The sequence below is a fragment of the Mauremys reevesii genome, linkage group 2 (assembly GCF_016161935.1).
Source record: "Mauremys reevesii isolate NIE-2019 linkage group 2, ASM1616193v1, whole genome shotgun sequence".
Classification (NCBI taxonomy): domain Eukaryota; kingdom Metazoa; phylum Chordata; order Testudines; family Geoemydidae; genus Mauremys; species Mauremys reevesii.
In genome coordinates, this window is record NC_052624.1 from 162795260 (window position 1) to 162867348 (window position 72089).

The 72089-nt window shown below is 40.1% G+C and overlaps 1 long non-coding RNA gene across 1 annotated transcript; it reads left to right on the forward strand.

Moving 5' to 3' along the window:
• Positions 1–498: 498 nt before the first annotated feature.
• Positions 499–17580, forward strand: LOC120398697. Its single transcript, XR_005594638.1, has 3 exons — positions 499–624; positions 1835–2041; positions 16185–17580. It is a non-coding gene; the product is annotated as an uncharacterized LOC120398697 (long non-coding RNA).
• Positions 17581–72089: the final 54509 nt, after the last annotated feature.

Below are 72089 nucleotides of genomic sequence, written 5' to 3' on the forward strand. Positions count from 1 at the left end.
ATCTATGTGAGTGCTATAACTTGTTGAAAGATACCCCAGGAGGCAGAAAAAATAGGTTTCTCCTTGGAAGAGTAGTCAGCAGCAATAGATATGGGAACGTAGAATGTGTACCAAAGGGTGCAGCAGGATTTGCTTTGATTTCAAGCCAGGCCGTATTTCACAGAAGCTGCTTTGTGAAGCTTTTCTGGAATCAAGCCTTTTTTTCTTCTTCTTTTTAAATAGAAAGCATACTGAGCTTTGTTTGTTGGAGTCCATAGTAAAAACTCATAAAAAGCCTAGTCCTGTGAGGCTCTGAGTGTCTCCTGACTTCAGTGGGAACGGAGAGCACAAAGCACCATGCAGAATCAGGCTGTCTGCTATGTTAAATAGGTTTGCGTTCAATCATTTTTTACTCCTAATTTATTAGTCTCTTGGTGTGTTATTTATATTTACTTGCTTAGGCAAATCTAAATTCAAATTAATGCACCAATTTTACATTTTCTACCAACATGCAGGATACGAGAATAGCCCTATCATGTGGTTTCATTAGTCATTTTAATCTCATCATCAGAGAAGCTCTTGGCCACTTCAGCTACAAAAAGACCACATCCCTTTGGGATTTGCCATGGTCCCATGGGAAGCAAGGTAAGATAAGATATGGCAAGGTACGGTAAGATCCCATGGGAAGCAATTGTAAGGGGGAAAACAGTTCAAGAGACTTGGCAGTTTTTCAGAGAGACATTATTAAGGGTACAAGAACAAAATATCCCACTGTGTAGGAAAGGTAGGAAGTATGGCAGGAGACCACCCTGGTTTAAACAGGAGATCTTCAATTATCCAAAACCCAAAAAAGAGCCCTACAAAAAATGGAAACTAGGTCAAATTACAAAGGATGAATATAAATAAATAACACAATTATGTCGGGACAAAATTACAAAGGCAAGGCACAAAACAAAATTAAACTAGCTAGAAAGGATGACAAGAAAATACCTACAAGTATATTAGAAGCAAGAGGAAGACCAAAACCCGGGTTGGCCCATTATTCAATGAGCGGGGAGGGGGAACAATACCAGAAAATGTGGAAATGGCAGAAGTGCTAAATGCTTTTTTTAAATTTCAGTTTTCATCAAAAAAAGTTAGTTCTGATTGGACATCTAACATAGTGAATGCCAGTGAAAATGAGGTAGGATCAGAGGCTAAAATAGGGAAAGAACAAGTTAAAAATTCCTTAGACAAGATAGATATCTTCAAGTCAGCAGGGCCTATTGAAATACATCCTAGAATACTCAAGGAGCTGACTGAGCAGATATCTGAGCCATTAGCGGTTATCTTCGAAAAGTCATGGAAAATGACAGAGATTCCAAAGAACTGGAAAAGGGAAAATATAGTGCCAATATATAAAAAGGGAATTAAGGACAACTTGGGAATTACAGACCAGTCAGCTTAATTTCAGTACCTGACAAGATAATGGGACAAATAATTAAGCAATCAGTTTGCAAACCCCTGGAAGATAATAAGGAGATAAGTAACAGTTAGCATGGATTTGTCAAGAACAAATCATGTCAAACCAATAGCTCGGCCTGCGCCGCTTCCAGCAGCTCCCATTGGCCTGCAGCAGCGAACCACAGTCAGTGGGAGCCGCGATCAGCCAGACCCGCGGATGCGGCAGGTAAACAAATCGGCCTGGCCCGCCAGGGGCTTTCCCTAAACAAGAGGCATCCCAAGTTTGGGGAACACTGGTCTAGATAATACTTAGTTCTGCCATGATTGCAAGGGACTGGACTAGAGGACCTCTCAATGTCCTTTCCAGTCCTACGATTCTATGATGATGAAATGCAAACTTTTTTTTTTTAAGGGAAGCACCTAGATTAAGCCATAGTTCATCCCAGTTGCCAGATCACTCCTTCCTGTGTATATAGCAACGGAGGAGCACAGCGGGACACATCATGGCCTTGAGACTCAAAGCTTTCCCTCTGGAGTGTTGGATGGGATAACCCATGGGGAGGCAGTGTCCATGGTTCTGCATTCCCACAGTTATCCTGAGATCTGTTGGGAAAATCAGGTTGGTCACTGCTAGTAACATTTTTCCATATATAGGGTGCAGTTCATGAGCTTTTCAATAGGCTCAGTGTTAGAGATATTGTATAAGGTGTCTCTAATGTTCCTGTAATAGAGGAAAAATTGCAGAAAATTCTGAGAATGGAACACTTAAGCACATGAATAACAGCCTTCTTCAGACTTGCAAGAGCAAAACTGATCAATTGTTTTTCATTCAAGCACTGTACATTTTGACCAAAGTCCGTAAAGCTCTGTGAAGCATAAGGAAACCAGATTGAGTTGTCACCATTAATTTAAAAATTGCATGTAAGCTCTTCCATATAGTCTCCTAGTCAATCATATCAAGAGAAAACAATTAGCTCTTCTCCTAGCTTTTCTCCAAGGCTTCTGGTATCTTACTGTAAAAGGCATTAAGTGATTTAGAAATTAAGGGGAACATGACTTCTCCCTCTCTAAGATTGACAGAACACTGCTAAATCGGACCTGACAAGTGCTTGATTTTGGCTGGCCCTCTGTGTTGTACTCAAGGGAAAGGAGGGGAGAGAAGGAGAGGGGCAAAAAAAAAGAGAAAATAAGAAACAGCAGACCCCGTTGCACATCTATGCAAAAAGCAACCCCCATTTCAGTCTCAGAGTGGGAGTTACAGTACTGAAACTGTCTACAAACTCCCCAAAGTAGCATGATGGGATGGGGAGGAAGCAGGAGCAAGGTCAGATCATGGTAAAGATGATTACCTAATGTTAGAAAAGTACCATGCAACATTTACCAGCTTAAAACAAAGCAAACATAAAATGTAAATCAGGCATAACAATATGCCACAGGACCAGTTGGTGTCAGGTAGGTAAGTCTACAACTTTAATGTATTTGGATTATCAGAGACACAGCAGTGACTGTAATTGCTAAGATTAAGTTCCAATTTTGGTTCCAACAGTTATCCCCCATGTACACATGCATTTTTTGTTGCTCATAATTTTCTTGAGATAAACTAAATCTTCTGGGGCCAACATTTCCATCCTCAGTGTCAGCCCAGAGATAGATAGTTGGCAAGCAACTACTTGCCATTTTTTTAAGTACATATGTGTGGAACAAAAATCTTACCATATGTTCCCATCAGAAACTGTATATCTCAAAAGAAAAAGTTACAAATAGATTAAAAAACATGTATGATATGTAAGTAGGAGCCAATTTTCAACAAGCTCAGTAAAGCAGTTTTAAAGTTCCAACTATTTAAAACAGACAATGGTATAGTGTTTTAAGCAAACTAAACTCTAATAATTTTTATCATTTCACTATTATTTGTTGTTCCAAAACATGGACGGGAATACATCATGTTGCATGTAGTTGGTGTACTATATTTATGGTATATCAGAAATGACATTGAATGATATGGCAAATATAAAGCTAAAAAGAGAACATTAATATAAAGACATATGCATAAGTATGTAGAGTTCAGACTGAGTTTTCTGTACCTTAACTCTGTATTTACTGACTTTCTGAGAGCTCAGTTTCATTAAAGCTGGATATAATTAGTGTCGTTTCATTCCCTGATCTCAGACCTCAGAAGAGAAAACTGTAAAGACACTTGCTCCTGCTATAGGGCTGAAAGAACTTCATTAAAATGTTGTTTGGCATGTACAACATAGTTAATAATATAATTTGATTCGAGGTTTCTGAATCCATTCTCTACTCCAACAAGTCCCATTTTCCTAATGTTCAGGGCATAGTAGGGAAGGGCTATGTAAATACTCAGCAAAAGTCCTGGGCAGCCCAACATAGTATGTGAGATGGTCACTGCTCTCTCATGTAGCCTGCTTTGCTCATTGGAAATAGTGAACCAAATGGTTTGTATCCAAGGTAGGTGAACCACAGTTCTGTGTATCCCAATACATGATCAGGTCTCCCTGGGTATTATGCAACTATATTAGCTATAGAATAGAGGGCCAGATTTACAAAAAAAAAAGTATTTAGGAGCCTAAAGATGCAGATACGTACCTAGTGGATTTTAGAAAAATGATTAAACAGGTTAGGCACTTAATTCCCATTGAAAGTCAATAGGAATTAGTCACCTAACCAGTTTAGGCATCTTTTATAAATTCCACTAGATGCCTGTCTGTATCTTTAGACTCCTAAATACTTTTGAAAATCTCGTTCAGGGTCCTTATGTTCAGGAATGGTTGAATCCATTCAAATTTAATTGAATCTGACAACTAGGTTTTAGAGAGACAATGTAGGTGAGGCAATACCTTTTATTGGGCCATCATCTGTTAGTGAGAGTGACAAGCTTTCAAGCTTACCTCACCCACTCTGTATCTCTATGCTTGGACCGACATGGCAACAATAACATTGCAAACATAAGGTTTATGGAAGTTCAGGAAAAAAGGTTTAGAGATTCAGTTTGGATAAACATTTGAGTACACATAGAAACTTTCATCTGCCATGACTTCACAGTCTTGATCTTGAAAGTCTTCTCTTGGTGTATGTCATGTGACAATGGTAAAGAATGGCAAGAAAAAATATGTTTTCGTCTGAAATGAAGCAATCAAAGAACTTTATCAGGCTAAAGGAAACAGTATTATCCCTAAAGCGACTTTGTCTCTGTTTGTATCTCTGCATGATTGAAGACCTGATGGGCCTGACTCTGCTGTGCTTTCTACAAAGTGCAAATAAAAATGCCACCAAATCAAATTAATAGAATTTAACCCCCACTTTGCTTGGGGGGAGGGGGAATAACTACACAAGATTCAATCTACTGGGGAACCAGGTCCTCTGTCCAGTACCTGCCCAGCCCTCTTCTGTCTGGCTTCTGGCCGCTAAATATGTAAAGAATCAATACAGATGTATAATCTTCCAAGTGCAGAACACTGTTTTTTTCACTACCATTGCAAGTGCAATTCCTTTATGTCAGTAAGAAGATTAGTTAGATGAAGTCCTCCACCCTGCAGTGGTAGTATATGTCAAAACCACTGTTAATTCACTCTCATATTGAGTGTTGCCAACTCTGGTGATTTTATTGTGAGTCTTGTGGCATTTGGAGTTTCGTTGTTGTTGTTGTTTTGTTGTTGTTTTTTATAAAGCCCCCACTCCTGTGGTCAAATGATTAGGCATTTTTTTTCATATTTTAAATAAGTTCCTCTTCTTCATGGTTGTGAAGAAAAGCTGGAAAATGTGACCCAAATGCACCCTAAAGTCTCAAAAATCAGAACGGAAATAATGAAAAAAAAATGGATATTTTACTATTTGTTTAAAATTTATCATGATTTTTAAGTCAACCTCAGAATATTTTGGGCCCTGAATCCTGATTTTTGAATGTTTGGGGTTGCTAGTATGTTTACTTGAAGGGTACAGAAGGATGAAACATGGAGAGAGAATGAGTTTGTCTGAGGAGACATGGGTTTATGGGTTATCTCCAGATGGTATTAAAATACTTTGCTGTGTTTTCCCTTTTCAGAGTTCAGTCCTGACCCATTCAAGCCAAAAGGAGTATTGCTATTGATTTTGCTATATAGAGTCAATGATACTTATGACTGAATTCTGCTACTAGGCAGGAGTAACTTGGTGTTTATGTAGGGTCACTCTCATTAATGCAGTTGGGGTAATCCTGTGCTCCAATTCTTTCCCATAACATCATTTTTTAAACTTGTGCAGTTCAATGTCCCTGTTTTGCACAGAATCAAGCCCAGTGTAGGGCCCAATCCTCTCATCTTTACCCCCAGCCATCTCCTATTGGCTCTAATAGGTGTTTTCCTTAATGAGGGATCAAGCCATATGTAATTAATTTTTGGAACAATAGACATTTTGAAAGCAATTAATCTAACCCCAGCAGGATAATTACCATACTGGCACCTATTTAATGATTTTGATCATCCTTTATGAATATCAGAATAGTGATTTTATAAATATACTATTGAACTCAAATATATTTGAGACCTGAATATTTTCTAGAAGGTTAATGAAAAATCCAGAACCATTGTAAGTATTAGTGTAACCATACACATATCAAGCTTCCTTAAAGCAAAGTAAATTATACCACAAACTATTTACTAAAATGCAGTTAAAAACTATGGTCATATTCTATCATCATGTAAGTGCTTTTCAAATTGGAAAGAAGAGGGAAAGAGGTTTCAGAAGGGAGGACAATTTAACAGAGGGGTAAAAATAAAGAGGTGAAGAAGAAAAGTGAGAGGAACATATATTAGGCAATCTAAATCTGAGACCAGATCATCCTGGTCCCAGTCTGAGGTACAGCAGTTTTGTGGTCCGTACCATGCGTACAATATAGTGGAAGCCAATATAAAATACATCAACAGATGCCAGATCCCAAGAGCTATTGAACACACACAACATCCAATGACTGTAATAGGAGCAGATAGTTGTCTTGCATCTTGTAGGAGAAGGGACAGCTACAGTAGTGCAGTACACTGTTAGTTGCTCCCAAAGATGGCTGACAGAGAGAAAACAACATGGTTGCTTAACATATAGAAAATCTATCCACAGGTTTGTATGATGCCAACCATGAACTTTAACATGTACCTGAATCCTCAGTGCTGACATTTATTATGATTATTTATTTATACTGGGGTAGCACAGAGAGGCCTCCTCTGAACTGGGGCCATATTGTTCCCATCCCAATGAGCCTAAAGTTTAAATCCACAAGACAGACAAAAGGTGGGAGGGGAAACAAAGATGCAGAGAAATCTCAAATTATCTCAAAGGTCATCCAGGAGATCACTGATGGGGCTAGGCAAAGAGACCAGGTGTAGGCTCCCAGCCTAGTTGCTCTATCCAATTGAGCATGCTGCTGATCTGAGATCAACCATTGCAAGCTGTCAGCAGCTTAATTGTGGCCCCATTGCTCCTGGCACTGGGAGAATGGAAGAATGAGAACTGATATGTGCCTTCTGTTCTCTCACACATCAGTCAGGACTCCAGTACTGTGCAGCTTGCCAGTTTAATAATAATCCTTTTATCAACAGTAGGATCCAATGGACACCTATACTTACATGCATGAATTTTCCCTAAATAACCACAGAGGTTAGAAAACTCTGTTTTGTTGCTTATGTCAGCTATCCATGAGAGACCTGGAAATGTTGCAATGTTGTCCTCCAGCACTGCTCTTCTCAGCTTTATATGCAGAGGCCAAATTACGTTGTCTCTTTATTGAGGCTGCTACAGCAATGATAATGCACCCCATCTGTTTGCATTTTGAAGCACAATTTGGGCAGTTGCAAACCACAGTGCCCACAGATGGATGCTCAGAGCCTAGTAGTTTCCCCATTTCTTGCCATTTCTTTTTTTTCTTCTTCATTTTGTGCTGATTATTTATTATTATTTATATTACAATAGCACCCAGACACTCCCACTGAGGTGAAGGCCCCATAGTCCTTAACATTATACAAATACATAGTAAGAAACAGCCCAAGCTCAAAGAAACTACAATCTAAATAAACAAGTCTGTAGTATAATTACTTAGCTTATTTGTTCTTCACCTCCCTTGTAAAAGACATACAAATGCTTGGGAACAAAATAAGGAACAAAACAGAAAATTTTAGCTACATGTGCTGTAGCAGTAGGGCGAACTGAAACAAAAAAGCACCTTACTCAAAAGCTTTGGGTAGCATATAAGAATAAGTGATAGCTAACACAAAATAATGTGTTACAACAGGGAAGCCGTCAGCAACAATTTTCCCCTCATTTTTTCCACATTTCGTCAGCAATTATTCTAAATATTCCACAAGTAATGGAACAACAATTTCTATAATTTGCTACCAGTCCATGCCATTTCTGGGTATTAAGCCTATAATTTCTAAAGCAAAAATATATTGTGGTCAATTCAGTTAAAGATATTAAGTCTTTAAATAAAGACTATTGTTCCTAAATGTTGAATGAGGTCTTTTGTTACTAAGCTTCAATGACAATTTTATCCAGTCACTACCAAGAAACTGTCTTCACTATATGTATAAAAATTGTTGCATTGCCTCAGGCATAAACCTAGCCATTTAGTGCATGGGTTGTTAATACAGTGAATTCTTTTCAATTCTCTCAAGCTAAGTCAAGCATAGAGCAGAGGTTGCTGTAGACAAAAAAGAAGTCTTCAGGTTAGATTCCCTTACAGCTTAGCATCTAGGAAACAAAGAATAACTTGTAGTAAGTATAGTGATTCTATTTGAACTACTATAGACTACTATAGGCTTGTCAGAATTTCCATTATAAGCCCTACTTTTGAGAGGTTTCTCTTATCATTCAAAAGTAAAAAAAAAAAAAAAGTGTCTGGTAAAACTTGACTTGCAAGAAAGTTCTGCATCCAAAAGCAAAACAAATGTATATATTTGTTCTTTTTGTATGTTTAACTTCTCAAATGTAACAATGCATGAATGTCTGTCTTTGAACAGAATACAATGCAATACAATACACAGATCCAATCATTAGCCCATTTTCACCCTGATTGTCTCTCATGAGTCTTCCTCTCCTCTTATCGCTTTGTTCTCAGCCTCCTTCCTCTGCAAAATACAGGTGGGCCTTTAGGCGCTTCCCAAGCAGCTAGGCCAGAAGTACCATTTTGCTGGTCTTTAGTGGGTAATTGGAGATTTTATATACGAAAAAAGTTTGTGGGCAGATAAAGAGGATATCATATGAATTAAAAGAATTTCCTGCATAGTCTGCAGTTTGTTGGACTCTGAAGGGTCAGTACTGTAATAATGACACCTGATAAGCTATAACTGTTGTGCAGAAGGGTCACTAATGTCTGGAATGATTTGATAATCATTTGTCTGGTAGACATGTTGTCAGAATCCAGTCTGCAGTACAAATACAGGGAATATATTTCAAACCACTAATAACTTTCCAAACAGAAACAATTCTTAAAGTCCTGCCACAATGTATCACAGCACTTGAATGCGTTGGAGTCCTTTGGAGAAAAACAGTACTGTATATTTTAACTATATCTTTTAATATTTTTGGTACACTTAGTACAGTATATTATTATCTTCATAAAATATGCTCTGTTGTGATTGTAGAATATAAAAAATAATTTGAACAGTTTCTCACACTACCTTCTCCTCTTCTGCAGTATCCTGAATTCTCCCTTTGTCTCACTTTGTCTACCCTCAGGCCAAATCCTTTAGTTGCTCTGCTAGCTCACTGAGGTACCTCAGTTTTATCTAGATTGAATCTCAACCAAATGACTTGCATCTATGTACCCCCAGTCACATCTAGTTATTAGAGAGATGCTCATCTGCAATCTCAAGACTAGAGAAGATGTCAACAGTGTCTTATCTGATCAATGAAGATCAAGTGAAGGACTAAGTACATGCCAGGAGACAATCTATTGGTGGCTGTTGTATTATCCAGGCAGCAAGTGTGCAGATAAAATTTTGGATTGGAAAACCAAGATGCTACCACAGGTAAATAAGGTGGAATCCTTATGAGCTCAGTTCTAGATAAACCCCTAGCTGAGTTGGCCAGAGCAACACAATTGTATCTTGTCTTAGATTACATCTGCAGGTGTACCAGATATCACAAAACCATCAATGGAATACTATGGAGTGAGAACATCTTGTCAGAGTCAATGGTGTACAATCTGTGCTGACTATTAGAGCCTTCCCTGGGATAGTGATTGGGGTGTGCTATAGACCGCCGGGATCTAGCCTGGATATGGATAGAGAACTCTTTAATGTTTTTAAGGAGGTAAATACTAATAGGAACTGTATGATCATGGGAGACTTTAACTTCCCGGATATAGATTGGGGAACAAATGCTAGTAATAATAATAGGGCTCAGCTTTTCCTAGACATGATAGCTGATGAATTCCTTCATCAAGTAGTTGCTGAACCAACGAGGGGGGATGCCATTTTAGATTTGGTTTTGGTGAGTAGTGAGGACCTTGTTGAGGAAATGGTTGTAGGGGACAACCTTGGCTCGAGTGATCATGAGCTAATTCGGTTCAAAATAAATGGAAGGATAAACAAAATCGCATCTGAGACTAAGGTTTACGATTTCAAAAGGGCTACCTTTACTAAATTAAGTCGACTAGTTAGGGAAGTGGATTGGACTAACATATTTAGGGATCTAAAGGCGGAGGACGGCTGGGATTATTTCAGGTTGAAGTTGCAGGAGCTGTCAGAGGCCTGTATCCCGAGAAAGGGAAAACGGTCCGTAGGTAGCAGTTTTAGACTGAGCTGGATGAGCAAGCATCTCAGAGGGGTGATTAAGAAAAAACAGAAAGCGTACAAGGAGTGGAAGATGGGAGGGATCAGCAAAGAAACCTACCTTATTGAGGTCAGAGGGTGTAGGGATGCAGTGAGAAAGGCCAAAAGCCGGGTAGAGATGGACCTTGTGAAGGGAATTAAAACCAATAGTAAAAGTTTTTTTAGCCATATAAATAGGAAGAAAACCAAGAAAGAAGAAGTGGGACCGCTTAAAACTGTAAACGGAGTGGAGATTAAGGATAAACTAGGCATGGCACAATATCTAAACGAATATTTTGCCTCAGTCTTTAATGAGACTAATGAAGGGCTTAGGAATAGTGGCAGAGTGACTGATGGGAATGAAGGTGCAGGGTTGGAAATTACAGTATCCGAGGTAGAAGCCAAACTTGAACAGCTTAACGGTAGTAAATCAGGCGGCCCGGATAATCTTCATCCTAGAATATTAAAGGAATTGGCGAGTGAAATTGCAAGCCCGTTAGTGATCATTTTTAACGAATCTCTAAACTTGGGGGTTGTACCGTTTGACTGGAGATTAGCTAATATAGTTCCTATTTTCAAGAAGGGGAAAAAAAGTGACCCGGGTAACTACAGGCCTGTTAGTTTAACATCTGTAGTATGTAAAGTCATGGAAAAAATATTAAAGGAGAGAGTAGCTATGGACCTTGAGGTCAATGGCAATTGGGACAAATTACAACATGGTTTTACGAAAGGTAGATCGTGCCAAACCAACCTGATCTCCTTCTTTGAGAAAGTAACAGATTTTTTAGACAAGGGAAATGCGGTGGATCTAATATATCTTGATTTCAGTAAGGCGTTTGATATGGTACCGCATGAAGAATTACTGGTTAAATTGGAAAAGATGGGGATCAAAATGAAAATCCAGAGGTGGATAAGGAACTGGTTAAAGGGGAGACTGCAGCGGGTCGTATTGAAAAGTGATCTGTCGGGTTGGAGGGAGGTTACCAGTTGAGTTCCTCACAGTTCGGTTTTGGGTCTGATCTTATTCAATCTATTTATCACTGACCTTGGAACCAAAAGTAGGAGTGGGCTGATAAAGTTTGTGGATGACACGAAGTTGGGAGGTATTGCCAATTCAGAGAAGGATCGGGATATCCTCCAGGGAGATTTGGATGACCTTGTAAACTGGAGTATTAGTAATAGGATGAAATTCAATAGTGAGAAGTGTAAGGTTATGCATTTAGGGATGACTAACAGGAATTTTAGTTATAAGCTGGGGACGCACCAGTTGGAAGTAACAGAAGAGGAGAAGGACCTCGGAGTCCTGGTTGATCGCAGGATGACTATGAGTCGGCAATGTGATGTGGCCGTTAAAAAAGCTAATGCGGTCTTGGGATGCATTAGGTGAGGTATTTCTAGTAGAGATAAGGAGGTGCTAGTCCCGTTATACAAGGCGTTGGTGAGACCTCATTTGGAGTACTGTGTGCAGTTTTGGTCTCCCATGTTTAAGAAGGATGAATTCAAACTGGAACGGGTACAAAGAAGGGCCACTAGAATGATCCGAGGAATGGAAAGCCTGTCGTATGAAAGGAGACTTGAGGAGCTCGGTTTGTTTTCTTTAACCAAAAGAAGGTTGAGAGGAGATATGATTGCTCTCTTTAAATATATCAGAGGGATAAATACCAGGGAGGAAGAGGAATTATTTCAGCTCAGTACTAATGTGGACACGAGAACAAATGGATATAAATTGGCAGTCGGGAAGTGTAGGCTTGAAATTAGACGAAGGTTTCTAACCATCAGGGGAGTGAAATTCTGGAACAGCTTACCGAGGGAAACAGTGGGGGCAAAGGACCTCTCTGGCTTTAAGATTAAGCTTGATAAGTTTATGGAGGGAATGGTTTGATAGGATAACGTGATTTAGTCAATAGGTCAATAATGTGCGGCCATTGGTAATTAGTACCAAGGGTCAATGTTGGGATATTGAAAGTCTTTTTCCTGAGTGTCTGGCTGGAGAGTCTTGCCCGCATGCTCGGGGTTCAGCTGATCGCCATATTTGGGGTCGGGAAGGAATTTTCCTCCAGGGTAGATTGGCAGTGGCCCTGGAGGTTTTTCGCCTTCCTCCGCAGCATGGGGCAGGGGTCGCTTGCTGGAGGATTATCTGCTACTTGAAGTCTTTAAATCAGGATTTGGGGACTTCAACAGCTGAGTCAAGGGAGAGAATTATTTCAGGAGTGGGTGGGTCAGCTTTTGTGGCCTGCATTTTGCGGGAGGTCAGACTAGATGATCATGATGGTCCCTTCTGATCTTAAGTTCTATGATTCTATGACTGGGTAATAGTCTCTAAATCATGGGAAAACATGGGTTGGAATCAAGCCTTTGATACCTGGGCATTATGATTTCAGCTAATAAATAGTTCTCTCATTGCTGACCAGTATGTGGGTAACTTTTTTTCCCCCGGATCCAAAAATTGGCCTCTTAAAAATGAAACTGGTGTTAGCTCACCCATCTTATTAGATAGGTCTGTGGCTAGATGGTCAGTAAAGAAGTTGATTATATTTTCTGCATCACTGATTTGCTTTGACCAATGGATTACCATATTCTTAAACCAGAATGTCATGCATTAGCCTAATGAAAAATAATACATGCTTTTAATATTTTTCTTAAAATATATAATAGTAGCATGTGTAAAGGAAACGTAAATCCTTGCAGTTCACTTTGTGTGAAGTTGCCTAAAGTTGTTTGTGGTGATAAAGTCCAAATCAAGATCCCTTGAGAAATCCCTTGATGTGTCATGAGAAGCATGCAGTCTTTGGCACATCATTCCACAGACATTAAATGACTACTTGATAGGTTAATTCAGCCCAGACAGTAATCCAGCTTCTCAAAGATAACTCTGACACACTTCCCCTTCTCACAAAAAAGAATCATAATCACCTACTTAAATGCATTTTTAACTGACTTTTGTTGTATTTGGAGAGTAAAAATACATGAAATGTATTGTGTCATCTGGTTGTATACACCAAATGTATAGTGTGTCATTTGGGTGGCAGGTTCATCTTGAGACCCTTTAAAAGAGAACTGATTTTCAGAAGCTACTGAGCACTCACCCTCAGGTGTCATGGGTCGGGCACCAAAATCACCTGTCACTTTTGAAAATGTAGACCATATAGTGCGCACGCATGCACACACACACACACATACACACACACACACGAGTATTGCCAACCCTAAATGCTCAAAAATTATGAGTTAGACTCAAAAAAATCACAATTGTCTTAAAAATCATGAGGTTTAAATAAAGATAATACATCCCATCATTTCTTACCTGCCTTATGATTCTTTTTCATCTTTAATGGGAATCCACCTGCCCCAATATCTGTGTGATCCTCTCAGATTCAAAATTCAAACTTAAATACACACACAAATGTTGGCCTTCTGAACTTCACGGAGGGCATTCAATTTCCCTAACCTATCCCCTAGAGTGTTCAGAACTACTCTACTATCCTGCCCAGGAGCAGCTCCAGGCCCCAGCACGCCAAGCGCGTGCTTGGAGCAGCATGCCGCGAGGGGGCGCTCTGCCGGTTGCCGGGAGGGGGGCAGACGGCTCCAGTGGACCTCCCGCAGACGTGCCTGCGGAGGGTCTGCTGGTCCCGCGGCTTCGGTGGAGCATCCGCAGGCACGTCTGTGGGAGGTCCACCGGAGCCGCGGGACCAGCGGACCCTCTGCAGGCGCGTCTGCGGGAGGTCCACCGAAGCCGCGGGACCGGCGACCGGCAGAGCGCCCCCCGCTGCGTGCCGCCATGCTTGGGGCGGCGAAATGGCTAGAGCCGCCCCTGATCCTGCCTATCTCTCTCCCTTGCTAGACAGAACAGTTGATTGCCCCACTCACATTCCCTTCATTCTCTCCCATTCAGAGAACCATAGAATCATAGACTTTAAGGTCAGAAGGGACCATTATGACCATCTAGTCCAGGGGTTCCCAAACTGTGGGTCAGGACCCCTCTGGGGGTTGTGAGGTTATTACATGGAGGGTTGCGAGCTGTCAGCCTCCATCTCAAACCCCGCTTTGCCTACAGCATTTATAGTGGTATTCAATATGTTTTAATATATAAGGGGGGTCACACTCAGAGGCTTGCTATGTGAAAGAGGTCACCAGTACAACAATTTGAGAACTACTGGTCTAGCCTGACCTCCTGCACAATGCAGAATACAGAATCTCACCCACCCACTCCTGTATCAAACCCCTAACCTATCTCTGAGCTATTGAAGTCCTCAAATCATCTCCTGTCCTCTACTAGCCCACTATATTTTCTTCCACTATATTTCCCTCCCTTTCGCCTCAGTCTCCTACCCAGCACATTCTACCTCTCTTCTATTCCACAGTTCCCTGTTATCTCCTAAGAGGTCACAATCCAAGTACAGACTTCACAATTTGGAAATAAAATATATTTGTAGATTATTGGCAATATTCAGCCATCTAGGTGGAAGCAGATGATATCAGCTGATATACAAAGGAATGAATACCTCATGCTTTTATTTTTCTGCCTAGTTAGTCATAGGAATAAAAGTGGAGTGTTGATTATGCATTCATAACTCTACCTCAGTGGCTATGCACTTTTCATCAGCCACCACACAAGCTCTCCACTCCTGTTAGCCACTTGGGAGAAGGAGCAAATTTGCCCATCTCAGCTTCTTTTCCAGGAACTACACAACAGGACAGTGAGAGATATCACAGATCCCCTCCAAAGGAATGGAAATTCTTATTGGATCTCCCGGCTTCTACAAGTATCTAGGAGAGTAGCTCTGGCGGATGCTAAGACATTTCTTCTAGAATGGCCATTGGAAGACTTTCAACAGCATCCTGGAAAAGCAACAGGAATGAGCAGTGAAAAATCAGATATTCCTATCTGAATATTTTTATTTAGAGGTCTGCTGCAACCCTCTGAAGGATTTAATTGAGAAGCCTTGGATATAAGTGTCCTCTAAACATCAGCTTATTCACCCACCCCAAAATGAGCTGGATTACCCATGCTTAACTTGGAAATCTGATGAGTTCAAGTTTATATAGCTTCAGGCTGTAAATAAATAAAAAACAAACAAACAAACAAAAAGCCTTGCCTTCTGTTTGAAGCATCAGCATGGAAGAAACAGAGTGTAATATAATATTTTATAAAGTAGGATGGAAAAAAATCAGTGTTGGAACACAGTCCATTGCTATATGTTTTTAATAAAAGTTATGTTTAAAATTAAAAATAGCTTGTGAAGTTCACTTTGTAATAGTAGCATTTATTATTCAAACCTACTGGTTATGGCAAAGTAATTACAAGCTTTTTCTGTACCACTGAAAGACTAGCCGATTTTCCTTTTTTTAATACTACTGTTGTGAATGTATCATTATCATCACTTTCAATCTAATTACTTGTTCAAGGTAATATGAAAGTGCACTCTTCTCACTCAGGAATATATTATGAATTATTAGCTCTTAATACACAAAGTAGCATTTTAACACAGTATGAGCTTCAAAAGAAGAAATAATATATGCTAGTAAGAGAGACTGAAGAATGTTGTATGCAATGAGACATCACATTGGTAGATCTCTCAGTGAAAAGTGTTCAAGGCTTTTCTTTTCTTTTTATATTTTGTAATAAAAAATAAGTCTTTCTACTTGTGCCTTAACTAATCAGGTGGCATCCTTCAAACAACAGCTGGGGGAGCATCCAAAGATGTCATGGTGTGATGTAGGCCACTGGTTCTCAAAGCCGGTCCACCGCTTGTTCAGGGAAAGCCCCTGGCGGGCCGGGCTGGTTTGTTTACCTGCTGCATCCGCAGGTTCACTGGCCGCGGTTCGCCACTCCAGGCCAATCACACCTCATAGTTGCCATGTAGCCATTCCCTCTGCCCTCTGTACAGGATAGTATGTTACCATCTAAGTAATAGCATTGATTTCAGTGTGAGTACTCATAGAGAACTAATTTGCACCTTCTAGGCCCAGCCCTGGATTGTGAGTGATGTGGAACTGCAATGACCCAAGAGGAGCACAGGGAGCATTTTCCCACAGAAAATTGGAATGAGCTCCAAACTCTTTGGTGCATAGAGAAACATGCCCACTACAGTACATCACAGACTATGCACCACAATGTTAACTCTGCCTCCCTGGGGATTACCAGCCTTCCATCACACTGTGTCACTCTCCTACTGTGCTTCGTGCTGGACCAAACTACCCTTTCCTGATGCAACCAGCTACTACAGCAGTCATCCATAACGACTAGCTCAGGGGAAAAATAATCTGGTAAAGGGCAAAGGGGGATAGAGTTAAGATAGCATTGTGTCTGTGGTGAATGGCAGTTGTGGTAATGGGAAGATATATGCCAGGGGATAGAGGAGAGGAAGGTATGAAATGTTATGTGATTTATTTCCTTACTTTTGCGGGTTTGTGAGGTGTGTTGTATGGGTAGTAACACTAAGTGCTTCAGAACAAAGTTTTATGTGTATTAATTATATATGTGTTTGTGTGTATATACATAATAGGCACACTAATCCCTATTGTTTTAATTCTACAAACATTTCCATGCTAAGAAGTCATTTTTAGCTGCTTATAACTTTTAATGTCTTGCTTTTTAGGCTGAATTTTGGTAGTTTTGTTCTCAGCCGATAAGTATATTTAGAGAGTTATGCATATTTGAAGCCATGCTGATTCTAGTAAAAAACACTAGAATAAAATAAATAATCAAAACAAACAACAAAACATCTCTTTGTTTAAAAATACATTTTGTAAATTGTGGTTTTTTTTTTACTCTTACTTAAAAGTAGAGATGATCATAAACTGTGTTCTGTGGAAAAAACAAAGAAAAAAAAGTTTTCATTAAAAAACAAAAATGGTCATTCTTTTTTGCTCTGAAATGTTTTGGTTTTCAGTTTTTTTGTTTTTAAAAAAGCAAAATTAAAAATCTTCTAGGAAAGTAGAAAATTTCCATTAAAATTGCAGTTGCAATCAGAACCCCCAATTTTCTACTGAAAAATAAAAAGGTGGTGTTGGGGAACTTTTTCAACCATCCCTGTTTAAAAAGTCAGTTCACAGTTTTAATATTTCACATTATATCAAATGGAACTTGGTTGCAGTAGGGAAGTGTTTGGAGGTGATACCACACCACAAAGCCAGTCTGTCTTCACATGGCAAGAATGATAGCTGCAGTTGTAGCATCTTGGAGAATAGTTCTTTTAATAATGAGCCTGTTTAGTTTTATGAGCATGGAGTCCTTTCATGTTATTATGGTATACAAAGCGACAGTATATTTTTAAGGACCTGATTATATGGCCATTTTTATTTTTAAACTGTATTTATTTATTTTGTGGCTACTGTAAAGTCATGCATGGGTTAAAATTGTAGGGGAATAAAAATATCAGGCTCTAATTACAACATCCTTGTATTTTTATTTTATTTTATGTTAAACCCTAATTTACTCTTTGTTTGCTTTTATTTTATTCTTACCCACATAATGATGTGTACTATGTCAACTATAACAGGGTTCAAGAAAAGAACTAGATGAATTCATGGAGGATAGGTCCATCAATGGCTATTAGCCAGGATGGGCAGGGATGGTGTCCCCAGCCTCTGTTTGCCAGAAGCTGGGAATGGGTGACAGGGGATGGATCACTTGATGATTAACTGTTCTGTTCATTCCCTCTGTGGCACCTGGCATTGGCCACTGTCGGAAGACAGAATACTGGGCTAGATGGACCTTTGGTCTGACCCAGTAATGGCCATTCTTATGTACTCTCAATCTTAACTCAATTTTAACATAGTTTTTGACTGTGAATTATATATTACTGCAGGGGATATCCATGATGCTAGTAGTATTAGTATTACAAGTTTTTATCTGGAGAGAACTCTTTTTTTGTGAATAATTGACTCTTTCCTACAGGGATTTCCTCAGGAGTCAGTTTTCCTCTGAGACCAATAGATTTTACTGTTAAGAAGTTTAAGTCACCAGAGAAGCCCTGCCAATGAAATATGACTGGATTGATTTATAAGATCAGAAACCAGGGAAAGAGGAGAGAAGACTACTAATTTTGATATGTACCTAACTGTGTAAAATGAATTTTTAGGCCTCAATCCTGCAACTACTTATTCACATTCTCATTGTTACAAACAGAGGTAGTTCCTGTGACTTCAATTAGACTAATCTCTTGGGTGTAGTGGTGTAAGTGCTTGTCAGATTGGGGACCTAAGTCTTTAATTTCTGGAGTGGAAAAAGAATACAACATGAAAGAATATCACTCATCGATGCATATTTCTATAATTACAGGGGTGTCTTATCAGTATTGAAGTTCATTGACAAGAGCTATTTGGAGACATTTGAACAACACTCACATGGACTATATCCTGTGTTAAACAATTCTAGCATCTGTAACAAGATTGTGCCCACTCTCAATTTTTGTTGACATTAACAGTTACATCTCCACTCCAGTAATCTCAGGAATTGGATCAGAGCATGTTCATTTAACAGAGATAATCTCTGAAGCCAATGTGTGATTTTTCACTGAAAATGTGAATCTAAAGAAATAAAATGGCTGGGGGCAAGGTTTGTACACCAGCAAATGAATTTGACACAAGTCCAAACAGCATCTGTATTACTACATTTCTCAAGAAAATAAGGTTGCACAAGCTGCCAGGCTTTTTGCCTTCGTTGCCTCATTGAAAGTAAAATCCTCACTTTTTCTGCCTAAACACCTGTCTTAGTGTTTTTTAATAAAATCTACAATATGGTTTTGCCAAGCACTGGGACATTAGGAATGTGGCACTGAATAGAACACATTCTTTTGTATTGTAAGAAGGAATTTAAAATGTCAGTTTACTCAGTCAGGTGAGAGTAATCCTATCCTAGAAAGTAATTAAGAGGGTTTACAGCTATTAGTTGTCTCAGGTCAAGGTGATTAGAGGAAGAATCCCATTTATTTAAATAAGTATGGGATGTTATTAATATCAGTACACCTGAGGTTTAGGACTTCACTGTCATACAATGAACTGAATAATACTTTTCTATCTCAAATTATTTTGAATATACTAGAATATCTTTTACATGCATAAATACTAGTTGATGGTGCATTTTTCTGGCTTTCATTCCCTTTTGCTCACATCCCCATCCCAGGACTCAACAATTTTTCTTTCAGGAAGATAGCTATGAGAATTAGATAGAAGCTGTATTATCACTCCTCCAGACTCTGCTCCTCCTGCTGAAATGGTGGCAGGTTCCTAAGGAGAGGGGGAGAGAGCTCTGCTTGCTTGATTCAGCACACTGATTGGGTGGTAATTAGGGAAAGCAACCAATCAGTGTGGGGGTGTTTCCCTCAGGCAGGGCTGAAATGTGCGCCCCTCAACTTATTTGTCATGACTGCGAATTTGGTATGGCCCTAGTTATTTCACTGTAAGCACTAGTTAGTAGGCTCTGTTTCCTCCTCACTTTCTAGGCTACAGATCTGCCTCCTTGGAGGTGAAGATTCAGAGGAAACTCTGCAAGAAGAACCTTACAGATTTTCCAACTGACTCTTCCCCCTCCTTGGGTTTTTTCAATGAGAGGGAAACATTGGGCCCTGAGGCAGTTAATGGATAAGCGAAAAAACTCAAAGAAGTAAATATCCTGTCCTCAAATATTTCCACAATTTGTGGGTTAATTGTTGTATATGACCACAGGCACCTTCACTTTAAATTCACTCTGAGTATTTTTGGTAGGCTTTTCTGAATCTGCTCTTCATTAGCTTGTCATAAATCCTCAATATCTTGCTGTGCAAGGCAAGCCGAGCAACTAAGGGGGGTTCAACCCAAGTTAATATTGTATATATATGATTACAAAAGGCTGGGCTCTTTGATTTCTATAGTTCTGGGCAAAAGGAGACAAGGCAGGAAAATAGCTCATGTCAGGCAGAAACCTGGAGTGAGATATCTAGTTGTGGTGCCATTGGTTGTGTCTGTTATCTAATTGCAGGAGACAGTGTCAGAAAAGGTTCTTGGCCTTCAGTTTGGGTTGGTTAATGATTCCGATATCATCAATTTTCCATGTTTTGATAAATGATGACAATCTCAATTTTGAATGTATAATTGAGATATGGCTGGATGATGCTAGAAGATTTAATTTAGGGGCAGTTGGTTTCAGGTGGAGTTTGGTGCAACATATGCCAAAGGGGGATTGGTTGAGATGTAAATCTTTATAGATGATGATTTTTCTAATTCAGTTCAGGATTCCATGGCCATGTTATATCATAGGACTTAGCTGCTAGATCTGATCAGGAAAAAAAAATCCCTAAAAATGATGAACATTTTTCATTTTCATATAAATTCTTCAGGTTTTTGTTGAGAACCTGAACTCCCTCAATCTCTTCCCCTTCCCACACATTTTGGTTTTTAGTTGCTAAACCCAAACATTTTTAGTTTTCTATTTCTTTCATAAATTTCCATTTCATTGAATAATAATAATAATAATAATTAATGATATAAAAGTGTAGATAATAACTTTTCATACAGAGGTACTGGGAACACTCTGAATCTGATGTTTGGAATACACTTTCCCCAAGTCCTTGACCAGTCATTGCCTCCTGTGGTTTGAGGTTAAGTTTCAGTGAGGCACATGTCTTGATAGTCTGCCCTCAGAGACTAAAGGAATATGAAGGTGTCCCAAGAACTGTGAAGGAGAATTGTTTATTGTCAACAGTTTAGTAGGATTTTATAATGATATTTCCATATTGATCAACAATAGGCTGATTAACTACATTCTTCTTCCTTACTTTCACACACCGAGGTTTACTAATTGCTTGCAACAGATGCATGAGAGATGGTGGCCCCAGCACCAGGTCTTAGGTTTAGGCTGATCGATTGCATCAGAGATATATTTATTTCATTCTTATGGCTATGTGAGATGCATATAATTCTATTTGAGCCCATGTCTGGGGAAGGCAGAAGTGATTGTGGTGTATTTTTGTTGAATTTGAATGATGGGGAGATGTTTGTTCATTACATGTTTTCCTATCTTGGGGTTAATAAAGCAGATGCGCTGAACGAGTTCCACTGGTCTGAAAGATTTCAACACTTCAAATGGAATTCTTCGCTATTATAAGTGGGAAATATCTCTGGAACCAGTAGAATCTCTCATACAAGTGGACCTTTTTAGGTTCATGAATGTGTGTGGAGTAGGAAATGTGCTGCTATGAGTTTTGTGCTAATTTTGTAAATTGTTTTTTTTGAAATGACAGCAATGGCATCTTGGACCCTGGATAGTTGCTCTTTTATTTATTTGGTTTAAGCAGAATAACATAAATAATTATATCCATGAAACTCACTAATAGTTCTCCGCAACCAGTCAGCTCTCTGGGTCTAGCCTGTGAAGATACCTCATGCCTCCAAAGTTAAAGAGATGTATGAATTGCACCTTGTTCCATGACTTTAATTCTCTTTTGAAGTAACTGCATAATTCTGACTTCAGCGTTCTATTAACACCCAAGTAAGGATGGACTCATAGATTCTGTCCCATATGTTGATTGCCACATCAGACTTATGGCAATGAAGGTAAAGGACAGGCTAAGCAGAAAGATGAACATTAGAATTGGGTGAAAATTGGAATTTCCAATATGTTAATATTTGTTTTCATGTCAATTGAGGATGAAAAGCTGAACTAGCAAACATTTTATAGAGCAAATGTTCTGGAAAAAAAATGACGAAACATTTTGTCTTGGCATTTTCAATTGAAATGAAACATTTCAATATTCCCAAATCAAAATGTTAAGTTTCAGTGTTTTCATAGATTCCAACACTAGATTGAGATCATCTAGCTTGACATCCAGTATAGCACAAGGCATTGAACTTCCCCAAACCTGAAACAGTCAGTTCAATATTAAACTGCTTCCTTTTTGGTAACACATTGCTTCTTGGGAGTTGTAGTTTGAGTACCTGATGCTCCCATTCACCTCTATAAGCAGGAATCCCAAGCCAGACTACATTTCCCATTGTGCAGCATGCAGCTCATCTGAGAAGATTCTGAATTGCATCATGAAAGATGTAGCCCGGCCAGGGAGCCTTGCCCATGGGACATAAGGTGCCTAAACTACAGACCCCGTAAGCCAAACAGCACCAGTGGAATATGCAATATAATGTTGAATTGACTTGAAGCAAAATATTTCAGGTCAATTCAACAAAGGAAATATTTCAATTAAGGTCAAATGGACCTAAAACAAAATATTGTTTTCAACTTCCTTTCAAAAAAATCAAATTTCAGCAAAATTGAAACTTTCCAAAAGAAAATTGTGATTTTTACTGAAACTGCATTTTCCTTCAAAAAATCATTTTGATTTTTAACCTATTCTAATGAACATACCTTTGACTGAATATGGCCCTAAAGTTTGGGAAATACAAGAGAGTCTTACCCGCCCTTTGCTGAGATGTTTTTTTTTTCTTTTAATAAAAAAGTATCCTATGCAACCTCAGATGAGTGGGACAGATTCTCTGTTGTCCTGCAGCTTCTATAGTCCTTTACACCAGTGCAATGTAAGTGCAGAATAGGTTTAAAAGAGTCCCATTCTAATGTGATAGATTTTTCTATCCATTTTACACAGGCATAAATGACTATATGAACTGCAGGGCAACAGGGAATCAGGGTTAATGTGTTTACTTAAATCTTGGAAAATATGCAATATATAATTTTTGAACAAAAAGTTTCACATTGTTATAAACTCTTTCAGTGACAGAGTTTAAAAAAAAGTATATAGTGGTTATATCTCAGAATAATTAATTCCTTTGAGATTCCTGCAGGCCTTCTAGCTTCTGGGAGTTCTTGTCATAATGCTATAGACTTTATATTTTTGTCTCGCTACGTCTGCATTAAATCCACAGATTCTTTGTATATATTACTAACAAAATACATAGATATAGATTCTGAGCTGGATCCAAACTGGGTGGGAGGCAAACTTAACCATAGTCCAAATGTGTGGTCCTCAAATTCTAGGATCTACCAGGAATCAGTGTTTTCCTGATGTAAGTTAGAGTAGTCAAAGGGCTGCCCTGACTTGCACCTTTTTTACCCACAGTCCCAACAAATCATTCTGGCAAACAGGAATAGCTATAGAACTAAGGCCTTGCTCCTTGCATACAGCACACACAGATTCCTCTCCCACAGGGGAAATTCCCAGGTAGCTGGTTATACCAACTTTCTGGCTTTCAAAATTGACAGTAAAACTGGTTGAAAATTTTCAACTGAAATGTTTTTTTCCGTTTTTTTTTATGGAAAGAGTGTTTTTATTTTTTTTTTGTATAATGTTTAAATGAAAATGTTTGTGGAGAATAGTTTTTTCATTTTTTGGTCACCCATTTCTTTCCCTTCCCCTGTTTCTGTCCTCTCCCCCTTTTCTCCCATTGGAAAAGAAGAGAGGAAATAAGGGAGAGGAAAGTGGGGAAATATATGTCTAAACACAATTTTTCCTTTATTTTTTTAACTTATTTTAAGAACAATCATAGGAAATGTGAAAATAAATGAAATTTTTTCAAAATTTTCCTTGAAGAACAACTGGCAGATTTTTTTGTTGTTTTTTTTTAAACAAGCTCTAGTAGACAGAGCAAGGAGCAAGAATCTGGTACATTGTCTTTACTTTCTCTTAGGGCTTGATTCAAATCCCCTGAACTCAATGGCAATGTTTCCATTGACTTATGACAATTGAATTAAGCTTTAGCTGAGAGGCCTAATACTTGCAGAGTTTCACTATACTTGGACTCTGTTCTCCAGTCTTTTAATCTTATTTTAATTTATTTTCATTCTGCATCAGTGCCACTATGGGAAGTGATCCTGTAAGCATGCACAAGCCAAAGTGGGTGGATCTGGGTCAATACTTGCATGGCAGTTGTGGGTCTTCAGAGGAACACTTTGGAAGTTACATTAGTGAGTGTGGTAAGATGAGGCCCTGAAACATAAATCCTTGTATCAGAGGCCCAGTGTGAGGCCTAAGGCCTGAACTAAAGTAATGGTCAAGACTTCATTAACATAAAGCAAAGTTAAGCTGTGAGCAAGAGGCAGGTCCTGCTCATAGTCTGGCAAGAAGAGGGCTGATGTTGCAAAAACACACATACCTAAAAGGTTCTGTACACTAGAAATATAAACATGTGCCAGGATGGTACCAAGAACACTCTGATACTAGTACATTCCACACAGATAACAAGGAACATGCTGATCCATCCCAAAGACAGGGTCAAGAGGATAATACGATGAATAGAATTGTTTTGTTTGAACCAACATGTATCAGGTGAGAGGCGGCACCCTAGTACATAAAGGGGTTGTACCTCAATACGTCAGGATTGATGTGTAACTTGTTTGTACCTGTGTATAAGAATGCATCCCTGAGGAGGTCTCTTTGTCTGGCCTGGCCATCATTATCACACCTGTCGTGTAAAGCCTCTGCTCAATCCAATAAATGCAATTGTAAGATTTGTAACTTTTCAGTCATTGCTAGTATGATTATTAAGTTTGTAACCTTTTGCAAACTTTGTAACTTTTAGTCATTGTTAAAATAGCCTCTTACATATTGTAACTTCTGAAAGCTTTGTAACCTTTTCAGTTGCCACTTGTATAACCTCCAAGCTTTGCAATATTCCATCACACGATCAGAGAGCGGACAAGGGAGTGTGTGTGTGGGAGATAAGGGAGTGTGAACAAGGGAGTGTATATGGGACTGGGCAGAGAGAAACTTTAAGGAGAAAAGAGCCCATAGACAGGTGTGTCTGATGTAATCTGCCCTGAGAAAGCAATCACGGGGTGCTGTAAAGAAAAGAAGAACCTGGTATGCATGAAAGGAGCGAGGTCTGAGAATGCTTCTCCGTGATGGACACAGAAGGAAAACTCAGTGTACATGACAGGAGCCACCCACTTCCAGCAAAAGGAAGAAGGCATGTACACAAGCCCCCTGCTTCTTGACGTGCTTGCTGGCCCGGATCCGTGGCCGCAGGCAGACACACCAGATATACTATGCTTCAACTTCTCAGCTTCCTCTGCTGTCCCTGGTAACTCTCTGCCTGCATGAGTGTGTGAGTGCATGCAGGTATGAATGCAATGAATGTGTGCATGCATGAATTAGCTCTATCCCTTTTCTGTTTGATCCAATAGTGGCATTTAATAAAACCAATATAAGTGTAACCGTGGGTTGGTTTCTAGGGAAATTGAGGTAACACCACCACTCTGCATCCTCAGAATTTTGGGGAGCATTAATAAGACTTTTTGTGGATGTGGTACAGCCCAAACTTAAGATTTATGTTATGATGTTATGTAAGCTTTTGTTCTGGAATATTTAGGTCTCCCAAGTCTCGCCCCCCCCGCAAAAAATCGGTTTGTTCCTTTCAACCTTAGCAATTACTTCACATCAGTTTCACTGACGTCACTTCACATTTATTTTCAAGTCTCTCTCCTCAAAGAACAGAGCTAGAAACTTACATTTTTTAATTAAAAAACATGGAAGCTGAGATTCTCCTTCCTGGGACACAAACTCTAGCTCTTTTAACAGGGCCTCACAGGAGCCTCCAACAGACCTCCTCTAGCTTGTCAGTGGCTGGATCATCTTGCACATATTGCTCCATCTGTAGCTTCCATCACTTGCTGCAACAGAAGCACACTGTTTCTGCTGCTAATGGGAATCTTCCACATACCATTCCCACAGTTCATACTTTAATTTCTTCCCAGTCGTACCTTCAGAAGTCTAGATGTCAGTGAGAACTCTTTCAGTGTACCCTACTAGCTATCTTCAAAAAGCACAGCCCTCTCTCTAAAAAAAAAGGAAGCATGCTAATAGGTGAGGTAGAACCTTTTGACTTAGGTCTTTTTGTCTCAGGAGGTCCCTTTCCTTCCTGCTGGCATTAGTGATCAAAAGACCAGTGTCAGAGCATGAGAACCCCCTACTGTCATTCTTGGCACTGCAGTAGTGACATTTTATTGCTTTTCCTCTTCAGCTGCAGGATTTTCACATGCAGCACAAACTTGCCACTGATTCAGTCGCTAATATCAGCATGACCTCAGATGAAACAAACATAAACCAAATACTGAGGGCAATTTCAGCCACAGTCACAGTAGCCATCCCACAACAAAGAGAGCTCAGCTTCTGTTTTCTTAAGGGCAGCAATAATGAAGTTCACACAGGGGTTGCAAGATGTAGGAGCATTAAGAGAAAATGTGATCCTAGATCATCTACTGTACCTTCCTTCTTCCAAATTTTTCAAATAGATTCCTTAGGCTACGTTTTCAAATGCAGGTGCCTAAATTTTACCCATAAAAATATGCATGCAACTGTAGAACCTTTATTTGTATATGCAGATCAGTAACTTATGCATGCAAACAGGAACAAAGACATGCAATCACATAGATTTTTATGCAAATAGTTATTTCTGTGTCACCTCCTGTCCAATCAAAACAGAGTGCGGTTAGTGACTTCAAGAAAGCCAGGATTTGGCCTTCTGCATACAACCATTTGCTGCATGTATTTTTAAATTTAGCTGGTGTTATTTAGGTACCTACATAAGGAAAGTGGGAGGTTGTTATTGTTTAATTCATTAATCCGCATACTTTCATGATAGCAGATATGCTTCCACTTACTGTTTCTTTTCAGAAGTTTTGTTAAATTAAATTTTAGTTTTAAGCAATTTTCTTTTCTTAGGGAACATTGTCTGTACTCCAGTGTTAAGTAGACTGAGCATGATTCACTGAATTAGCAGAATATGTGCAAGTAACTGACGTCAATGAATGTTCGTGTAGATCAAAATTTAAACAGGGAAAATTGTAGTCTGAGGACACATATTTAATTTATCTGGGTATTAAGTTTACACAGGAATAAGTTAACATTAATTTAGGTCCATCATTGTTCAGAGGAAAGAACCACAATCAAAATGACCATTAGTTCCTTCTTTTAATATGCAGTATTTAAAGCAAAGATCAAAATGTCTTACAATTCACATTTTATCTATCAATGTAATTGGGGGATTTGTCCTTTTTTATTTAATCAATGTGTCTCAGAACACTTTAAACTAAATAGCAAATAGGACACAAAGATTTTAAAATCCCCCTTTGAAAGCTTTGTAACGTAAGCAGGGTATAAATGAGCTTTCCCCTGACATCTACTGGGGGAAAAGAAGTAAAGAGCAGACCATATTTGCATAGATGACCCTACTCTGCTTAGGTGTTCAGCAGATAGACATGCTTTGCTAAAGTTATCAGTTTTGGCTGATTTGGGGTTATAATTCACTTTAATATTGAATGCAGGGGTAAGAAAAGGTTGTTACTGTATGAGTAAAGGGCAGCAGAACTGTGCATCGCATGACCTGATTGAGGGGGTCATCATAAACTGCATTCACTTGCTAAGCACCATGGGCAGGTGGTGGAGTCCCCTTCGGGGAGGCTAGCCCTGGCTTCGCCCCTCCTGCCATGTCTGGAGCCCTGTGACCCATTGCCCCCTCCCTCAGCCAGAGGAGCCCCGAGTATAGAGTTGCCAGCTGTCTGGTTTTCAACTGAAATGCCCAATCGAAAAGGGACCCTGGTGGCTTTGGTCAGCACCGCCAACTTGGCCATTAAAAGTCCAGTCAATGGTGCTGTGGGGCTAAAGCAGGGTAGTCCTTGCCTATCCTGTCTCCACACTGAGCCTCAGAGGCAGCCAACAGGTCCAGCTAGTAGTTGGGGGGGCCAGGGGACTCCGTGCACTGCCTCCATCCCGAGCATTGGCTCTGTACTCCCATTGGTCAGGAACTGCGGAGGGAACTGGGAGAGGCCACGGAGGGAGCTGCGGAGGCAGTGCCTGTGGGCGAGAGCAGCACAGGGAGCCTCCTGCCCCCCCGCCTAGGCACCAGACTTGCTGGTCACTTCTTAGGCACAGCACAGAGACAGGACAGGCAGGGACCCTTCTATAGCCCCACTGCACCACTGACCAGGAGCCACTCGAGATAAGCCTGTGCTCCTACCCCCTGACCCAGCTCTGAGCTGCCCCCCCAAACCCAGAGCCCCCTCCTGCACCCCAAACTGCTCATCCCCAGCACCACCCCAGAGCCTGCACCCCCAGCCGGCGCCCTCACTCCCTCCCGCAGCCCCCTCCTGCAGCCCCCGCCCGCACTCTGAATCCCTTGGCCCCATCCCCCAGCCTATTGACCCCTCCTGTACCAACCCCAAAGCCTGCACCCTGAGCCCTCACCCCCTCCCACACCCCAACCCTCTGTCTCAACCTGCAGTTCCCTCCTGCACTCCAAATCCCTCCACCCCACGCCCCCAGGCTGAAGCCCTCTCTAGCACTCCAAACCGCTCATTGACGGCCCCACCCCAGAACCCCCACCTCCAGCCGAGGCTTTCACCCCCTCCCAAACCCCAGCCTAGTGAAAGTGAGTGAGGGTGGGGGAGAGTGAGTGACCAAGAAAGGGGGAATGTAGGCACTTAGGAGATCAATGGGACTTAGAAGAATAAGTGCCTAAGTCATTTTGAAAGTGCGACTTAGCCTCCTAAAGACCACTTGTGTCTATACTGAACAGTTAACCTGAGGGATCAGAACCCAAGTTTGCCTACCCCAGGTTCATGCATCCCTACAGCAAGGCCCTAGCTGGGTTACTATAGTCACAGTTACCATACTAGACACACTGTCCCTTCGTGGGATGTCTCTGAGTGTATCCCCCACAGGTATTAGGCCTTGGGTCTTTACCTGTCCTGGAGCAGAATTCCACAATTCTCTCATCTCAAACTAGATGCTGGGTTACAGACTCTAGTTACCAACTGTGACTAATTCAATTGAGGTTGGATCTGCGGGGAGATGGGACCATGGGGGCTAGTGTCCCTGAAGTGGAAATATTGTGAGGCCTGATCTATTTTTCCACTCCTATAGTATTTCCTCTGTACCTGGAGACGGTGTGAGATGGGGTATCCCAGGCCTCATTCCTCCTCTGGCCCAGGACCCTTCAGAGCTCAGAGGCAGAAGTGGAGCCAGGCTTGGCAGGGAGTGGGATGACTGACAAGAGCTGTGTCATTTCAGGGATGGTGGAAGGGCTGTTTCTCCTTCAGAGCAGAAGACACTTGCAGTTCTGTAAAAGAATCAGCCAGAGCAGGAAGCTGGGCAGGTGGTGCTCTGGGCTTCAGGGGCAGGGGAGCAGGGACACCTACTCAGCTCCCTGATCTGGCTGATGCTGTGCATCGTTTGGTATGTCTGCACTTCAGCTGGGAGAGAGTCCCCCAGCTCAGGTAGAATCACGGAATCATAGGGTTAGAAGGGACTGCAAGGATCATCTACTTTAAACCCCAAGATGCAGGATTTGTTGTTAATGCCTCTGTTAATGCCACTGTGGCAAAATACCTGCCCCTCTGCTCCAGCCCCATCCAGCCCCCCCAGGGCACAGGCAAAGGCACAAAAAAAAAAAAAAACTCTTTCTCACAAGGCCGGGCAGCCAGCCCCCTCAGCAGCCCCTAGCTTTTCTTTCTCCCCCCCTTGGGGGGTCCTGCCTGTCCTCCAAGAGAGAGCTCAGAGCTCCTCCCCTCCTCAGCTGCCCTGCTGCTTCTCCTCTCTCCTCCCCTCCCTTCCTCCTTGTCTCAGGAGGAGGGTTTAAAAGGTCTCTAGCAACTGGGGCCAGCTGAACCTGATTGCTTGCTAACCCCCCCCCCCCCCAGCTGAACCTTATTTTGCTGGCTAAGCCTTCCGGGCTAATCGTTACCCCTCTCCAGGTAGCTAATTGGCCTGAATTTGCCACACCACCTAAAATTGCATTTGCTTTTTTGGAACAGCATCACATTGCTGACTCATGTTGAGGTTGTGATCCACCACGAATCCCAGTTCTCACCAGTGCTGCTCCCAAGCCAGTTATCCTCCATTCTGTATTTGTGCATTTGTTTTTTTCTTCCCAAAGGGTAGCATGTTGCATTTGTCTTTGTTGAATTTCATTTTGTTGTCCATATCCCAGTTCTCCAATTAATCAAGATCCCTCTGAATTTTACCTCTATCCTCTAAAGTGTTGCCAACCCGTCCTCCTCGCCCCTCCCCCACCCCTTTTGTGTCATCTGCAAAATTGGTCAGTATGCTCTCTATTCCTACACATCCAGGTCATTAATAAGGATATTAAACAACACTGAACCCAGAACTGATCTCTATGGAACCCCATGTGAGACCCTCCTCCAATCTGTCATCATTCCTTTAATTGCAGTTGTTTAATCAATTATATATCCACTTAATGGTAGTTCCATCAAGCCATCATTTCTCCACCTTACGTATCTGAATGTCATGCGGGATTGGACCAAAAGTCTTGCTAAAGTCCAGATATATTATGTGCACTGCATTCTCCCTATCCACCAAACCATTTACCCTGCCAAAGAAGGAAATCAAGCTTGTTTGGAATGAGTTGTTCTTGGTAAATCCATGCTGGCTGCTAGTGATTATCCCTTCATTCTCCGGGTATTTGAAAATTGAATATTGTATACATTGCTCTAGTAGCTTCCCAGGTATAGAGTTCAGGCAGACTGGTCTATAGTTCCCCGGCTCCTTCTTTTTCTCCTTTTTCAAGATGGGCACTAAGTTAGCCCTTCTCCAGTCTTCAGTGACATCTCATGTTATCCATGGGTTTACCAATATTATTGACAGTGGCGCTGAGATTCTTCAGCTAATTCCTTCAGTACGCTTGGGTGAATAGCATCATTTCCCACTGATTTGAATTCATTAAAATTGGCCAGAAGATGTCTGATGTATTCTTTACTGTTCCTGATCTGCATTCCTTCCCATGTATTATCTATGGTAACTTTGCTAATCATCTGGTCAGTTGTTATTTTTTGTGAGAAGACATTAGGCAAATTGGGCATTGAGCAGCTCTGCCTTTCTGTCATCTTCCGTTACCAGCTCACCTTCTCTATTGAGCAGCGGACCTACACTGTCCTTGATCTTTCTTTTTTGTCTGACATGTTGAAGAACCTCTTCTTGCTGTCTCTAATATTCCTTGACAGCTGCTACTTATTCTTTGCCTTGGCATTTCTGATTTTGACCCTACACATGTATGCTATTCCCATGTGTACTACCTTGGGGTCATACCTCTCTTTCCATTTCCTGTAGGTATCCCTTTTGGTTTTTAGATCACTAAAACGCTTCTTCTGCCACCACACTGGCCTCCTATGGCTCTTCTTATCTTTCTTCTGTGTTGGAATAACTAGTATTACAACTTTTAGGAACTGCTAGCCCCCTTCAACTCCTTTTCTTCCTAATTGGTTTTTCCATAGGAACTTGACTACTATTTCTCTGAGTTGATTGAAATCCACCTTTCTGAAGTCTAGTGCCCTTGTTTTGCTGTTCTCATGTCCTTTTTTCAATAAGATCTTGAATTCTATCAGTTCATGATCACGTCCTCCTAAGTTCCTGACAACCTTCACATTTACAACTAATTCATCCCCGTTGGTCAAAATCAGATTAAAAATGGATGACCCCCTAATTGTTTCCTCAACTTTCTGAATCGGAAAGTTGTCCCATACACATGCTAAGAATTTGCAGGACATATTACGTTTTGTTGTAATAGTCTTCCAAAAGTTATCAGAGAAGTTAAAATCCCCCGTTAATACTAACTCATGTGCATGAGCTAACCTGCTTCTCTCATCCACTTCCTTTTTCTGATTTTGTGGTCTATAATAGACCCAACCATAACATCTCTACTGGTCTTTTCCCTTTTTATTCTCACCCAGAGACTCTGAGTAGGTCTGTCGCTCTCTTCCTCTTGGACCGTGGAGCAAGTGTATACATTCTTGACATACAGCACAACACTCCCTCTTTTTTCCCCATACCTATTCTTTTGGAACAGGCTATATCCCTCAATGCTGTTACTACAGTCATGTGAGAGTTGTCACACCAAGTGTCTGTAATGCCAATTAAGTCATAATTTTCATCACATACCATGACTTCCAGTTCATCCTGCTTGTTCCCCTTTTGCATATGCATACAGGCAATGAAGATATTTTGCAGATGGACAGACTTGTTCTAGCTGGACTTGTGCTTGTGCCACCTATGGATTAAAGTGACTCAAACACAGCTTTTTGAAAACCAAGCATGATTTATTTTTCCCAAAAGGTACATAGTGCTTGGAGAGGTGGATTTAAAGTAACAAACAGTCAGACAGAAACATTCCCTTACTTAAACACAACCTCTTTATCCAAGGTTCAGGAGGTTCTGGTTTATTTCCCATCTCTGTCCCTCTGTCTCACTTAGACTGTTAGTCTTTGTTAATTGGCCACTCCACCTTGACTGGTCCCTTGAAATATGTATTAACTACTTATGCTAAAATTGTCTGTTCCACCTTGTATTTAGCTGTGACACTGATTACATTTCACAGACCTGAAGAATTGCTCTGTGTAAACTTGAAAGCTTGTCTCTCTCACCAACAGAAGTTGGTCCAATAAAAGATATTACCTCTCCACCTTTTCTCTCTAATATCCTGGGAGCAACAACACTGAATACAGCCTTTTCACTGACACTTCCTGGCCAGCATCTCTGACCACTGTCCCCTTCCCTTCCTGCCAGGGCCACCTTTTGAAACTTGTGTCTTTGGTTTACCTTTCTTGGATGCTTTAATAATTACCTTACAGCCTCTTGAGTTTAACTATGCATTCCGTCCAGGGCCGGCTCCAGACACCAGCGCAGCAAGCAGGTGCTTGGGGTGGCCAACGGAAAGGGGTGGCATGTCTGGGTCTTTGGCAGCAATTTGGCGTTGGGTCCCTCAGTCCCTCTCGGAGGGAAGGACCTGCTGCCGAAGAATGAAGTGGCAACGGTAGAGCTACCGCCGAAGTGCTACCAATCGCCTTTTTTTTTTTTTCGCCACTTGGGGCGGCAAAAATGCTGGAGCCTGCCCTGATTCCATCAAGCAGCAATACACATCTGAAGAAGTGGGATTTTTACTCACAGAAGCTTATGCCCAAATAAATCTGTTAATCTTTAAGGTGCCACTGGATTCCTTGTTGTTTTCTGGGTACAGACTAACTTGGCTACCCTCTGATACTTGAGTGACAAATAATATTCATTATGAATAATTATGCATTTTTTCAGTTCATCACAAGGATATCATCATTCTTTCTGCACTTGCCCATGTAGGTCTGTGGGCATAGCCTATGAATCTTTGTGCTGAGACAGTCTATGATTCTTTCCCAGTCAACTGTGCCATTGCAAGAGAGCTTGTCTGTCCTCCTGGGGCAGGCAGAGGTATTCCACAAAGGGCACTGGAGGATCCCCTATTAAAGCAGATCCTGGGACTCTTACCTAGACCCAGTGCTTAATTTGTGCAGGGGCTTGCCAGGGCACCTGTACACATTATTACTAGAGTCAGAGATTTATTTTATTCCTTCTCCACCCAGTGTTGTGAAGTCTGGCCCTAACCTGAGTCTTACCTGGCTAAGGGTCGGAAAAAAGGAGACACTGGCCTTTCTGCCCGCCACCACTCCAAGCCCTGTTTGGCTAGTCAGTTGGCAGAATATCCGTCCTGTGTTGCTAACAATCCCCTGATTGGGAGATATGATTGCCATTGCAGGAGGGAAATTGCAGACTGCAGAAGGGGCATTTGCTGCTGCTGCTAAAGGGAAACCACTGGGAGCCCAGGAAGTAGCATGTGTATATGGTGTCTATGAGCCTCCAGTGCATATACGATTAGGCCAGGGCCCAAAGGGAATGTTTTAATCTGGACCTAAGGAGGTGAGGCTGACGGAGCTGTAAAACTGTAGCTGATGGAAATAGAGTTCTTGAATGTATGCCATACTCCCACTGTGTGTGCTTTGCAATGACAATAGGGTTCTTTACATGCAAATTAAGGCATTGAAAGAGAGGTGTGTGTTCAAGAGATTCCTGGATGAATGCCTGTCTCCACACAGGTTGTAACAATTTGGAACCACCTAGTAGAGAGGGAAGCCACCTCACCACAGTCCCCATGCACACATAAACATCTCAACAGTTCAATGTGTGTCTGTGTCTGTGTGTCTGTATATGTATAAGTTTCAGGCTAAATTTCTGTGGAAAATTTCAGCCAAAACAAGCCAGCTGTTTCAAAGCACAAGGCTAGGGAAAAATTCATTGTTTTGCCCATGTTAAAAATTCTGCTGATTTTTTTTCTTTGAGAAGCTTTGGCAGCCCCACACTTTGGAGCAGAGACTTGTAATTTGGCAGGATAATGGTCTTTGTACCAGGGATGTTCCTTTTGCTGTTCCTATTAATATCTGCCCCAAATTAGCCAAGTTGTAAGCCTTTGAAAAATCACAGTTTGTACATGCTCAGTAAAGACTTGCTAGAGCCCTATAATTTAATACTTCAAAGATTCTGTGGACACTAAGCATGGTCTAGTGCAGTGTTCAGCAGGACTGTCCCTGCAGCGACAATTCTTGGCTGCTGTTGGCCAACTGATAATATGAGACTCTCTCCTCTGTGCTTTCAATGCCCCAGAGAGGAGAAGGAAGCCACTTGAATCGAATGCAGAGGGGACAAGAGTGTGACCTGAGGGGGGTTGGGGAAGCAGGGGGAGTAGATTGGGACAAGGAAATTGGGGAAGTAAGGAGGAATACAAGGATTGAAGGCTGGCGGGTGTCCAGAGGAAAATCCGTATGTGATAATGTAATTAAAGACTGTTTCATAATGGATACATGGGGGCTGAATTCAGTTTGCACAGGAAACCTTCATTCTGGCATTTTTTCAACTTTTGAGTGTTTGACTCTGCAATCTTAATAATGTTCTTCTAATATAGGGGTGGGTGTTCGGGAGTGTGTGTAACATATATCATGTTCTCAGTAATAAGTGTATGCAGGATCAGGCCCTTGGTCCAGAGTTCTCTGAGCTGGGATGTCACTGTATTGTTTATGTTCAGGTCTCATTTTCAAGCTTTTATTTCCACAGCCATAACATTTAGAAACTTTGTTCATTTAAAAAAAAATGAAAGCTGACATTCTGATGTAGTCACACAACTCTAGGGTTTGGTCCCCTATGCACAGGCCTATGGTGTGGGGATACTAAGGAGGTAGGCAGTCCCTCAAGCAGCTCATGGGTAACTTATTGGCTGATATGGAACTATGACCTCACCTAACAGAGGAAGCAATATAACCTTTTCAGACTGAAAGATGGCACCCTGACACTGGGTTTTAGGGCAAAAGGCCAATGAAGAAAAAATAGGGGATTCCTCCCTATGGACTTCTTTGCTCTCTTTCCCTTACAAATGAAAATAAGTGGAAAAAAATAAAATAACCTTTCAGTAAAGGAAGAAAATGTATGTAATTGAAACCACATTTTTTATTATGGTATTTCTAGATTAGATGCTTTAAATTCATATGCAAATTAAATTAAGATTTAAATCTCCTGCACAAGGGGCAATGGTAAAATAAATATCTAGAAATACAATTATTGCAAAATCAATAAAGGATATTAAAGGGGAAACTGTTCTACATGAATTGTTAAATCTATCTGAGCTCATTGGGAAAAATATCCTTGAAAATGGACATAAATATACCAAATATTTAGTGATTTGTTAGATTTTTTTAGTGTTCTTTCTAGTGGCCTTGGTCCTGAATTTACAAGGAGTTCTCCACAAGTGGAGCACCATGCCCAAGTGGAACCACACTGAAGTTAAGAGGTCTATAGGGAGCAGTGATTCACCTGCTTGGGGCTCATTGAGGGATCAGAGTCCAAGATAATCCAAGCCCCCAACTCTCTATAAACACCCCTCTATAGTTTTGAAGGACCAGGCTGGGAAATTGCTTTCTCCACAACATCATCCCTTGTTCTGCTGCTGGATTTTTGTATGGGATATCTGCGTGGGAGATGATCAAGTTCCAACTCCTTCGGTATTACCCCCCTCAGGGTAACATCCATGAAGGGTTCTGAGCAGCACCCATTGCTATGGGATGCTTCCTGATGCTGCAAAGCAGGGGTTCCCCGAAGGCACATGATCAGCAGGACTGAAAGAGGGTGCAGCTTCAGAAATCTGCATTCTTCTACAGACTCTCACCACATGGAGAGTGCCAGGAAAACTCAGTGTAGCGGTAGCATGGAGATTTTGTCTCCTATTTGTCTCTTTCTTTACTTTTTTTCCATGGGAGGGACAATCTAGTTAAGGGCCAGACAATAGCAATCTAGGACCTTATGTGTACCATAGCATGGAGCCCTCTGACTTGGAGTGGTGGTGTTGGTAGGGTGGCCACTCCCTTCCCAGACAGGCACATGGCCCACTTTTCACCCTCACCCCCAATGATAGCAGGGACTTGCTCCTCATGTGAGCAGCAGGGACAGGAGTTCCCTTGTCTGCTCTTCCAAAGAAGTAGGGAGACCCCCAGTACTTGCCCTGCCAGCCAGATTGCATCTGTTTGGATGGTGAGTGGGAAGTCCCACTGCAATCTCACCTTCCTGCTTCACACTCAGTTCTGTGCTGGGGTGGACCCAGCAGGGCCCCCACGAGCAGTGGGTGTTAAAACCCAGGAAGTTGCATGGAACAATTCAGAGTTCGAGTTCTTGTTTCAGGTTTTCTGCAGACTGAGGTAGTCATCGCTGCATCAGTTACACTCAGATCACGGTTTCAAACTTTTCTTCAAGCTGTAATTGCTAGAAGTATTTTCTCGGTATTTTAAGTGGAAACTGAGGCTACGTCTATACTTAGAGAGAAAGGTGCGATTCTCTAGCTTGCATCAAGCTAACATGCTAAAAATGGTAGCGCAGCCACAGTAGAATGGGCAGTGGCATGTGGTAGCCACCCTGAGTACAAACCTGCCCACAGGGCCGGCTCCAGGCACCAACCTAGCAAGCAGATGCTTGAGGCGGCCACTCCAGAGAGGGGTGGCAGGTCCAGCTATTCGGCGGCAATTTGGCAGAGGGTCCCTCACTCTCGTTCGGAGCGAAGGACCTCCCGCTGAATTGCCGCAGATCGCGATCGTGATCTCGGGTTTTGGGTTTTTTTTGGCTGCTTGGGGCGGCAAAACCCCTGGAGCCAGCCCTGCCTGCTCAAACCCTGTGGGCGTGTACTCAAGGTGCCTAGCCCATGCTGCCATTTGCCATGGCCCATGCTACCGTGACTACTCTACTGTTATAGTGCGCTAGCTTGATCAGAGCTAGCACGAGTATGTTTACTCAAATTGAAGCTCACAGTCCCAGCTCCAAGAGTAAATGTAGTCTTAGACTCTGGCATAAACACGTGATTCCAAGATTCAGGACCTTAGGAATGGACCTATTTTCTTTGTGCTTTAATCCAGCGCTGAATCTAGACCAGAGTTAGGATAGCAGAAACCATATACAAAAGAACCCTTATTAATGATTTTATTTGTATGCTAGATCTTACTGGGCCAGCATTAGGGTAGATTTTGGAAATTATACTTTTAAATCAATAGTTTTTGCATGGATTCAGTTTTGTTTCTAAAATTCAGATGTACTTTTAAAGTGATTGTTTGACTTTTAAACCATTACAACAAAATGTCCAGTGTCTACATTATTTCAAAAGCATTCATAGCAAGAACAAACCATTACATTTTAAAGAAGCTCTGGATTTTAGGGGACTTCCCCACCTCATCAAATGATTCTCATCAATTCCAATATATTCTTTCTTTTACTTTTTTCCTGATGGTAAACCTTTATAATAATAATTAAAAAAAAACAAAAAAAAACACTTCTACAGCACCCTTTTGCCCACTTAATCACTCAAATTAAATAGGTGGCACATCATTATTATTTCATTTCATATTTATTGTGTTAATATTACTCATAATGCATTCTTTTGGATGTAGCATGTAATTCCATAGGAATGACTTTATCATTAAAATATACCATTAGTTAATATCTACTTATTATAAAATGTTTCCAATTTACTTCAAATATCATTTCCATTATGTGTTCCTTACCTTCAGTAGCTGTGACAAACCTTTTCTGTTTTAGTGCCTGATTGCAAAATAACCCAAGGAAAGCATTATTCACTGGCTAATCTAGTATTATGGTAACCATAACATGAGCAACCTATATGTATTCTTAGAGCAGTTTAAGGAGGAGTAAACCAAGATCTCATTTAAGATTTCAGGCCACTTTTCACAAGAACAGAGGTGTTAAATTAACCCTTCCATCCTGGCCAAATGCCGAATTCAAATTCCAGATTCCACTTCTTTTCCCCTGATGTTTCAATTGAAGAAGTTATTGTTCCCCTTTCCTTTTAAAACCTGTTGCAATATTGATGTAGAGTTGTTGGAGCAAAAAACTGTTGAGTGAGTGAAACCTATAAACACAGAGCCAGACTGCATCCAGACCCTGCCTGGTTGTGCAAGGGAAATTAAGGACTCAGGGAGCTAGTTCCCCCATTGCACCTCTAGTGCAAAGATCAGGCACAGTAGGATTGCAAAAATGCAGCATGGCTAGCAGGATCATTAGCCCTAGCCTGTGTAAATGGGGAGGAGGTGGGACTATGACAGGCCATAAAGGGAAGCATATGCCACACTCTCATTCCTAGTAGTGCAGCATTATGCTTTTGAGCTGCTGTTTTGGTAGTGTGACCCCATAGCACCTGCAATAGAAGAACTGTGGCTTAATGTGCCAATTAGCCCATACTCCCTGTATGTGAAAGGTATGAAATACATGTGGGTTATTAGTATTCCATTAAAATGATTTGTATTTTATGTATTTTTAAGTAATTGAACTAAACTTTCCTTTTCTTAATGTCAGCCAATTATGCCCAAGTCCCCAGATTTATTTTTGTTCCAATTTGAACTTTAGGGCCAAATCACACCTCTTGAAAAATCCCACAGTGGGAGATAGGGGGAGTGAGGAAAAAAAGCTGCACAATTTTGGCTTTTGGTGAAAGGATGGAATGAAGTTCAGCTTAAGTGGTATCCTGCTCTGTCCACCTGATTCTGCATCAGCCACCTCTGTGAGGCTGGGGCTTCATTGTTGGGGAGCTGAAGGATGCCCATTCTCCATATCAGTGGCACGAATAGTTCTACATTTAAACAAAGCTATTTAAATCTCCACTTCTATATACATTTGCTTTCTAAACAGTTTTAGAGTTTCTCTCTTGCTGTCCCTTTTCCGCTTCTCTGTGTACATATAACACCTGTTACTATTACCAGTATACTCCTCTATCTCACTGTAATTTATACTGAGCACCCTGCACTCCGAGTGCAGTGAAACAAGTGTAAACCAATGCAGTGATGTATTCCTGAGTCTGCAGACAGCCTGACACACTAGTTCTGAGAAGTGTGAACTGCCCTATTCATTTTAGTAGACTGTTTACACAAAAGCATACTTAGGATGATTTAAATGCTTCACTTCTGATCCTTATAATATCCAACTAATATGTTTATCTGACAAATGCAAACTGCCTCCCACATCTTCCCCAGATTTGGAAAGTCCCAGCTGTCTCTCCCACCCAAAATACCAAAGCCACCAGCTTCCTCTGTCAATTTCTGTAATTGAGGTATGCAGTTTCAATACACAATTCTGCAGCACCTTGAAAATTGAAGTTTCGAGGAGTTATGAAATATATGTTAAATTAAATACAAAGGAATTTTAGTTGTGATTGTATTGTTCATTTTCATATTTAATTCAACAAAAATCCTCCATTTTGTAATTTATCTGAACCTGCCACAGAAAATCCAGTCTGCTGCAAGGCACAGCTGCAGAAAGTAGGGGTCTTGTGGGTCAGGTTTGCTATTTGACCTTGATCATTATGTTATATCTGCAGCACAAAGGTAGCAAATAATTCTTATTAGTAAATTTAATGACAACACTAGAAGAGTATATAAAATTTATGGTGGCATGGTTAAAAACTCAGTCTGACATACATATTCACATGCATTCATATATATTCATCTGTGTAGAAAATTGTTCTTTAAAATTATTTTTAAATGCTTTTGGTGCCATCTTGTAGTGACAGTATATAAAATATAATTGTTCCCAGTGCTAATTTCTTATCACAGAGAGAATTTTCTGAAAAATAGCTGTTACAAACCTCTTTTGATTTTACATTTTTCCCTTCACAGTGTGTGGCTCTGTACTTTATTTCACAGGGCAATGCTCTTTTGAAAGCTGTCATTCTAACAAACGGTATGATAGTTGTTAGGGATATCCAAAGAAGACTGAGTAATATATACATATCTTACTTTTAATGTCTTTGTAACACATGGACTTTCCTGACTTTAGGAGCTACTAAAAGAGAATCACCATAAGGTGAAGCGAATCTCCTGCTGGGTGGACAAACAGCATGAAATCTCATGCTTCATTAATGATGCTTCTCATACCAGCTGGCCAATGGATCATGAAAATGAATCGGGAGTAGTACAGGGTTATTTTATTTATTTATTTATTTCCAGTGGCAGTATTTATAAACAGTTATGAACTGCTGGGTTCCACTTCTTCAGCGGGGATTTTATGTCTCTGTTTTCATACAGAGAAGGAACATAGTGTAGTTGTTAAAGCAGGGGATTAGGACTCCATCAGTCTATCCTGTATTACCTTGGGCAAATTACCTAACCTTCTGGCACTGCATTTTCCATATCTTTAGCTTGGGTTTGATAATACCTAGCAGCTAAGATTTTTCAAAACTGCCTAGTGAATTATGATGCCTCAATTTTCGGCTTCCCAATTTGAGATGATTTAAAAGGGACTGATTTTTAGAAGGAGTAGGATGGACTAACTGAGCACTTTCTGAAAATCAGACTCTTCTCAAGGTGAGTTTCCCAATAGTTGATGTGCCCCAATTCACTGGTCACCTTTGAAAATCTTGGCCCACATTTGTAAAGTGGTTTAAGATCCTTCAACAAAAGGTTCTATATAAGTACAAAGTGTTACAGCTTTCTAGTAGGACAGGTGTCTATTCTAATGTGTTATGCTCTGAAGCATGTATTAGACCCAGACTTTTTCTTTTCTGGCTCCAATGTGCAAAATCCCTCCAACACTGATGGACGATGAAATATCTTTGTAGTGCAGATCCAAATGCCTGCAGGCCATTATGTTTGTCAGAACATAAATTAAGGATGAAAAACATTTCACACCACCAGTTTCTCTCTCATAGGCAGGTCTACACCTAAAATGCTGTATCAGCGCAGCTGCACCGATACAACTGTGGGGCTGTAGTGCTTAAGTGAAGATGCTCCTACACTGACGGGACAGCTTCTCCTGTCGGCATAGTTAAATCACCTCTGCGAGAGGTGGCAGCTATGTTGATGGGAGAAGCCCTTCTGCCGACAGCATGGTGCACACTGTGGGTTAGGTTAGTAGAACTGTGTTGCTCAAGGAGGTAGATTTTTCACACCCCTGAGAAATGTAGTTATACCAATATAAGTCTGTAGTGTAGACCTGGCCACTGGAACACAGGAAATACTAAACCAGAGAAGACCTGTAATGGATATGCATGTCTTGGAGATGAGCAAGAGTTTTGGAAACCAGATGTACCGTTCTCAAAGTACAGTATGGCAGTGCATTAATATAGAGAACAACAAATAGAACCTCATCAAAGATCCTACCCTTCCTTTGCCCTTTATATGGAGTTGGCCTGCATTGTGCAGGAGGTCAGACTAGATGATCATAATGGTCCCTTCTGACCTTAAAGTCTATGAGTCTATGAGTTTCTCTGCAGTCAGGTGCCTATGCCCTACACTTGAGTGTTGAAAGCTCTTTGACCCGAGTAAAGGGAAGCTTTTTTTCAATCACAGATTTGTCTCAGCCCTAAGTTTCTGGACAGGTGGGATTCTGTAGCCCTGAAGACTCCAAGAAGCCTTTGCAGCTTTCCCTTGTTCTATTAAGACCTCCATCAGAGAAAGTGCATCTTCTTTGCTAAAACTGATGCAAAACCACAATCTGTATGATTTTCCGCTTGCCCCTCCCTCGGATACATAACTACAGGTATAGTGTTGTATTCAGCTTCTCCTGATATAACCTCAGGCCCACCAGAGCAGGAAGTGAGCCCAAAAAGCAGCTGCAGACAGAAAAAGCAGCCACAACATCTGTTCCATTTAGAAGCCTGCATACAATCAGCACAGGTCCAAAGATAGGCAGCATTACCTGGGAAGGGGATGTGACCTGGGAATTGCACAGTGCAATGATTCAGCACATCCCATATGCAGTCATGCCAGTAGGACTCCACTCTTGCTGTGATTGCATTTTAAATCTGTCCTTCCCTGGCAAAATCATAAGTGAAAGGAGTGGATTAGACATGTGACATTCTATACCTTGGGGGAGTGACCTGTCAACCCATATTCCTCATTTATATATAATTGTGATCTTGCATATAAAGCATGCCATGTGAAGTAGCAGGGGAAAAGTTACGATCCACTGAAAGCCATGGTTCTATCTAAATATGTATACCATTAGGGCATATGAAATTATGAGAATTATGTTGTATGACTGTCACTAAAATACGCGTGGGTTTGGGAAAAACCCAGATACTAGCTCTTCAGAGACAATGACAATGAAAATTTGTATCTCAGTGGTGGTTTGATTGACACCAGATAATTGGTTTTCTTCTTCTATGTGTTGGACTTAAGCATGGTCTCCATAGAGGAATACTCTCTTGAATTTACTCCTTTGGGATTAGGCAGTTTTGTGTGTGTGTGTGTGTGTGTGTGTGTGTGTGTTGTACAGTGGGATTTAGATACCTATGAGAATAGTCTGGTTTCAGAGGCTCTGAGAACCCATAGCTCCCAATGGGAGCATTAGGTGTCCAGCACTTCCAAAAATCAGCCTGCTTAAGTGGGTGCCTAAATACAAATTTGGAAATAGAATGATATAAAAAAAAAACCTCACAGATATGTTTAGGTATTCTATCATAGCCGAGGCCTATGAAAATAAGACACTTCCTTCAGAATTACAGTTGAAAAAGACCCCAAGAAAACAGCATTAGTCAACCATTTAGAATTTTGCAGGTAAGTGGAGTGTGTGCACTTATGAACTTCATGGGCACTGTCAAGTTATTTTCTCTCATTCCTAGAACTTCTGTCCCCCAAAGTGGTACTTCTTGAAATAATATTGCAGTATCAGAAGACATCATGTTTTTTTGGGTGGGCCAGTGTCTGGTTTTTCTGTATCTTGGAGGTGGCACCTCTAAGGAGGCCCTGTGTGACCCTTTAAAGAACAACAGACTTTAAATACTGATGTTATGATCCAGGTAAAAAAGGTGATTTAGGAAAGTCAGCATTGATACTTTCTTGCATAAGGCAGTCCTGGCTTAGTTATTTCAAAGAAGAATACTTATATGGACTTTTAAAAGCTTCTACTTTCCTTTCTCATGAAAGTTTCCTAACCTGTAGTTTTAATCAATCTTGAAGCCTAACATCCTACAGTGGATGAGAGATTCTCAGTTGCTGTAAATTGGCATAGCTCTATAACTTTCAATAGAGTGAGGCCACCTGAGCTCTATTTTACACTGGCCCCAATTCATCAAAGAACTTAAGCACATGCTAAGTATATGTTAGGCTGAATAGGCATGAACTGCTGAATCAGACCGACTACTGTCAGTTTAATCAAATAAAATCACTGGAAAGATTGCTTTTCATATACAGTAGATCAGGGATGATGAAAAATCAACCACATACATAAGTACTGGAAAGAATAACCTATCTTATGCTTGTGTGGATCTCTTCATGACTCTTTGTGTCCATTTACTTAGTCCTGAATTCTCATCTACAGCGAGGTCTCTTTACACAACACTGGCAGTGAAAAGTGGCTGTAGATATCATTTATTTCCACTTTAAAATCAGGTTACACTGCCAGAGTAGTGTCAATTTGCCCTTGAAGTTTACCCAACAGTTGAACAAATGCTGTGATAATAACCAGTATGTAATGTTTAGCAAATTGGGCATGGATACCAGTGATGACCCAGAAATAACATAATACTCACGAAAAATGAGTCACATTTATAAAGATATTTTGAGTGAATGTGGTGGTTATAAAAAGTGCCCACATGACAGCCATGGGATCAAAGACATTGATTTATCAATGGAGCAGGTACAACACAGAGTATCTGACAAACCTGCTTCAATCTCATTCTGGGAAGATGATTTCTGGAGGTGGAAATTGATGCTCACTTTATCATTGGCTCTCTCTGCTAAGGGAGTTATGTCTCCATCTTTAAATCAAGGGAGTAAGACCTTACAATGAGATACATAGCTATGAGCTTTATTCATCGTCCTGCACTGAGCTTATCCCTGATTAAACTGTCCAATACAAGACTAATACAAGACTCTGGGAAAAGTATCTCCTTCATTTGTTCCAAAGTCCTGGCCAAGAATCAGGGTTGGATACAATGACAATGGTGCTTTTTGTCATGTGAATGCTTATGCAGTAGTAAATGTTTGAGACCACCAAGAAATTTCACAAAAGCAGCCTTTATTTCTGTTTATTACTGACATGAGATACATTTCAACTGGGTAATCAAAAGAAAAGCAGCTCTATGGCCAGTTCCTGAGCTGTAGAATCCTTCTCACAATTAAAAACAGAGCAAAATATGTTCTTGACTTTTAAAAGTAAAATAGGTATAGCCTTTCAATGGATCCACTTTGTGGCAATATGCAATGCTTTGCATTATTGTAGGTGACATACAATGTGTACTTAGCACCAGAGAAGGTAATACATTCCAGGAATCAGACAGGCAAGCTGAGAATACACTGGTCTGGCTGGGGCTGGTTCAAACAAGTTCAATTTAAACCACCTATGCTGCAATCAAACAGCTTAGAAACAAATTACACCTGGTCTGGCACCTCATATTCAAAGTCTGACCACACAGTCTGATCTCTTTTCATGTAGCTAGTTCTCTTTTTTTTAAGTCATATAGTTTCACTGCATAAAACAGTGTTTGATTTATCTGATTTCTACCTTTTCGGTCAAACATCCGATTTCCTTTTTCATTCTACACTTAAGGACACTGAGATAATTAAAATCTCCTTTATTCTTTCATAATTAGTGACATTTACACCGGTTCTTTTCTTTTTTAGAGAAAGGTATTAATGTTTTATTTATTTTGTATTTTTTACTGTCTCCTTGCTCTTTGTGCCATTCACATTTTAGCTAAGGCAGACACTAATAAAAACCTTGTATTATTTATCTCCATCACTGGCATAGTAACAGCTTTAATGAAAAAAGGATAAAAACTTGGACACTGGTAATTACTCCAATCACATTTACCATACAAAGGAATATAATTCAATGCATCCTTTTACCGTGTCCTTCATGTATTCACAGCACAGTGAGAAATACACAGAGCTGTCGCTAAGCATAAGTCAAGCTGAACGAATGGGTTTTTAATTTTGACTGGAAAATACAGTCAACCCACTGTTACTCATCTCATGTGGAAGGGCATTGCAAAGGCAAACAGTTGCTAAAAGTCTTTGAACTGGTGGAGTCAAACTGGTTTGATGGAAGAGATTTGAAGATGAAGCAATATTATCACCAAATAATTAGAAGAATAGGCCCCACATATATGCAATATGGTGAATATAGATTGATATGACTAAAAATAGGGTAGAATAAATCCTAAAGGCCAGGTTAATGAAATAGCTTAAAGGCTAAAAAATGAAATTTTGGAATGTTTAGAAAAACCTGAGTGGCTGAGGATTACAATAATTAATCTATTGAAGCTGACTGAGGACAGATGGAGCAAAGTCTTGAATAATGGAGCTAGCAAGGTTATGATAAATGACAGAAAATCACTGATGTAGGAAGAATGAAGAAAAAGCTTTATTTATAATTAGATACAATGACAGGGCCAAAATCTTGCTTCATTTACACCTGGAAGTGATACTTTGCGAGAAGAGCAAAGAGCCGATTTTTGCTCAAAGTGTTAAGATTTGGTCTTGGCGAACCATTAAGACATTTTATTTTGTTTTGTTTTTTAATTTTGCACATATATGTTCCACAAATAGCTTCTAAGCTGAGACAGGAAAGTTCCAATTGCAAACCCTTCTGAGTTTTATTTAAAGCTCTGTACTCCAAACTTCTCCTTTTGTGGAGTCCACTTTATCGTCATGCTGAACTTTTAGTATGGACAACTGGTAGCAATATAATTTGGTCCACATATCTTGTTATTCAGTATTTGATTTTGTACAATGGGTGAATTCCTGGCCAAATTGAAGACAATGGTAATTTTGCCATTGACTTTAATGTGACCAGGATTTTGCCAGTATCCTTTGTGGTATACATACAAATGTATTGATTTAGTTCTCTCATTAGCAATGGATAAACCACTGCAGGTTCAGTGATTTGCTTCAGATGAGCACCATAAGGATTTGGATGCTTATTGCAAGCTGTCCCTATCAATTGGGAAATGTGTCGGACGTCCCAGGAGAAAACACTCTCTCAGGAGGTGGCAAGTAATTACTCCTTCTGTTCAAGTCAGAGAATGTTTATAGCTTGATCTTAGCCATAAGGCCGATACTATAAAGAATTTTGGCAGTTTCACTCCCATTCTTTGTCAGAATCAGTAAATGTAGGTTGCAGAAGGAAAAAAAATAATAAAGGGAATTATGAATCTGTACTACACTGAACCGCAGGAAAGGTTCATCTTGGTCTCACTTCGAGATTTGGGCAAAGATTCCTGATGGTTCAGATTTCTATCATCCAGGACCTCATGTGCTGCCCAATATGAAATCTCTGGCCTTGAAAGTCATGTGACTGATCATCACTGATGAAAGGACATACAAACTTGCATGGAAAGTAGTTGGGAGAATTGTCTGTAGTGTTTATAAAGGATTAATGAATGCCACTATGGACTAAATTATCTGTGGTGTCCTTCCATTGAATTGAAGAATATGTTTCAATTCAGTGCAGCATCACTAGGGAGAGATAGTTTATTCCTATATATGCAGAATAATTTTGACCCAGGAGTCTTCATGTAATCTTTAGTGGACATCTTAAAGGGATTTGTGTTCAAAACAGCTTCTGCGAAGACAATGCAAACGGCAAGTACATCAACAATATATTCATATAATAAATAAGGCTGTTGCAGCAAATCTATGAACACCAGGAATAGCATGCTGCATATTATAGATACCTGGAACTTCACATTGGTATACTGGTAGTCCTGTTTCAAAAGCTCATTTCCTTATTCACTGCTAGCAGTAGATGGCCAGTGACATACAGCAGGGAAATTCTTATTATACTGATTAGAAGATAACATTATACTTACGTACCAGCCAGTTCCTTATGATGTATCATGAAGAAAAGCAACATACTCATAGACCTTCTGAACTGAAATATCAGTCAAAGATTTAACAACTGGCAATAAAGATATCAGAAAAATATAGCCTCTGGAAATCAAACCAACTTGCTAACACCTTGCAGAGAACTCGTGCAAATCAAACAAATAGTATTGCCATAATGAACCCAACAAGAAACACCAACTATTAAGTGACCTCTATCTCTCCTGCTTCAAGCAATTCCAAAATATATAAACCAACCAAGAAACAAAAAGTCCTATTTTACTAATCACAAAGTTACTTGATAAAGAACACAAGGACCTTCCATTACCCTATAGAAGAAGTCACCTTGCCATACAGAAACAATTAACTGGATATAAACAAAACAGAGCCCTAGGCAACACTGGAGTAGTTACTAGGTAACCAGAGCGTAACTGCCAGCAAAGAAGACATTGTCATAATTTACACCTCTTGGTATCTGCCAACAATGACAAGATAACACTGCACATAAACAGCAATTCTTCTCAAAACTTGTTGGGTCAAGGGAGGTCAATTGCCTTTTTGTATATGTAGCTTTTGATGTCACAGACAAGTTTTACATTCACTTATGTCAATGTAAATTTGTGGAGCACAGTAATTCCATTGACTTCACAGGAGATATTCTAAATCTGCATCTGTGAATCTGAATCCAGAATTTGGCCCAAGGATGAAAAAATCATCACATTGTAAAAAGGCCCTGAATTCTTGACCTCTGCACTAATGAAATTTTATCCAAGAGGAACAATATTACAGAGGTGTATGCATTGTTGTTGTAGCCATATTGGACCCAGGATATTAGAAAGTGATTGATTTAATATCTTGTATTGGACCAACTTCTGTTGGTGAGAGAGACAAGTTATCGAGCTTAGGAAGAGCTCTTTGGGTCCTGAAGGACATATAAAGGACATATAAAGTACAGAGTAACATATAAAGCTAATATCTTCATTCACTCAGTTTGATGCACCAATTGCCTCTGAATTATGGCATCAGTGACTTGGAAAATTTGACCATTAGAAGCCAATGACACCACTAAAGACTGTAAAAAGGGCCATTTGCTGCTATTTGCTTGGGACCAAAACTAGATGAGGTATCTGATGACATGCCAGGAGATATAAACAGGTCTTTCAATAAGGTCTTTCAGTAAGACCTAAATGTATATATATATATATTTTACCAAAATGGAATTTAACATGACAGATCTTTAGATCTAAAAGGTAACACACTGCCGAATCAAGAAATAACTGTGTTAACTATCTGAAGACAATAGCCTAAACATGAAAAGTCCAACATATAGATCAGGGATCAGCAACCTTTGGTACGCGGCCCATCGGGGCTGTGGGAAGCAACGTGGGCTGAGGGATGTGCTGGTCACCGCTTCCCACAGCCCCCATTGGCCTGGGATGGTGAACTGCAGTCAGTGGGAGCTGCAATCAGCTGAACTTGCAGACGTTGCAGGTAAACAAACTGTCCCAGCCTGCTAGTGGATTTCCCTGGCAGGCCGCATGCCAAAGGTTGCCGATCCCTGATATAGATGATGAGCTTAAGCAATTCACATCCACCAAACTGTTGTTAAAAAGGCTAAGAACAGAAATGCCCCTTGTGAAATTTTCATAATATAAGATTGGATATGTGTCTTTTACATGGCCAAGAAATACTGAGTTTCTTATTACAGATGCAATTTTAAACCAAAAAAAGACAATTAGTTGATTAGTCATTACTAATGTCAGAAGAGACTTGCTATTGTGTGGTCAACTATGTACTCATAAAGGAGCATGTCATGCAGAAGGAATAACCTCTCTGGCATTTGTGGCTATGTATGTGAGAGCAAGAATCAATGTGATACATGATGTCATTATCACAAATCTTCTAATTCCAGAACTTCAGAGAAGATGCAGTCAAACAGAAAGCAGATTTTCAAAAATTTCACTGTGTATTGGAAACTGACTTGAAGTCTGATCAAAATACATCAGATTAACAAGAGTATGAAACTTTCATATACACAATCCATCAAATTGGACTGCCAGCCCCAAAACGACTGTGCAATTAGTAGACACAAGGAGATAGTTTGTGCTTTTGGGAAACTGTAAATCTTGTATATTAAAGCTATCTCAAACTTCATAAAAGAATAAACTGGTTCTAAATAGAATATTATAAACAAAAAAACCTAAACTTCTGACCACCAAAAGCGATTTAGTGCATGGAAACAAAGAGTTGCTACCAGAAGACTGGGTTTATTCAAAACAAAAAAGGGAGAAAGTGTGTATTACTCTCAAAAAGATTATATGGAAAGCTGCTTGACTATACTATCACCAATATCCTTTGGCAAAACTGGCAAATGCAATCATTTACCAAAACTCCATGAGATTTGATAAAATTAATAGTCTGCTAGCTGAGCGTGACATCACATTTCATGGCTTAGGTATACTAAAAAACTACCTGGTTTGTCAACCCTTCACTCAGACAATGATTTCTGTACCTTATAACATAGAAAAATTGCCTTTCCTATCCGAAATCTGATGGAGGAGGCATTTTGGAAGCTAGACCAGCAGTGCAGAGATCTACCCCATGAGTATTTGTAACTATAGTGGTCCACAAAGAACAAGAAATAGCTGCACAACTCATATGTATGGATGTGAATTTTCATTAAAGATGAAGGAATAGATCAGTGGTTTGAACATTGGCCTGCTAAACCCAGGGTTGTGAGTTCAATCCTTGAGGGGGCCATTTAGAGAAGTGGGGTAAAAATCTGTCTGGGGTTTAATCCTGTTTTGAGCAGGGGGTTGGACTAGATAACCTCCTGAGGTCCCTTCCAACCCTGATATTCTATGAACATCATAATACTCCAACTTCAGCCAGTTTGATGATGAATGCTTTCATAGAGTTGCATGCTTGCCAAAATCAGACTTTAGCAAGGTTATCCAACAAGTTGAACACCCATCATCCAGACACAACACCAGAGTTTCCATTCACACAGCATGACACAAGATAGCCTTTGAATATTTTAGACTACTGGAGTGTGTATTCTAAGACAACAAAAACAAAAAAATCCTGACAATAATGTGGTGAGCTCTGTAGCAACATTCTTGTGTTTGGAACAATGCACTGAGAACAGAGGCCATGGTGATGGGCATATTAAACTATCTAAATGGGCAGACAAAACTCTGAACCCAATTCGGGCAAGATATTTAAAACATGCCTATCTTTGAACATGTCAGTGTTCCATTGGCTTCCGTGTTCATAAATTTAGGAATATGCTTAAGTACCTTGCTGAGTCAGAGTCATAATAAAGTTCTCATGAATGTTCTAGTGTTTCTGACAAAAGACAACTTAATGCTGCAAGGAATGGGGAAGTCCGCTGGGTTCTGGACTACAATGTGGGGAGTATAAAATGCACATTACAGCTCCAGGATCAAGCTGTGCCACCTTTTCACATAACCCCCATCTTTTGTTCTGTACATTTTTGCTGATCCTGAGGATCCTGAGGATCTGGCTCTATATGTTTAGCATACTTTTTTCCCCATGGCAAATAACTAACCTTAGTAATTACTGATGAATGCTTAATTCACTCACCCTTTACTACAATATTAACATCAGCCAGTAAAAGGTGTTATAGATCCTCACATCTGACTAGGCTCTGATTGATTTAGAAGCAAACTGAGGGGAGGTGACTTGTGTATACCATGGACAACCAGAATCTGTTTTAGAAAAAAAAATCTGTGGCTGCTTTCATTTGTACGGCTATTCCAGCAGATGGTAGTTCCATTCCATTCCAGCTCTACCCAGAAACACTTCCCATGGCCACATTCACAACACCAGTGTCTGCAAGGGGCAGTGGCATTGGTTGGCTATGCCAACTTTAGTGGTGCAAAATAGGAAGTCTGACAAACTGGCTCAAAGTTTTTACAACTTTTGGCATTTCCAAGAAAGGCCAATCAGATTCTGGGCTCATATTTTGGGGACAGGAGTAGAGCTGGTCAGAATTGTTTCATCAGAATGATTTTCTGATTTTATTTTCAAAACCACAATTTTTTTTCATAGGAAGATATTCCATTTTTCCACCAAGTTCTAGTCAGGAGTTTAATTTGTTTGTGGAATACTTCAGTGTCATACACAGATAAACAAAATGGTTGAGAGATTAAGGGACAGCTTTCATAAATAGATTTAAAAAATCAGCACAATGTCCAAGAGATAGTATCACTAAAATGAGTGCTACTGTGACGGTTCTTATGATGTTATTGATCTACACCACATGCATTGACAAATGGCATTGAAAACAACATTGCTTTAAGTTTCTCTGTCTAAGCCACCACAGGACAAAGAAATGATAAAACATGCAAAAGACCAAGATACTGCAAAAGACTGATACTTTAAGAAAAGATACACCACCTGATCTTGGGGAAGGTGACCAACTACTTGTAAAGCAGCCAGACACTAATAGGAAAAGAAATCATCTCACTGCTGAGACTGATGACTGATTAATCACCCAGAACACCTTATTATTTAAGATACATCTACCCATTGAGTTGTTCAGTCCCAAGATCTTTGCTTGCCTGTGCTTGTGGTCTCACTCTGGCCACGTAGCCATTGTTACCAAGAGCCTACCAGAAAAACCCTGGAAATATAAGGGAATATTTTCAAAACCCCAAAGGGCAGATCCTGATAGTCAGTGGGAGTTCGATGCATGAGCACCCTTTATACCTTTGGAAATCTCACCATTAAACAGTATCTCATAATTTTAGAGGGAAGCTGAAATGTGTTCTTATATGTTTATAACAATTCTTTTAAGTATCTCTTATATTACTTTTGAATAGATGATAATGCAGCACAGCATGTTTGGTATGAACATGAAGTTTTTGGAATACACTATAGGCTTTTATTTTTGAGGAAAAGAGGGATTATGTAAGGACTATTTAGAAAAGCTGAACATGCACAAGTCCATGGGGCCGGATCTAATGCATCCAAGGGTGCTGAGGGAGTTGGCTGATGTGATTTCAGAGCCATTGACCATTATCTTTGAAAATTCATGGCAATCAGGGGAGGTCAGGATGATTGGAAAAAGGCAAATATAGTGCCCATATTTAAAAAAGGGAAGAAGGAGAACCTGGGGAACTACAGACTGGTCAGCCTCACTTCAGTCTCCGGCAAAATCATAGAGCAGGTCCTCAAGCAATCCATTTTGAAGCTCTTGGAGGAGAGGAAGGTGATCAGGAACAGTCAGCATGGATTCACCAAGGGAAAGTCATGCCTGACCAACCTGATTTCCTTCTATGATGAGATAACTGGCTCTGTGGATATGGGGAAAGTGGTGGGTGTGATATACTTGACTTCAGCAAAGCTTTTGATATGGTCTCCCACAGTATTCTTGCCAGCAAGTTAAAGACGTATGGACTGTATGAATGGACTATAAGGTGGATAGAAATCTGGCTAGATTGTTGGGCTCAACGGGTAGTGATCAATGGCTTGATGTCTAATTGGCAGCCAGTATCAAGCGGAGTGCCCCAGGGGTGGGTCCTGGGGCCAGTTTATTAATGAACTGGATGATGGGATGGACTGCACCCTCAGCAAGTTCGCAGATGACACTAAACTGGGGGGAGAGGTAGATACGCTGTAGGGTAGGCATAGGGTCCAGCGTGACCTAGACAAATTGGAGGATTGGGCCAAAAGAAATCTGATGAGGTTCAACAAGGACAAGCGCAGATTCCTGCACTTAGGATGGAAGAATCCCATGCACTGCTACAGGCTGGGGATCGACTAGCTAAGCAGCAGTTTTCCAGAAAAGGACCTGGGTATTACAGTGGACAAGAAGCTGGATATGAGTCAGCAGTGTGCCCTTGTTGCCAAGAAGGCTAACAGCATATTGGGCTGTATTAGTAGAAGCATTGCCAGCAGATGGAGGGAAGTGATTATTTCCTTCCATTTGGCACTAGTGAGGCCAAACTTGGAGTATTTTGTCCAGTTTTGGTCCTCCCACTACAGAAAGGATGTGGACAAATTGGAGAGGCAACAAAAATTATTAGGGGGTTGGGGCATATGACTTACAAGGAGAGGCTGAGGGAACTGAGGTTATGTAGTCTGCAGAAGAGAAGACTGAGGGGGGATTTGATAGCAGGCTTCAACTACCTGAAGGGGGGTTCCAAAGAGCATGGAGCTCGACTGTTCTCAGGGGTGGCAGATGACAGAACAAGAAGCAATGGTCTCAAGTTGCAGAGCGGGAGGTCTCGGTTGGATATTAGGAAACACTATTTCACTAGGAAGGTGGTAAAGCACTGGAATGGGTTACCTAGAGACATGGTGGAATTTCCATCGTTAGTGGTTTTTAAGGCCTGGCTTGACAAAGCCCTGGCTGGGATGATTTATTTGGTGTTGGTCCTGCTATGAGCAGGGGATTCGACCAGATGACCTCCTGAGGTCTCTTCCAACACTAATATTCTACGGTTCTATGATTCTATATACATTTAATGGATGGCATGATAGGCTAGATCCTCCACTGATTTAAATTGGTGCAGGTCCTAAATTAATAAAGCTATATCAATTGAAAACAGCTAAGGATTATGCCTGTTATATTCATGACACCTCTGGCATCTCATTAGAGGTTTGTTGCCCCGTAAGAGGTCAATGTACAACAGTTTGCTACTTTAATTGGAATTACCAAACAATTCAGTTTAAACACAACACTGGATTAGTTTTGATTAAGGAATAGAACAAATTTATTTATCTAGAAAGATATACATTTTAAGTGAGTATGAGTATAAGGCATTAAAGTCAGAAATGGTAACGAGAAATAAAGATAAAATTCTTTCTAGTAACTAACATTTAACAAATTAGACATGTTTCAAGATAAAATTCTTACCACATATTCCCAGCAACATAGCTGACCAAATTCTCAAGTCCTCCAACTCCAAAGGGCTGGTTCCTTTGTCTTTTTGGGGAGGGATGGGTGGGTGAGAGAGAGAGAGAGTATACCTGGGTGTTTTTGCCCCCACTTTTATAATCCAGTCACCCTTTGGAATGCATTTTCCTGTAATTACCTCTAGATAAAGTTCCTTGCAGCTGGGAGGATGGAGTCTCATGGTGAAATAGGTTCCTTGTTTTTGTTTTACAAAATGCAAATCCGTCTCTTACTGCTCCCCTTCCTTGCCAAAGAATGACCACTTGACAGGTGATTGCCAGTTAAGTTTGATGACACTTGGCAAGAGGTGTCTGCTTGTCCTTTATCTTTGAGAAACAGGTTTACCTGATCCCCAGATTTGTCTGGTAAACACATTTCATTATAATTTCAGTTTATGTTCATAACTTTACATATAATGCTGCTATATACATTTTACCATATTATTGACCAGTGAGTTCTTAGTTTTCAAATGATACCTCACAGAGCATATATTATACAAAGATTATTACAATAGTGTGTAGAGTGTGAATACAGGGATCATGCAGAGGCTTTCTATATCTCCTCCTGCTCTTTGTTTAAATTGTAATCTTTTTAAGGTAGTCTAGAGACTGTGTCTTGCCAGGTGTTTATAAAGTGCCTCATACAATGGGGACTACAATCTCAGGTGGAGCCTCTAGATTCTACTGTAATAAAGATAATAATGATCTCTGTGGTATGTTTATAAAATAAATAGCCAAAATAAATCAATATATGCTTATTGAAATAGAGAAATGTAGACATAAGGTATGTCTACACTATGAAATTAGGTCAATTTTATAGAAGTTGATTTTTAGAAATTGATTTTATACAGTCGATTGCATCTGCCCACACTAAGCGCATTAAGTCGGTGGAGTGTGTCCTCACTACCGTGGCTAGCATTGACTTATGGAGCGGTGCACTGTGGGTAGCTATCCCGCTGTCTCCGCCGCCCATTGGAATTCTGGGTTAAGCTCCCAATGCCTGATGGGGCAAAAACATTGTCGCAGGTGGTTTTGGGTACATGTCGTCAGTTGCCCCTCCCTCTGTGAAAGCAACGGCAGACAATCATTTTGCGCCAGACACCAGGGCGATTAGAACAGCACAGCAAGGTGCACTGAACATCAGAGAGGCTTTGAAAACCAGTTTCATGGCTGGCCAGGCTTCGGTGTGACAGTTGTGTGTGTTTCTTCTTGATGCCATCCCACTCCCTTTGTTGATTTTAATTCCCTTTAAGCCAACCACACTCCCCCCTTTGAAATAAAGTAACTATTGTTTTGAAACCATGCATTCTTTCTTTATTAATTAAAAAAAAATGAGCTAATGGACAAGGTAGCCTGGATGGGGTGGGGGAGGAGGGAAGCACAAGGCCACATTGCTTGTTGTAGCCACACTAAAAATCAAACTGTTTGAATGACAGCCTTCTGTTGCTTGAGCTATCCTCTGCAGTGGAGTGGCTGGGTGCCTGGAATCTTCCCCACCACGTTCTTGGGTGTCTTGATGAGAAGGCTATGGAACATGGGGAGGAGGATAGGTGGCTATACAGTGGATGCACGGGGGGTCTGTGGTCTTGTTGGCTTTCCTGCAGCTCCAACAGACACTTCATCGTGTCCATTTACTCCCCCAACAGACACTTCATCATGTCCGTTTACTCTCCCATTAACCTCAGCATTGCGTCCTGCCTCCGCTCTTCGTGCTCACTTAGTTTTTTCCTGGCCTCTGTTACTTAATGCACATGCATTAAGCTGTGCCCTATCAGTGCGGGAGGACTGCATGAGCTCGGAAAACATGTCATCGCAAGTGCGTTTTTTTCGCTTTCTAATCTTTGATAACCTCAGGGACAGAGATGATATGGGGAGCGCTCTACGATTCTGGGGGGACTGCATGGTCACCTGTACTGCTGAGTTCGCCACGCTGACCAAACAGGAAATGAAATTTAAAAGTTTCCAGGGCTTTTCCTGTGTACCTGGCTAGTGCATCAGAGTTCAAAGTGCTGTCCAGAATGGTCACAATGGAGCACTCTGGGATAGCTCCTGGAGGTCAATACCATCAATTTGCATCTGCACTATCCAAAATTCAAGCCAGCAAAATCGATTTTAGCTCTACTCCCCTCACCAGGGAGGAGTTGAAAAGTCAATTTTAAGAGCCCTTTAGGTTGACAGAACGGGGTTGGTTGTGCGGACACATTCATTTTTAAATTGACCTAACACAGCTAAATTCAACCTAACCCCGTAGTGTAGGCCAGGCCATAGACACCTCAGGATAGCCCTAAAACTGTTTGTCTTACTTTACTTCATAATAGTAAGTGATAAGGCAAATTGGAGAGTTCCATTTCAGTGTCACACCCTGCGTTAGCATTGTAGCATATGTAATGTACATAGTCCACTGCTTGTATCTCTGAAATATCTAGACACAGACAGGAAGAGCTGCTGTATTAAGTCTGAATTGCTTTGTTTTCATGAGCTGAACTCCAGAATCCCATTATTTTAAGACAGGGTCTTCTTGTATGTGTTTGATATGGGGAGGCAAGTTTCACAGTGAAATATCTTATAGGGTAGGAGATATTTTCAGGGCTATAACAGTAATGGCCACCCCTTTAGATAAATACATTTTCAGGATAGTCATTATGATTTAATTTCCACCATAACATTTTTTATCATAGCTGTTCACAGTGTTGATAAAACTAAAAGCCATGGAAAGTAGCAAGTTACTCCATTATCATTAAATCTTTGGACAGTTAAACAATAATAATAAAAACAAACAATGACATTAATGGCAGTATTCCATTATGAATACTGAGAACCAAATTTAGCTCTCTTGAGAATGCAAACTCATGAGTGGAAAATTTCATAGTAATCTATATTAAAGGAACAACATCACTTACTTAGTCTGTCTACATTGTGCCACTGCAGCTGCGCCATTGTAAGGTATGCAGTGTAGCAACTCTTTGTCACGAGGAGAGAGCTCTCCTTATGACAAAATAAAACCACCCCCAAGCGCTGTCTACACTGGTGCTGCTCATTTTTGAAACTTTTGTCATTCAGAAGGGTGTGTTTTTACACCCCCAAGTGACAAAAGTTTTAATGATGAAAGTGCAGTTTAGACATAGCCTTAGTATGCTGCTCTTACATGTGGAAGAACCATGTTAGCTGATCTGGATGTGTCCAACACGAATTTTCCTTGACAGGCAAAATAAGATTGTTTCAACCAGAAACTGGTCAAGTAAGAAGTACTAAGTCTGAAAAGAGTTTAGTTATGGTGAATACATATAGTCAACATGACATGAGGTGAGTTATAGTATATTTCATACCCTTACCTCTCATATATATATCACCTGTGGATATCATGGCAGAATCTGGGTCCACATAACTGCAACATATCATTTTAAAAATAAACCTTTTTTACAGTTTCTTAAAAATAATCACTAACCACTTTTTGGCTTTGGGGTTATCAAACAGATTAATCTGAAACATGTTCCTTTCAGAAGATACAATTTGCATTATACAAACATTGAATTGGAAGGTGTCTAACATGGCTGATTTAGGTTATTGCTCTGAATATGGGTGTTGCTGATGAAAAGGCTCACATTGATTTTTAATCATTAGCTCTATAGTGTGTCACAAATGACACTGAGCAGAAAATGGTGTAAACATTGTTGATGGGCTTTCTTCTGCTCAGAAATCGATGGTAGAACATAGTATAGCCTTGTTAATTCTGAACAGTGCAGATAAATATATATAATAATCCATGATTTGTTAATATTTTGTTGTGTTTACCATGGTTAGAATACTGTTTTTAAGTAGGATTTTAGAATAAACCTTATAGGTCATATAACATGTACAATCCAAAAGTCTGATCCAAAGCCCATTGCAGTCAATGGAAAGACTCCAGCTGGGTAAAATGGGCTTTGGATAAGGTCATAAATATACACCCTGCATAAATTGATATAATGCTGTATTAGATAAAGATTAATGTATTATAGTAAATCTTTTATTTAAACAATAAAACATGACTAGGTTTGAGTTATGGTATAATAAGGCACACTATGTGCATTGTTAGGGATGAGGCCATAGGCTGAATGCCACTAAATGCATAAGGTGTGAATTATTATACTATAACTCACGCCTTGATGCATATCTGATTGAAATTTTACAGTTGACCATATACTAATATTGTTAAATAACAAAGAGGTCAGAAATATTTCCCTGACTTTACAGTTATTAGCCTTACATGCTTGGAACAAACTAATTGTCTACTCTGACTTGATAAGGACTTGTGAGGAAAGCCCACAGAGCTCCAGTAGCAGAACTACTTCAGGAGCAGCCAGCTAACACTTTCTTCAGGAAAGATATTATTGCAAATAGTCACTCGTTATAGCAAATTAGTCACAAACAACTCTCACCAATTTATTAATTAAAAGTGCCAAGATTGTACCAAACATCACCTGAAACAACAGATATCAACCAGTCCTAACCCTTGGAAATTGGCTGGTGAATTTAGATGCCAATTTTATGCCAATGAAACTTTAGATTCAGAAGGTCCTCAAGTTGATTCATAAATGCATAGATCATCACAGAGTCATAATACAGCTTCATATAAATAATTGATTGTAGAAGAGTGTTCATTTTCTTGGCTGTATCTATTTAGATTTCAAGCTTTAAGGTATCATTTGTCTTGTCTGTGTGGAAGGTATTTTTCATAGCAAGCATAGGGATGTAGAAGGGGATACTGTATCCTCTGAGCAGACTTTATCTACTTAACTAAGATTAAAAAAAAAAAGGTTTTAAGGGTGACAGCAACACCCACTAAAAGCATTTTATTTCCATTTAGTGGCAAACCTTAAGGAGCATGTAGTGTGACCATGCTAGAATCTGTCTCTCAGTATCTCCTCTGTCTTGCAAAAAACAAACAAAAAACAAACACCAACCCTCCCTGTAACAAACATGAATGGACTTTGGCTCTTGAAATACCTGAAAATAAGTTTGAGAAATGGTCCTTGTTTAGATGTTGATGAGCTGCTTTCTGGAAAACTCAACTTTGTTACAGGCAAAGATTTATCTTCAGCTTTGACATGTTAATTGAAAATAAGCTGGCGCTCAATGCTTACTTGAACTGTGAAAAAATCAGCAAGATTGTAGGTGACTTGCTAAGACTGCTTGAACACTAATTGATATCAAGGGGATATTTTCAGACAGGGCCTCAATTTGAGTGCAAGGTGTGCAAGATTTTTGTGCATTGCTATTTCAGCACTCAAAGGATAATATCTACATATTAAAACACATTTGGACTTGGCTTCACTATGTATGTATGTAAATTCTATGGTTAAAAAGCAATGGTATATAAAAAAAAAATTATGTGCCCAGATGGCAACCACAGATCTGATTCACTAGCCCTGTTTTACACTGGTATAATGCTATTTCTTTAAATGGCATTATAGCATTGTTAAACTGGAATAGTGTAATAAAGGACCAGATTCCATGTATGAAATCCTGATCCCATTGAAATCAATGGAAGTTTTTCCATTAGCTTCAATTAAACCAGTATTTCATTCCATTTTTTTGTTGTTTGTTTTTTTAAATATGGACTGAAATATTAATAAAATGAAGTTGATGTCAAAGATTAGAAATGGTGTCTTTTTGAAAAAAGTTTTACGACATTTTAAAAAGCATCTAAGTGGTTTAGGATCTGGAGTCTCATGTTCACAAGTGTCCAAGTCACTTAAGACCCAGGGCCCGCTGACTTTCAATGGGATTTAGGTGCTTTTGAAAATAGTGCTTCGATTTCTATATTATTTAGGCACTTTTGAAAAGTTTATTCTTAATAACTAGTCTTATTTACATCCGATTTTCTCTTTGAAAGGCATAGTATGTTCTTCTGAAGCCCCAGCTCAGTTACATTGTTGAATTTGACTTAATTTGAGGAAAATCTTAAAATAATCTGACTTCAAATTTACATAAAACTGGCAGTGATATTAATATGAAATGCTAATGCAAACCTATATGTTAGGAAGGTGGATTAACATCTGTCTTGCATATTTGCACATAATCACAACTTTTGTATCCTTTCTGTGATGGCAAAAGACCTCTAAGATTCCAGTTTATTTTTCCTTCTCAAAAAACAACATCATAGCATTTATTCAGCATCTTTCATCCAAAAGACTTTACATGAAATGTCTATTTGTTTGTCCATCTGCACTGCTTAACAGTGTACACACCATAAGATATCCAACTGAAACCCCAGGGCAGACTTACCCAAATTGGAATTTGTATAGGGGCTAACACTGCAACTCTTACACACAAAGTTCAAGATAAATAAATCAGAGGCTTATGGAAAAAATACATCTATGGTATCTTTTGTAAGAAATATTTCTTCTTGCCTTAATTAAAGATCTTATGAAAAACATTTGGTGTAGCAGCATTAGCCCCTGTCTACACTGCCTCTGGGGTTTCAGTCCATATTGTATGGACTTCCTATATTAAACATTTGTTCAACGTTGATGGATATGTGATAACCAGCGTAGAGATAATTGAGAGATGGAAAGAAAGATGGACATTTTGAGTAAAGGTCCCTGGAATCTTTCATCTTGAAAGACAATATGCAAATGCTGGAATACTGAAATTGTTGTATGACAAGGACAAAGAAATTGGAGGTTTTCTTTCCATGTTTTTAATTACAGGACTATACTCAAGAAATTTGCCTGAAATTTCAATAGGATCTTTTAAACTGAAAGAGTTCATCCACTTGTGCTGATTATTCATCCTAGATGGTCATAAGACCCAGTCTTGAAGTCATTACTCATATGAATAATTCCTCTGAAGCCAATAGAACTAATCATGTGAACAACAGCTATAAGATCAGGGCCAAATTCCTGTGTTTGTGACATCTCAATTGGTTAGTGTAGAAATTCTTGTGATGTCCTAAATCAGAGATCAGCAACCTTTGACCTGCAGCCTGCTAGGGTAAGCACCCTGGCGGGCCAGGCTGGTTTGTTTACCTGCCGTGTCCGCAGGTTCAGCCGATCGCGTCTCCCACTGGCCATGGTTTGCTGCTCCAGGCCAATGGGGGCAGTGGGAAGTGGCGGCCAGCTCACCCGTCGGCCCGTGCTGCTTCCCGCCGCCCCCATTGGCCTGGAGTGGCGAACCACGGCCAATGGGAGCTGCGATCGGCTGAACCTGCGGACACGGCAGGTAAACAAACCAGCCTGGCCCGTCAAAGGTGCCAAAGGTTGCTGATCCCTGTCCTAAATCAAGAAATATGAAGCTGATTCTGTACCTATTTCTCACATGAGCCATCACAATGGTAACCCCAGAGTAAAAGCTCTGATGTCACAAACAAAAGAATGTTTTCATGGGTATGGTTCATGAATACTTTACCAAATCAAAAACTACTATTGAAGTTATTGAGAGTTTTGCTCACGTAAGGACTGCAAAACTGAGCCTCATGTGATAAATATCAACAGTAGTAGATGATCTAATAAAAAAGATCCGTTACTAACCTAAATTCTACTGCCATTGGGAAAATAAGGGCCAAATTCAGAAGTGATGTGTTAGGTGATGTAAGTTAGACACATTTAGACTGCAGTGGACCTGCGATAGGATTTCAATAGGATCTTTGAATGGCCTACTTATACTCCCTTACATACATGTACAGCCAGTCTCAGAGAGTCTGAGTGAGTGTAGGAGCTTTTTACTTACACTGCCTTATGCCTAACTTCTGAGCTCAGCTATACAAGAAGAAAAATACAGAAAATATGTTATCTGAATTCCAAATTATTTATAATTACAATAGAATGATTTGTAAATCACCCTGGGAGGTGGATAGAAAGCAGATGCTCACTGAATACCAGCAAATAGGGAGAATATATATGAAAATCTTCTGTCTTCATACCATAGAAAAGCTTGAGCTAGTTAACAGCGAAAGTGGGAAGGAAATCACTGAACCAAAAAAGATGTCAATAGAGTTCTTGCTCATTGGTAGTTACCATTAAACTAACTTGTCAAGGAAGAGGGACATGATAAACTGACATAATTAACATCTGTTTTTAATTAGCATCACTGTTGCTATTAGGAAAAAATGAAGGCCTGGAGAGAGTTCAAGAAGAGATGAGCTATCCCAGTGTAATTACCACAACTCCCAGCAGGGTCTTTCTCATCTGATTAACACCACAGCAGGATGGTTGTCCTAGCATCCATCTAACTGCCACAGTCATGGGATAAATAACAAAGGTGCTGACTGAGATACAAAAAGCTTTCCAGTTACATTTAAAATGTCCAAAGTTCACCACTATAGTCTCTATATGGGCCAATTTAAATGATGGGTCTGGAGCACGGGAGTAAATCCAAAATAATTTGCTGGAGAACAGTTTAACTGAACTATAGTGGCAAAACAAAAAAACAAAAACATAAAAAGTTAGTTGCTGAAGGTAGGAGCTGGAATATCCAAAAAACTTTCTTAGTCGCAAGTTATTTTCTGCTGCTCTATATACATTCTGGGTGAGATTTCCAAAGTGCTCAGGGTTGGACCCACTCTAATCTCATTGAAGTCAATGGGACTTTTACCACTGACTTGAATGGGGACTGTTAGGGTGAAATCCTGGCCTACTGACATAAATGGAGTTTGTGTCATTGACTTCAGCAGGCCCAGGATTTAAGCTGTAGTGGTTATTCAGTGCCCGATGTGTGGGATTTTCAAAACAGCTCGTCCAATGGACAGGTTTCTTCCATGTTGGTTCTGTACTTAACACAACTTGAGGCAAAAGATCACCTTCACACATCCGAGTTCAGGATTGGGGCCTAAATGAGCTTAGGATACCATCAAAAAGCTTACGTGCTTCTTGCTACTCGTGATTTTTCATGGCAAGCGACATAAACTTCCATGTAATACCTGTACAAAATGACACTGTACCTTTAGTATCTTGCATACTAATAAATTGTTAATACAAACTGATGTAATTAGCATTTTATTTGAGCAATTTCAGAAATACTTCTGATAACTTTGTTCTCTCAAAATTTCTTAACAGACCACTGATTTCTTTACAAAGAATTAATTACCTAAACATTCATAAACAAGCAGCTGTATTTGTTATTTTGTCAATAAAATTTAATATACTTTAATCTAATTTCAAAATTGCAATTAACTCTTTATAATTGTCACAGCCTGTAAGTTTCAGTCCACCATAATTTGATAAAATATTATTTCATTAGGACTCTAATTAAAATGTGTTGATATAAATTCAAGGCTGTTACTTCGTAAGGATTCCTCCAATGTGCCACTGTTTGAAAGTGTTGAAGGGTCAAAAATATTTGTTTACTTTATTTTTGTCATTATAAAGTTGCGATAGATACTTTGGTCTATTTTTTTTTTAACGTGCTGGCCTGATGCTAAAGGCAAGGGCAAATGGGAGAGAGAAAGAAAATAGGTAGATTACTTACTGCACTCAGTTCTGGAGGACATGCTCACTTCATATCCAAGAACAGGAAAAGGAGGATACTGGACACTGCACTGACATATGTGCCACATCCGTAGGAAGCCATGGTCTAAGGACCATGTTGCACCCCAGATCTGCTTAGCACATATGCTACAGGTTCCAGTTGAGTGCTAGCCAGTGGCCTACAAGGGCTCCTAATAAAAAATAATAGATTGTGTTACCCACAATGTTTCCTCTTCCATTCTGTTATTGCAGGGATCAGCAACCTTTGGCATGCGGCCCGCCAGAGTAAGCACCCTGGCGGGCCGGGCCAGTTTGTTTACCTGCCGTGTCCGCAGGTTCAGCCGATTATGGCCCCCACTGGCCACGGTTCGCCGCTCCAGACCAATGGGAGTGGTGGGAAGTGGCGTAGGCTGAGGGATGTGCTGGATGCTGCTTTCTGCCGCCCCCATTGGCTTGGAATGGCAAACTGCGGCCAGTTGGAGCCGCGATTGGCCGAATATGAGGACGTGGCAGGTAAACAAACCGGCCTGGCCCGCCAGGGTGCTGGCTGTGTGCCAAACGTTGCAGGTCCCTGCACTAGATAATTCCAGTGAATAATATTGTATTCCTGCTTTAAGAAAGATATTTTTCCTTCAGTTGTGGTGAAATCTTAAGGTTCTACGCCTGCACTAGTTTCATAATAGCCAGACATTTTAAAATGCTGAATGAAAAAGGCTTGAGAGATAAAGGGTACAATTTTCAAAAAGAACCTAAATGACTTAAGAGACAAAACGTAGTTGAAAGCCAATGGGACTTAGGGTCCTAATTGGCTTGTTCACTTTTTTGAAAATGGATCTCAACCTTCTAAGTCAGTTTAGGCACTTTTGAAGATTTTAACCATGATCAGAGTAAGTATCATTCATGAACAAAAAATATTAAAGAACAGCAGTGTTACTGGAATAATTGGAGTCTACACCTTTATGCAATAATATTTTTACTGATTCATCCTTCTGTTGAACACAGCATGTCCATGCAAACATCTGCCACATGGACACCACAGGAGAAGAATTCAAGCCTTCAGACTTTCACACCTTGCTAAATGGATGCCTCGTGGGCTAATAATAGTGAGGCTGGGAGTAAGCTACCAATGTTTGCACAGTCTATGGTACATAAAGTGATGTACATGCAGCAAGGGTATAAAAGCACTATAAATTACACACACAAATTGTTATTACCATCCATCTCTTGGTGCTACAAAAATATTTATAATGAACTCAGAGTTTGTTAAATTGACTTTTAAACATGGGAGAGCTATTTTTTTTCCAAATTAAAATTTATAACTAGAAAATAGAAGGCTAGAGTAAGACTTTATAATATTTTGATTCAGGTACCATTTGCCATTACTGCCTGCTCCTGCAGCTGGCTCACTGAAGAGATAATTTGCAAACACAGCAAATTAGGCCAAGAATTATTTACATAAAACACTTATGAACTATAGGCCATGAATTTAAATCCGCCGTAGAGAATATACCAGAATTACTTCAGTTCATCACTGTCCACTGATCTCTATGTGCAACAAAGTGGATGACAAAGCTTCCAACTTGCCAGTAATTTATCATCACCTCTGTTTTTAATACAGAACTGGTATCTTGAAGAATTCATGCAAGCCAAGCTGGAGAGTAGACTAGTATTCTCTAACTGGGTTGTCTGTAAGTGCATAGGCAGGGGCAATGAGAATCAAATTATCACAGATCCCAGCTATGCCCAATGGAGAGTTCAGTGCTGGGAGCAATTAAAAAGAACTATTCCATTCTTCTGTACTGTCTTCCCACACATTGGCAAGTCATTGAAAGCAAAGAATAAAACTCCTCACACATAATTAGCTAGTACAAACTGATGAAAGAATTAAATATAAAAGTGTTCTGCTCAAAGACATGATCATCAATCTACAGTTCATTCCATCACCACTGATTTGAAATGCAGCGAGATAGGCAAATTATCCCATCCTCCCACACAGTCCTTAAGGGGCAGAGAAGATGGTCTCAGACCCCTTCTTAATCCTTTTTATTTTTGGGATTTTTGATGTGGCTAGCTAAGCTTGATTAGTTCAGTCCCAAGTTGAATATACAGAAATAAAAGGACTTTTAAGACCTAATGGAACTGTTCCGAAAATTAAAGTAAAACATTTAACCAACCACTTAAAATTCAATGACCTTTCATAGGACAAACAAAGTTTTAGGTGTCTAACCAGCATAATTTGTACATTTGGACCTACAGGATCCAGGCTGAATTCACTTCAATATAGTAGGTTGCTGCTCATAGTGATTTTTTTGGCAAAGTCAGATTGTCAGTTTAGTAACATGGTCAAATGTTTGGATCCACTGAAGTTTGTTTTGTGACCCTCCCCTACCCCGAGTGCAGCAAGTTTTAGCACTATAAAGCACCAGTGTAAACAGTGTACCAGTGCTGGGAGCACAGCTACACCCCTCAGGGAGGTGGGTTTTTTAGATCGCTGTGAGAGCTCCCTCCCAGAGCTCTGCCATGACCACACAAGCCACATTAAAGCTTTAGCATTGCCAATGCAGACTAGCCCTTACTTACCTGCTGCATATGGGTTTCACGGACCAAGAGCAGCAATCTGATGCTGAACAGGTTGGGATCTTTAATATCCAGTTGAGAGTTTGGGGACAATTCTGCCCTCAGTTTACCAATATAATGTAATTGGGGCAGACTCTTATGATTGCTTCACCAGTAAATGTGAACTTGGTTGATGACTTCAGTAGGTTGCCCAAGTGTAATTCAGGGTATAATTCATTCCTAAATGTTCCTACAGCTAACCTTTCAGTACAATCTTGCATCATCTTCTAATAAATATGCAGTGTAATACATGCACATGAGCTGCTTTGGTTGAATGAACTAAAGACATAGACACACAACACCGTCACTGTCTCTTTTTCTTCTGTAAGAAAACACTTTTTGTGACAGAATGACTGCCCTGCATCTTTAAGCGGGGTGGAGGGATGGTATTTGTCTGGCTGAATGAATGAAGGAAGGAAACTGTGCTTTATGGCTTGGAGTGGGGGAGATGAAAACTGCTTCAAAAGGGTCAGCATGGTCTCACTCATCCCCTGGGGATGAGGAGTTTAAAACTCTGATCCTGAAGCCTCCCTTTTGCAAGAGGGGGAGCTGGTGGAAGCCCCTGGGTATGGTAAGGTTCTGGCAATGGATTTGCTGGAGAGACCTGGATGGAGAAAGAGGGGGAGCTGGTAAAAGCCCCCCCAGGTAGTTATGGAATAAACATGTGGTTACCTGCACTGTACACTTTTATCTGCAGGAAAGCGGCGGGAAGCGGCGGCTAGCACATCCCTCAGCCTGCGCCACTTCCTGCAGCCCCCATTGGCCTGGAGTGGCGAACTGTGGCCAGTGGGAGCCGCGATCAGGCGAACCTGTGGATGCGGAAGGTAAACAAACCGGCCCGGCCCGCCAAGGTGCTTATCCTGGCAGGCTGCGTGCCAAAGGTTGCCGATCCCTGGTCTGAGAGAATAAATAAATGTATACATAAATAAAGGCATTGCATGTTGTTGGCCATTACTTTTATTTTATGGTGCAACAGCAGAATGTTAGCAACGGATTGTCCATAAGAAGAGAAAAATCACTTCTTTCTGTCGCACAGAGAAAATTCAGACATGAGTGACCTACAGACTTGCATTCCCACCCTTGTGGTGCAAGATGGTGGCTCATATTAGTTCATTGGGCTATAAACAAGTGTAAAAGTTTGCACAAGATCTAACATTTAAGGTTATTTAAGCTTCACTCCTATTCCTTGCATTGGGAGATTTGCTTTATGGTTCATATATGTGAGTCTCTCCTTGTGTCACTATCAGATCATTTAAATCAATATGCATAAACTAGTCTTATAATACATATGGCTAGGTGGGTAAATCCATGATCAGAAACACCCTAATATTTTTAATATATCAATGACATTTTATCTTTGAAGTCAATTAAAAAAAGAAGAAGAAAGAAAGAAAAAGAAAGATTTAGCTAGAGCTAAAGCGTTGCATTTTCAGATAAGGATTAATGCTGATCCTCTGTGTATGTATGTGTGTTTCAGCAAATGAACATTAGATGAGACCTGCCGTGACCTATGTAGACTGGCTAATTAGACAGATATAAAAAGAAACTTTTTTTAAAAATGGCATCTTTGCAAGAAAGATAACTATAACTGGAACTTATTTTGCAGAATATAATATGCCTGCAAAACTTAGATCAAAGTTCATCTTTTGAGTCACTCCATGGAACTCAATGTGGTTACATCCCAGATGAATTTGCACTTGAGAGCTTCTTAACTCCATTTATCCTTCTCCCATTGAAGTCAAAGACAAAAATTCCATAGATTCTACCCCTCCCCCAGCTCAAATCCTACAATTCGTTATTAAAGTGAATGGGGCAGATACGTAACTGTTGTAAATTGTCTTAGCTCTGATGAAGTCAATGGAGCTTTGTCAGTTTAGAGCAGCTGAGGATCCATTCCAGTGTGTTTAAATAACTGTCAGGAAAAGTAGAATTTTGCAATATATATATGTTTCCAAAATGCTTCTCCTCCTACATCATCAAATATTTTCATTTTGGCCAGTTGAATTAATTGCCTGAAAAAGGGCATGCTCAAAACATGCACAGCAGGTGCCTCTTCAACTTAGTTAACATTAATTGCTTTCTCTGCTATTTTGAAAGTCAGCACTGAGCTAGCCCTTCAAATTAAGCTATCTTGTTGCAATCTTTTTTTTTCTTTTTTTCCTGAAGACTCCAAATAGCACTGATATAATCTGGTTTTGGACAAACAAACATCTGTTATGTGCAGCAGCAGATCTAGTGCTGAACACACTGATTGTACCAAGGCAAAATGAGAGGAGCACTGATCAGTATGGTGCACATTTCCATGGCAAAGATTTGGGAGCCAGTGATCTAGCCACACCATGTCCATTTACAGACTTGTACTGTATTTCAACACTTAAAAAAACTCAGCTAATTATGTATAGTGTACGTCAGCAGGAGAGCCGAGTTTTCAGCAGAGCGCAGGTTATGTGCTGGGCCTGCAGACGTTGGGTGAGTGCTAATCTAGGCATTTATATCATGCTCAAAATCTAAGTGCTGAATGCCCCTGTGGCATCAGAGCCATTGTCATGAGGATGCTGTAGACCAGGATTTGGCCATGTTTGGAGAGATACAGAGCTCATAATGTGCCAATGTTCAGGACGCTTTCTGCAATCATTAGTGAGGCCTCAAACGTTCTCCCTCCCAAGCAGAAAAGCAGTAGATAAGGGAGATACAGGCAATAGGAAGAGAAAAGGCAACCTAGCCTATTATTTCTATGGTATCTTTCTTTGTTTTACAAAATGAAATGGCTCCCAAGAGAGTCCTGATTCCTACAGACCCAATCCTAAATGTAAGCAGGTGCTTTTGCTTTTCATTGACTTTGATGAGGTTTAAACAGCTGCTTGAAGTTAAGTATGTGTTTAAGTGCTTTTCTGAATAGTAATGCTTTCTTGAATTGAGGCTTGGGTCTTAAAGGAGTCTTGGTTCATTGCTACCTCCAGCAATGTCTTGTCAGAATTTGTTCTTCTGCATGTTCAGTGTTCTGGTCCTCAGTCATTACCTTCACTGCTTTCACCATGTTTGCTTCATTTTCTGTTGGATACATGTGATGTGATATACCATACACCTGCCATATGCATACAATATGCCACACATACCAACAACTTTAAGAATATTTAAATATGAAGAGGAATTTCTTTCCTTGATTTCTTTCAGTGCTAGAGTCTGAAGAGCAATTTGTCCTGCAACAATATACTGAATGTTAATCCCTAAAAGGGAACCTGTCAAATCATGTGGCAAAATGAAATTAGTCTTCCTTTGATTTATTTTTGATCCTCTCCTGAATGGTGGCTGCTAGAATGGCAACTTTGCCTCATACATTTTCTGCATTCAGTGAAATGTTTATCCCCAGGCCTTCCAGAATGGGGCCAAAATTCTGTGAAAGTCTAATTTTTCCATTATATTAAATGGTCTTCTATTTACAGTGACTAATTCTAGTCAACCAATTTGCAAAGTAGCTTCATCATTTGTTATTGTGATTGCCTAGTTATCACTAGGAGTCCATAGTAGCTTCTGTTGTAGGAGCCTTCTTGGGTGTGGATTCATCAGGATTGGGTGCATATTGTGGTTGTTCATTATTTTTATTCTGTAATTCTTTTTGTTTCCTAAAGAAAGTGTAGCATACACCTCAGGGTGGTGTCCTTTCCAGGTTGATGGCATAATTCCCTGACATGATTCAATGGCACTCTGTCTCCCCAACTCGACCAATTGATTTTTGTCCACTGTCATATCTGAAGAACTTTCTTATAGGCTTCTGTTGGTTTCTTTCCATGATTAATTCTCAAGCACTGTAATAAATCACAGAAGAAATATATATTTTTTTAAATTAGCCAAAGACGGCAGCACAGCCCAGTTGCATATTTCCAGAATCTGATCAAGTATGTTTGTGTTTTAGCAAAGTAGCAGCAAGAAGTCTGAGAAGCAGTTCAGAGAAGGGTGATCTTGAGTCATTACCTATCCTTTTGAGTTTGTTTAACTTACAGACTTTCACAGAGCTTGTTCTGACTCTAGACTCCTCCTTTCCAAATTCCAAGCTGTTTCTCAGACTTCTTGCCACTGCCACTACTTTGCTAATACACTAGTAGTGTTGGACTGAGGAGAAGCCAGAGATACTGGCCTGTGGAGAAAAGTTCAAGGAGCCTAGAGCAACCCACCAAAGAGGAGGGAACTCTCACTCCTTGAGACTTAAGTATGACGTTAAGAAGAGAGAAAGGGGACCTGATGATTCCTGTTTTCTCTTAAGCCTCACTTCCCAAGGCAAGAGGAGTGGACATTCCCAGCCTAGAATACCCCTTCAAAAGAGAAAAGTTGTAGCACGTGTGTCCTTACTCCAGCTGTACACAAAAGTTCCATCTGACTCCAGTTATGAAGCACATCTATCTTGGAGCCCCCCTGCTGCCTCATGTGTAGGCAGTTCCTAAGCTTCATTTCTCCCTCTTTACTCTTGTGGGCTGGTATCCTACTTTCATTCTCATCTTATTACAGGGGCAGGCGTTTCCAGTAGCAATCACATGCCCATATGTTATTTTGTTGTCTTGTTTTATAATGGAAAAAAATCACAGCTTTTTTTTTTTTTTAAACATTGAACTTGAAAAATGCTGAACCTTATTTTAACTGGTAACACACTCCCTTCCTCCCGCAAGTTCAGGTTCAATAGGAAGAACAAAATTATGGTAAAGGTTCAGCTTAGTACATGTAAAAATACTGGTTCAAACTGTTTTTCTTGTTCTGGTTCGGTTCCAGTGGAACTGACTGACAGAAATACCACATCTGCTGTCCCTAAAGGAATAATATACACACTTGCTTGCAAGATTCAACTCAAGATCAACACTTTGCTTAACCCCACAACACTGATATGTATTTATAGTGAAAACAAGGATAAGTTTATTATCAAAGTCTAGAGATTCAGGAGATAGTGAGTGAGGATATTGGAAACAAAAGGTCACATATAAAACAAAATCATAACAAGCTTTCTAGAGAATAAACTCATCTATCAGGTTAACCTCCTGTCTAAAGAATTTTATTTCACACAAATTCTTTCCAACCAAACATTTCCAACCAAGGTTGGCTGAGATCCCATTTTCATGAATGTAAACAAGCAAGATGAGGTGGGGATGTCTTCTTTGCCTCCTATATATACCACAAAAGTTCATTGTCTGTTTTCAGAGACAGGATAACTGCTTGTAGCTTGTTTTTCATGTGTGCTCTTTCCATGTTCCCTTCACATCTCTTTGTTAACATTTTACTTCATATGTAGTGTACATCCACTGTGTTAGCTTACAATCCTGAAATTACATCCTGACACAGAGAGATACATTTCTTACAATCTGTCTGCAGGAAAACTTGTTTTTCACATCTGTTGCTAAATAATGCCTTTAAAGCCATATATATATTTCAAAATAGTATATATATATATATACTATTAATAGTATATATAATAGTATATATATATAATATATATATATACTATTAATAAAATAGTATTAATGGTATATATATATACACCATTAATACTATTTTGAAATATATGTACAGATACAGATACAGATACCTGGGCTTTCATTTAAGAGCTTACATACATTCTTTGGTGAACCAGAATGTAAATACCAGAATCAAGATATTCTGTTACACCCCCACCCCCTCTCACCAGTTGGCATGTAAAGATTCTTTGGTCACATGTGGCATAACAGAATTTGGGAAATATTGGTGACAGAAAAACTTCCTTATCAAAAACACGTCCTGTTTGGAAAAAATAGTTCT